This window comes from Hibiscus syriacus, unplaced genomic scaffold (genome assembly GCF_006381635.1).
Source record: "Hibiscus syriacus cultivar Baekdansim isolate YM2019G1 unplaced genomic scaffold, ASM638163v2 tig00110602_pilon, whole genome shotgun sequence".
Taxonomy (NCBI): Eukaryota; Viridiplantae; Streptophyta; class Magnoliopsida; order Malvales; family Malvaceae; genus Hibiscus; species Hibiscus syriacus.
Window position 1 is genome coordinate 1,902,921 of NW_024062798.1, and position 72,089 is coordinate 1,975,009.

The following is a 72,089-nucleotide window of genomic DNA, read 5'->3' on the forward strand; positions in this document are numbered from 1 at the left end:
TTTTCCACCTACAATATTAATTTAATAATTTCATTTACACAAAAAATTATTTGATTGTTTTGATATTTTATAAAATATTATTTAGATTTTAAATTTAACAATATTAACTAAAGATAATAATAAATATATTTTCACAGTGAAATAAGTATGGACACTTTTATAAAAATGATAGATAATTTACAATATAACAGGTAAAAATATGACAAAACCATATTCATTATGACAAAACCGGTTAAATTTACTTGATATGTTAAAAGTATGGACACTTTTATAAAAAGGATAGATACTTACCGATAACCAAAGTTTACCGGTTACCAAATTTTTTAATAGTTTTTCATATTTTCTACCTAAAACATTATTAGTTGTCAACATAATAGGTACCGCTAAACCGAATTTATTAAATACATTTTAATGTATCCGATAATGCTGTATATTAACCGTATATTAACCCGTCTTTCCTGAGACAATCCCAATGAACACTAACAAACCTCAAGATAAGGTAAGGCAAAGTTCTGCTCCTTCCACGTGGCAAAATTCCCATGCTGCTGCATAATTTTCTGTACGTTGTATAGAAAATATTAAAATTTCCCTTTGTGTAATTTGCTTGAAAGTTGCCATGGAAAGATGCTCTTATATGTACATTACATCATTGTTCATATTGAAATCACTATTGCTCGGTATATCTTGAAGATCGCCACCAAATGTTCCTGAATATGTACCCATGATTGAACCCGAGTCATGAATAAATCCGCCTGAGGAAACCACCGGCTTATTTCCCGGTAGCCACTCGGCGAATAAAAGCTTCGGCAGCGAGGTTCTCGGAGGCTCTTTACCGGTGTCGAAATGCGGTGGAATAGCTGGATAAGTACATACCGACGATTTCTCGGTATGATGGAAGGATCGAGGAACTTCGAATTCTTCAACCTTTGTGACTCTCTTCTTCAGATATGAATGCCAATAGTTCTTGATCTCATTATCAGTTCTTCCGGGCAAACTTTGATCAATTTGAGACCACCTAGGATCAATAAAAACACATATCATTTTCGTCCCTATCAGCAACTGCAATTTAAACCCCTGCACTAGCCTTACGCTTACTTGTTTCCTAAGGAATGGTGCAGGGTGAGGATTGTGTCCTCCTCTAATGGGGTAAGCATTCCTCGTTTTAAGCCTGGCCTCAGGTAATTTATCCACCTTAATCTACAGCTCTTCCCGTTCCTCTGCAAACCTGGAAAAGAATATCTTACGAGTTCATCAAGAGATGAAGTTACTTAACAAGGAGTGAAGAAGAGTAATGAACAGACCTGCGTTAATGGGGACAGTGCTCCAGCAAGCATGGCCATGTGTAAGGACAAAGCTTCTGAGCTTTAGGTCTTCTTCAGGTGACCATAAGCCTTTCCTGTGCTTGGCTTTTGGCTTGCAAACCATGATCTTCTAAGAAACAAAGAGAGAGCCAAAAGAATGGAGGTTAAGGGAAAGAAGAAACATTAAATAGCGGACCCTAGAAAGGTTTTAGAAGTATAAAGAAAGATTGGTTGTAATTTTACTAATTTTGAATTGAATATAATTTCAATAAATATATTTTCACAGTTTTCTTAATAACAATGCGTACAGATCCTACAAACGTTGATGTTTATACCTACAACCTCTAAAAAGATTAAAATTCTCTTTTATCACTAAATCAATTCGATGAGTTCTAACTTTTTTTAATTTTATATGTTTTTAAATTATCGTAACTTACCAAATTATATGTAATTATAATTTACCATTAAAATATGTTTAAGAGGTTAGAATTTTCTATGATTACAAAAGGATGCAGTTATCACCTTAATGATTACATTTTATTTCAATTAATACGTGAAATGAAAAATTAGTTATATTTTTTTATCAACTGCACGATTTCTTATCCAGCTACTAACATATTTTTATTTTGGTTTCTGGATTATTATTTTTATTTAATCATTAACATAATAAAAAGTAATTAACTTGGTCATTTTAGTTAAATCAATTTATCCTTTGTCGCACTCCAAACTCGATATTAAATTTTAATTTAATTCGAAATATCATTATTAGTAATTAGAGTGAGCCAATGAGTGTTGACACAAGTGGTTAAGAATCAGAAATTTGAACTTGTAAGGCCAAGTTCGAATCCGACCACCGTCACTCTTGGTGGTTAATCTGTCAAGTCCTATGTAAATTCCAATTAAGTCTTGGGTATGACATGGCCCTGGACTGAAGAGCTACCGTTGACCTAAACTTTTTGTGTACAAAAAAAATAGTAATTAGAGTGATTTGATTCAATAGTTCATTACTTAATTCCTATTCAAATTAAAACTCTCATTTGACTCATTTTCGAGCATCCACTAAGGCTATAACGTATTCAAATCATTAAACATAATCTAAAATATCCATATGTTTACTAGAGAAATCACAAATTATTTTTGAATAGTTTAGGACGATTACAATATAATATTTATTCAAAATATCTTTTAGCCACTAACAAGGAGCACACGTCCTGTAAATTTTAATTAGATTTGTTGACATCTGTCGTTTTCAATATCAAAATAATTTCTTATTCTCAATCAAAAAATAAAGGAAATATGTAGTATAGAAAAATAAGGGTCGAATCCTCAGGGACTTAGAAAATCACAATTTAATGTTTGAATGGTTTTAACCAGGCGAAAAAAAAGGGTTTGTAATATGAGATTAAAATGATAAAAATAAATAAAAACAATTTAAATAAAAATAAGAGTATGAAGATTATGAATAAATACGGTAAAAGTAGCCTCAAGCTTCGCTTTGATTCAATTTCCTTTAGATCATCGAATAAGATTTTCTCTTCGGGATTCACGTCGGTTACTTTGTCTACAAGGGCTATCATTGTGACTATCTTGTATACCGAATATCTAAGGCAATCTTTGATTCTGGCTTCGGTAATTGATTCTAACAACATCTATTGTCGTAGATCAAATACCGTTTAAGTTCGTGGCGACCAACTCGGATTGTTGTTTCTATAACCGTCAATTCCGATCTCAATTTCCTCTTAGAGAAGCTATCTCGCCAAGTGTGTTCCCAGGAAGTTTAATTGCTTTCTATAAGCCGAATCTTCCTCCTACATGTTTAATCACAACAACCTCTTGACCAAAGTCAATCTTTGATTTTGAAAATTGTTTTGATTTTTGAAAAATAAGCGCAGAGATTGAGAGAGATATTCCGAAGATATTAAGGGACCGTTTCAATTCTCCCGTTGGAATTGAATCATCGCGACAGCTCTCGGCTTATGAAAAGTTTAGCTAAGCATGACAAAAGTCATACTTAACATAAAAATAAAACTTGAAAATAAAGAAAAATAAAAAGAACTTGAAAAGGAAAAGGAAAAGAGAAAACTTTTATAAAAACTAGAGAGAAAAGAAGAATGTATTCCGAATTATGTTTTTAGGCTTACCTCAAGTGGGTATTTATAGCCTCTCAATGACTAAAGGATAAACAAAGAAAGTAATAAAATAATACAAAAGATAATAGTTTTTAAATTTAAATTCAAACTTAAACTAGTCTCCTAATGCAACTCTGCTCGTCAATCTTCCAGAAGGCGTGCGGACGAAGTCTTCTAGAAACCGTCGCTGACTGGACCTTCTAGAAACTGCCATGTCAGACCGCGTCGTGCCCAGAGTCGTGCTCATGTCTCCAGCCGTGACCAAATAATAAAAAAATACAGAATTCGCTCGTTTTGTCACAAATTTTGTAAAGCAAGGACCTGTACAAAAACAAGTATAACACGACCAATTCAGCAGCAATAATTCGACAAAATCGAAGAAATAACGAGCAAAAATTAACGATTTTAAACACCCATCAAATTCCCCCTCACTTATCTCATGCTTGTCCTCAAGTATGATTAACCAAATCAGTCAAAAACTTCATTAAACGTTCTTTGTCAAGTTTCATATTCAAGGGAGCAAGGTAGAGACCACAATAACTATTCAAGTCAAGAAATCAATCAATTGAATGTCACCAATTGGAACAAGTCAAGTGCAATTGTAATATCCATTCATTCATTAATCTCAATGCTCATAACTCAACACCTTACCAGGATTCACTCAAATCACTCAATGTGTCTGGGGTAAAGAAACGCTCAATGTCAGAATTGACACGGTATTACCATAAGCCTGCAAGTAAATCAAATCTTCACTACTAATAAGAACAAGATGCATAAATCAAAGGGTCTTTTATTGGTTGTAACGGGGCTTAGGTAAAGGTGGGGAAAAGGCTAAATACATGGCTAAAAATTCAAGGCAATGAACTAACAAATAATAATCTCAACTCCATCAAAACATTAAGCACAACAAGATAAAAAGACGATATATCAAACAACAAATTTCTTTTCGAAATGAATTTTTTCCTTTTTCACACTTTGTTGTTTTGTTTTCTATTTCTTTTTCATGTCTTTTTTTTCTTTTTCTTTTTCTTTCGAACAGTCCCCTTTTTTTTCTTTTTTTTCGTTCGAACTGTTTTTTTTCGCATTCAACCTTTTTTTTCGATGGAGCATACAATGGTAAAATTATTCACTTACCCTAAAAAAGATAGAAAAGAGGGATAAAAAAGGCTCGGGGTTTATATATATGATAAAAAAAGAAAATAGAAAAAAGGCTCAAAAGTGGTTAACTAAGGGGAAAAATGCATAGGTATGCTATTTAGTGGGGAAACGGAATGGTTAATCCTAAAGTGCCCAAATCATCTTTAAGCATCATGCTCATGTGTAATCTCGACAGTATTTAACATGCAAGTTCTAGAATACCAATGTCAAATTCGACACACTCAATCAAACAAAATGAGAGCGAAAATGATATGCTCGTAAAGGCTCAAATCTCACCAAATTGTTTCATGCATTGAGCTAATCACATTTCAACAAAAAAAATCATGGAATATCACAAAAATACCAACTTATCACAATTCATGTTATTCGCTATCAAGAATATCCTAACATAAAAAATCATGTGTTCCCAAACAATCATAGCATTCCGAAAATTTTCAACAAGACAAAAACAATCAATGAAATTTCCGACCAATTCAACCAACACATACTAGATTCAAAGCATAAAGACAAGTAAAATGAAATTCAATCTTACACTCTACTCCCCCTCACTTAAAGCGTTTTGGCTCAAAACGAAAAATTAAAGTGCAAAAGAAGGAATAGAGTACTCTCCGGATTTTGTTATCGGCCACGACCATGGTGGGAGGCCCTAGGACAGTGAAGTGTGTTGCCCGGTTTGATGCCGTGAACTTGAAACATTATCAGGTGGTGTTGTCGGTGGAAAACCAGTATCTAAATCCCCTGTAAAACCATAAACCTGATGAGTAATAATTGAATAGAAATATGATCAAAATTTACCTCCGAAGTATTTGCTAAATCGCCGAACAAGAGAGAGACGGTGAGTGCGAACGTCGAACGATGTAGTCGGAGTGTTTGGTGCTAGCTTCGGCATCATCGTGTTGTTGGTTCCTCATACGTACCATCGTGGATGGAGGGGATGAAACACGTTAGCAAGGCGTAGATGCCGCCGGTGGTGAGTAAAAGGAAGGCGATGGTTTCGCGCTTTGGAGGGGAGCGATCGGGGATGAGGGAGATGAAGAGGAGAAGGTTGGTTGAATTGGGGTTATTTTGTCACTGCCGTGCGTGGGAGTGAGTGTTTAAATTTGAGTCAAATTGGTATTTTGTTTGTTAGGATAATGGGTGTTGAAAATTGAAAAAGTGGATGGATGAGGATAGGGGTGGGGTCTACGATAAAGTAAAAAGGGGAGAGAAGAGAAGGTGGGCGGCAGAAAAGAAACAAAATGTGGAAAAATTATTTTTGGGTTTTGCTATCGTGCACCAAGCCTTCCTTGGGTTTTGCTAACGTGCGCCGTTAATGAAACGGTGCGCACAGCTGAGCTTCTCCTCTTTTCCTACTTTGTTCGACTATTTACTGCTCAACAGACTCCGAAATTAGCAGTGTTCGAATCATAATCTCGCAAATCCTCGTCGTTTAAGTTTGAATAAAAATATTTGGTTCATGCAAAATAAAAATAAAAATTAAATTAAACATGCTTGAATGAATAAAAATAAAATGAAACAAAAAGTAAAGATAAAAATAAAAAATATAACGAAATTGAAAACAATGGGTTGCCTCCCATGAAGCGTTTTTGTTTAACGTCGTTAGCTCGACGACCTGATTTAGACTACAGGTTCTGTGACAGACACTTCCACTTCATTCGCTTTTTCCAACTAAGAAATTCCTTATGAGAAATTTGAAAATTCTCACAAAGATTTCTTCGGATATTTCTCAATTTTAAAATCTTGTCCAGAAGAATGGCAGTCAAAACATCTTTTTTACCAAAAAAATGATTTCTTTAAACAGCTCCTTGATGATTTCGACTTAATTTTTGGTGCCTGCAAAAAGGAAGGTAAATATTTAGTTTTTAAAGGAGTTGAGATCAAATTTGAATCAACAACTGAAATATTTTTCAGCTCCCTTATGTTGTCTTTTTTATCATTCGATTCATTGCATAAATCATCAACAAAGTTATATTCATCATCAACAAGTTCAAAAATGCCAACAAAATTAATACTATGAACGTTATCCGGATATCTCATTGATTTATAAACATCAAATTTTAAGATCTCACCGTCGAACTCCATAGTAAGAATACCACTTCGAACATCAATTTTTGCATTTGCCGTGCTCAGAAAAAGACGACCGAGGAGGATTTCAGAACCAATGTTGCTACGATCATTTTCCATATCAATCACATAAAAATCAGCAGGGAAAATTAAGTTTTCTACCTCCACTAGAACATTTTCTATGAGTCCTTCAGGATAAATTATTGATTTGTCGGCTAGCTGAAGTGTAACTCTCGTCTCCTTCAAAGGCTTGGTGGAAATTAAATTATAGACGGAGAGAGGCATTACATTGATAGAGGCACCTAGATCGCACATAGCTCGCTTGATTTTAACCTCACCAATTTTACAAGGTATTGAAAACATACTTTGGTCTTTATACTTCGGTGGAAGCGCTCGTTGGAAAACTGATGAGACGTTCGCGCCTAAATCCACTTTCTCGACCCCGGTAAGCTTCCTTTTAGTTGTACAGAGATCCTTCAGAAACCGACAATACCTTGGAACTTTCCGGATAACTTCGAGGAGAGGTATGTTAACTTCCACCTTCCGAAGTACGTCTAATATTTCCTTTTCCTCTGTTTTTTTATCCTTTTTAACTAACCTTGATGGAAAAGGCGGTGGCACGTCGTAGGGAGATGGCTTCGGATCGTCCATTTGTTCTTGATCGTTCTCTTTCTGGGATCCTACGTCAACTGCTTCTTCTTCCCTTTGGGAGTTCGAATCTTCTTCTTTCTTCCGGGATCTTGCGCTCACTTCCTTTGGGTCTGGTTGTTCAATAATTGTACCGCTTCGGAGGGTGATGGCGCTAACATTCTTTATTGGATTAGGTTCAGTTTGTGATGATAGCCTCCTTTGTGACTCTAATCTCCCCACGGTTTGAGCCAGTTGGCTCAATTGCTTGTCCATCTCTTGGAAGTGGGCTTCAGTTCGAGTCTGGAATTTCTCCTGGGATAGTGCTAACCTCTCGACAATCGATTCTAATGATGACTTCAGCGGTTGTTGCGGTGGTGGAGGTCTCGCTTGATAGCCTTGGTTCGGTCTCGGGTTCTGCGTATAACTGAAGTTCGAATGATCCCTCCATCCTGGGTTCTATGTATTACCATAAGGATTATAAGCTCTTTGGGGAGGTCCCGGAAAGTTTCCGACTGCGTTGACTTGAGTTGTTGCTTCGTCTTGAATCAGTGGACAACCGTCTGTTGGATGATCAGGTAGTGCACATATTCCACATAATCGGTTTTGTCCTGTCTTTCCTGCAACAAGAGAGTTTACGACTTCAGTTAACTTGTCTATTTTATTTTCTAAGGAAGATGAACTTATCTCATAAACCCTTCGAGAAGGTTCATTATTTGTGCGAAATTGTTGGGAATTTGCGGTCATCGTCGATATTAAGTCTCTAGCCTCAGTAGGAGTCATATTCACCAAAGCTCCGCCGCTGGCTGCATCGATCATCTTCATTTCCAGGGGAGATAATCCTTCATAAAAGTATTGAAGGAGTGTTTGTTCGGTTAACCCATGTTGTGGGCAACTAGAACATAACTTCTTAAACCACTCCCAGTAGTCGTAGAGTGACTCTCCATCAAGCTGCTTTATTCCAAGTATTCTTCTGCGTAGTTCACTTACTTTTGCCGCAGGGAAAAACCTGTCAAGAAAAAGACGAGTCATGTGAGCCCATGTAGTTACAGAATTAGGAGGTAGATAAAATAATCACTCCTTAGCCGTCGGCTAAGGAAAAAGGAAAAGCTCTAAGTTTTATTTGGTCATCGGTTACTCCTTGTGGTGTCATGCTGGAGCAGACCATGTGAAATTCCTTGAGATGTTGGTGTGGATTCTCGTTTGGCAATCTACGGAATGTAGGAAGGAGATGAATAAGGCCGGTTTTCAATTGGTACGGAGTTTAGCCTTGGGGAAAATCAATGCTCAAAGGCACTTGTTCAGTAGGTGTCGCGGCTAACTCCCGGATAGTAAGATCGGCCATCGGATTTATATAACCTGAATTCGATTCTTCTTCTAGATTTGTTTGTTGTCTTCTTTTTTCCTGAAGTGTCTGTGCGTGGAGTCTCCTAGCTTTAGCTTCAATCTCCAGGTCGTACTCCACTAATGCTCCCGGATTAGACCTGGTCATAAATAAAAAAACAAACAAAAATCAGTAACTTTGGCGAAGTTCCCCGGCAACGGCGCCAATTTGACAACTGTCGTTTTTTATGTCAAAATAATTCCTTATTCTCAATCAATAAATAAAGGAAATACGTAGTATAGAGAAATAATGGTCGAATCCTCAGGGACTTAGAAAATCACAATTTAATATTTGAATGATTCTAACCAGACGAAAATAGTAAAAAAGGGGTTTGTAATATGAGATTAAAATGGTAAAAATAAATAAAAACAATTTAAATAAAAATAAGAGTATGAAGATTGTGAATAAATACGGTAAAAGTAGCCTCAAGCTTCGCTTTGATTCAATTTCCTTTAGATCATCGAATAAGATTTTCTCTTCGGGATTCACGTTGGTTACTTTGTCTACAAGGGCTATCCTTGTGACTATCTTGTATACCGAATACCCAAGGCAATCTTTGATTCCGGCTTCGGTAATTAATTCTAACAACATCTATTTTCGTAGATCAAATACCGTTTAAGTTCGTGACGACCAACTCGGATTGTTGTTTCTATAAACGTCAATTTCGATCTCAATTTTCTCTTGGCGAAACTATCTCGCCAAGTGTGTTCCCAGGAAGTCGAATTGCTTTCTATAAGCCGAATCTTCCTCCCACACGTTTAATCGCAACAACCTCTTGACCAAAGTCAATCTTTGATTTTGAAAACTGTTTTGATTTTTGAAAAAATAAACGCAGAGATTGAAAGAGATATTCTGAAGATATTAAGAGACCGTTTCAATTCTCCCGTTGGAATTGAATCATCGCGACAGCTCTCGGCTTATGAAAAGTTTAACTAAGCATGACAAAAGTCATACTTAACATAAAAATAAAACTTGAAAATAAAGAAAAATAAAAAGAACTTGAAAAGGAAAAGAGAAAACTTTTATAAAAACTAGAGAAAAAAGAAGAATGTATTCCGAATGATGTTTTTAGGCTTACCCCAAGTGGGTATTTATAGCCTCTCAATAACTAAAGGATAAACAAAGAAAGTAATAAAATAATACAAAAGATAATAATTTTTAAATTTAAATTCAAACTTAAACTAGTCTCCTAATACAACTCTGCTCGTCAATCTTCCAGAAGGCGTGTTGACGAAGTCTTCTAGAAACCGTCGCTGACTGGACCTTCTAAAAACTGCCACGTCAGACCGCGTCGTGCCCATGTCTCCAGCCGTGACCAAATAATAAAAAAATACAGAATTCGCTCGTTTTGTCACAAATTCTAGAAAGCAAGGACTTGTACAAAAACAAGTATAACACGACCAATTGAATAGCAATAATTCGACAAAATCGAAGAAATAACAAGCAAAGATTAAAGATTTTAGACACTCATCATTTGTCTTTGATAAACTTACAAATTTTAATATCTTCCAGGACATGCATAAATAAAGCAAAACAGTTGTACATGAAAATATTCACATCAAACCCAGTAAAACCCTACGAGTATAGCATGTTAAACCATTAACTTAAACCGTCTTAATGGGAAGACTGCCACCCACACTGATTAGTTATGCCGTAACCAAATTAAAGTACTTGAGTCGATCAACTTATGAAACATAAGCAATATAATGGTCTCGTCGAACCAAAACAAAAGGGTGATGCAGAAGGCTCTCATCATATACCGTCAAAAAGGTAATGCAGAAGGCTTTCGTTATATACCGTCAAAAAGGCGATGCAGAAGGCTCTCGTTATATACTGTCACGCACGGGAAGCGAGCAGAAAGATGCATGATCGTGCCAAAGTCATGAACTGATCATGTTGAACAGGAATCTAGAAAGCTGCTGAGGAATGGTTGATATGACTGGCCCATATCTCTGTTAAACATTTAAAATGTGGTTATACTTAAACTATAAATCAAGTTAAAATATGGATTGGGGAGTGGTTATACTCCTAACCTGCACATTATCACAGAGCTCAAACAGTGGGACATCAAGAAGCTTCAAATTCTTCGATACTGCAAAGTACTATTTCTCAGACAAGTGGACGAGGAAGAGCTTCTTGCACTCCTGCAACATTAATAATCAAGGAAATCGAGAGAAGATAACATAGCTCATAAGTAGCCTCATGAAGCTTCCGAATACCTTGGGTTTCTTGATGTGGGGAGGGCAATATGGATACATCATAGTCTCGAAATTAGGCCCCCACCAGATGGCAACGGCCTCACTGATCTACAGCAAATAACAAGGAACAAAGTTGAGCATTAAAATGAATTGTTTCACCCTCGATCTCTTTAAGTCAAAAAAGGAATAGCATAGGTGTTACGACAAACATAGAGTTTCCGCAATAGCACATAAAAAAGATGTATCAAGAGAAGATGACAGTATGATGTTAAGGAAAAAAGTAAAAGAATAAGATGATACCATTTTCTCCAGGCTTCAGGCGTCCACCAGGAAGTTTGCAGAACGTATTCCCAATTTGCAGAAGAAGAATATGCAGATGATTATGTTCTTGGACCTGCATGGAAAAATAGAATAAGCAATTTAAGAACAAGCATTAAAATGTCATCTTAAAGTAGCAAAAGTGCAAAAAGAACGCTCATTCCTAAAGAAATTATCATAGTCAATAAAAAAACATTTAAAAGTTTTATGCTTCTAAGAAGGAATCTATCATGTATTGGGATGAAATTCCTCTTTTCTTGATGCGTAATCTCCCCTTTACATATGTAAAACATAGTTGTCAGTTTCTGCCAGGTTGACTAGTGTTCACACATAAACACCTTCACAAGATATAGATCTCTATGATACAAAAACCTCCCATTCTATGACAAAAAAATTTGAGCAATAGGACTTATATTGATGACTGATGCTTAAGCATGAACCAAGCTCTGATACTGACGCGGAATTAGAAAAAACGAAAAGCTAATATACAAGAACAAGCTGTTTCCTTCTTTGCTAAAGGACTAATACACAACCTTACAAATGGAACCAAAAAAAAAACTAAAATTGAATAGTAAGAACTAGAGGCCTTATAACACATTTGAAGGTCCTTAATCTTTCTAATGGAGCAAATTATCATTTAACCAATTACTGAACCAAGTAAACCTTTAGAAGTTTTCATCTACAAGCATAGTAGTTCCAAACTCCTAGAGGCCATAATGTTAAAAGTTACGAACTCGCTTATAACTTAAAAATGTAAAGGGTTTTCCGATTTTCTATCAGAAGAATGATAAAAGCACCAAGTCCACAGAAAAATGCATCATCATCCCATAATGAAGATGTATAATGTTATGAAAAAGATAAATACAACCGGACAAATCAACATAAAACAGGAAACGGAGGAGCATCATATCAATAACGCAAAATAAAAGCAATGAAACATGAATACAAAACTAATGTATGTAGATATCTAGGAGTGAAGAATATTACCATAAATTTTCATAAAAGATAATTAAACATAAACATTACAATGTAAAATCTAACAGAGATTTTTTATGACATGGTAGCAAACCAGGAGCATATTAACATACCAGTAAAATCGCTTCAACGCTGGCATAAAGTAATTACAAATTTGAGCTGGCATAAGTAAAGTTTCAACATGTCAGTGTTCACCCAGAAAATTCATTAGAGTCATAAATATTCCTTCAATGGGAATTTCTCTTTTGGGTTTTGCTTTTGGAAATGGATAAAAGTAGGATATTTGTCAGTAATTTCGCTTTGATTTATAAATTCCTTAGTTCCAAAACCTTAGGGATCAAGACAACAACTTTAGCTTGGCAATAGGGGGAACCGAAGAGGTAATTGGAGGTTTGTTTCGGGTTTTTAAAAATCCAACAAAAGAAGCAATTGAAAAGGGAAATAATGGAGGAGGAGGTGATAAAATTACTTGACTTTCATGCGAGCAAGGCGATCGGCGAAGGAGGTGTCCTTCTCCATCTTGGGCTCTTTGGTGCCAAAGGTGTAGCTGGAAAGTGATACGTGTTCACCACCGGTGACGTTACCGCCGCTCTTCTCTCCCAGGATTCTCCAAATTCCGATAAATTTATCCAAACCAAAATGATTTCTTAATAATATTAGGAGAGAGGCAAAGGGTTTCTAGTTCCAAACCATTTACTATATAAATGACTATATCTACAGAGAGAGAGAGAGAGAGAGGGGGGGTAAACCACATAAATAATTATATAACTAGGTTAAATCGCGAAATGATATCATTTTATAAAGAGAAAATCGCCTCAGTGACCAAAAAAAAGTTATAATATACGATTTTAACCAACTTTTTTTGGATTTGCCAAAATGACCAACAAAATCGCAACGCGAAATAAAAATCGCAACGCGATCCCCAGAATCGCAAATCAGTTTCCAGAATCGCAACGCGATTCTTGAAAATCGCGATGCGATAGTACAAATTCGCATTGCGATTTTCCATAATCGCAACGCGAATATGAAAATCGCAACGCGAACACATAAATCGCAACGCGTATCCGTAAATCGCAACGTGTATCCGTAAATCGCAACGCGTATGGGTAAATCGCAATGCGTATCCGTATATCGCAACGCGTATCCGTAAATCGCAACGCGTATCCGTAAACCGCAACGTGTATCCGTAAATCGCAACGCGTATCCGTAAATCGCAATGCGTATCCGTAAATCGCAACGCGTATCCGTAAATCGCAACGATAATCCGTAAATCGCAACGCGTATCCGTAAATCGCAACGATAATCCGTAAATCGCAACGAGAATCTGTAAATCGCAACGATAATCCGTAAATCGCAACGAGAATCTGTAAATCACAACACTGAAATTTTGGGTATATAACACTGAAATCATAAACTAAATCCCTAAATCGCAACTCATTCCATCTCCATCTATCACTCTCTCCGGCGACATCCGTTCCTATATCCAACGACATCCTTCCCCATCCGGCAACAGGTCTTAGTTTCGCATCTCGTTTGTTTAGTTACAACCATGAAATCATCTAATGTTGATCATGTTTGGATAGATTTGTGTTTTGGAGGGTCATGGGATAATGTTAATGGTGTTTTACAATATATGCCTTTACCCATAAATCTTCAACTAAAATTGTCTTTACAAAAGTTAACTTATGAAACTCTAATGCTACGTGTTTCAAATAAATTGAATTTAGAGCCCCTAAGTGGATTTAGGCTATCTTATCAGAGAAATGGTAAAGTTTATTTGTTAACCGACAATGAAGATGTTGAACGATTCATTGCTTACATTAGTGTTTCACAAGATGATGTTACATTGTATGTTGTTGAACCTAGAAGTAGTATTGTTGGGTCAGTAGCGGGTAGTAATCAACTAAGTTTTTCTCAAAACCCACAACCTTTCTCTAATCCAAATCCCAATCAACTTTCAGCACCAAATTCCGGTTTTCGTATTGACCAGTTAGACGATGATGAGCCAACAGAAAAAATTGTGAGTACTAGTCAGTATTCGAAATTTGGTCTTGGTCAATATCCGGACTTTGATATTGGTCAATACACGGATTTTGATGATGTTTCAGAAGAAGAAACAGACCATGCGTGTAATGATATTGATATTGGTCAATACCCGAATTTTGATGATGAAACAGCCGTTGCCGAAGAATGTAATGTTGATGATAATGAGGAGGAAGTTACGACTGTGAATGAACATGTTGAACATCCATTCTGTAATTCATATAATCCTGAAGAAGAAAAAGCTCCCGATGAATAGGTTGTCTGGCCTCTCTGCCTAAAAAGCCGGCATACACAAGTAGTAGAAGGCATACTCGGACAACATCGACGTCTTCCATCCGAGTGAAACCAGCTTTCTTATTAAATAATTTCTTCAGGTCGTCGATATGTAGGTTCGGCTTCTCCATTGACTCATCCGGAAAAACCCGGGATAACCATGATGGGCGGGCGATATGACGAGTGTACCGGCCTACATCATCGTGTCCGAATCGTAGACCAGTGATTAAGCAGAACTCCTTCCGCCCAAAGCAAGTATACGCTGGTGGAAAATGAAACCATATCTCTTCCTCACCACGTTGTATACTGTCGGGTAGATTTGATGTCATGGTCTGAAGCCACAAATGGGTCAAATTAGCATCTCCACCCGGATGCTGTACTCTCAGCCATGGCCCGAAGCAGGTTTCCTCAAACAATTGTCTTTGAGCAGGTGAAAGCTTCTTTGCAATTGTAGTGGCCAGGCTGACTTTATTTCTCAAGGTCAATTGAGCCGAAAAAAATTTCTACAAAAACAATAAACATACCAAGTTAGATATACCAAAAACTACACTGTGAAGATATACCAAAAACAATAAACATAAAAAGTAGTAGTTTATTCTTGAAACTAAAATTTGCAACACTGTTTTGTCTTTTGGTTGAAATGAAAATCGCAACGAGAGAATCGCAACGCGAGATGACAATCGCAACGAGAGAATCGCAACGCGAAATGAAAATCGCAACGAGAGAATCGCAACGCGAAATGAAAATCGCAATGCGATTTTGGTTTCGCGTTGCGATTCTCTCGTTGCGATTTCCATTTCGCGTTGCGATTCTCTCGTTGCGACAGTCATTCTCTCGTTGCGATTTTCATTTATCTCGTTGCGACTCTTCTGCAAATTGAAACTTGAATGGATTGCATTACTTCAACCAAAAGACAGAACAAAGACAAAGACAAATACTAACTTGAAAATCGCAACGAGAGAATAGCAACGCGAAATGAAAATCGCAACGACAGAATCGTAACGCGAAATGAAATCTAAGTGAAATGGTTAATCTATTATTGAAATGACCAGTAAACTTATCATCAGTTTCAATATGAGAAACCTACAATAATGCAAACATTTCAAAATAAAAATAATTAAAAAAACTAACCCTCGGAGGTTGATTTTCCATTTCTGAATATTGTGAGGGATTTCTGACCGTGAATGGTTGTGAGGGATTTCGCCGGAGATGGGGACGGAAATCTTCGGAGATGGGGACGGATTTCTTCGCCGTAGAGAGTGAGAGATGGAGATGGGACTGAGTTGTGATTTTAGGTTTTAGGTTATGAGTTGCGATTACGGGATTTTGTCTTAATATTCTTTTTGTAATTTGAAAATAAAATACGCGTAGCGATTATAATGGCGCTTTAAATATCGCGTTGCGATTTACGGATACGCGTTGCGATTTTATGTATTATCGTTGCGATTTACGGATACGCGTTGCGATATACGGATACGCATTGCGATTTACCCATACGCGTTGCGATTTACGGATACACGTTGCGATTTACGGATACGCGTTGCGATTTATGTGTTCGCGTTGCGATTTTCATATTCGCGTTGCGATTTTGGAAAATCGCAATGCGAATTTGTACTATCGCATCGCGATTTTCAAGAATCGCGTTGCGATTTTGGAAACTGATTTGCGATTCTGGAAACTGATTTGCGATTCTGGGGATCGCGTTGCGATTTTTATTTCGCGTTGCGATTTTGTTGGTCATTTTGGCAAATCCAAAAAAAGTTGGTTAAAATCGTATATTATAACTTTTTTTTGGTCACTGAGGCGATTTTCTCTTTTATAAATTATGATAAATATATTATTGAATTATTTAAATAATTTCAAAACGGTCACATGACATAAACATTTAATGGAAGGGTTTACGTGACAGTTAAAAAAATTAGTATATTAGGGTATAAGTCCTTGTAAAGTTACATATTCACAGCGTTAGCAACATGTTTTGTTTTTTTCTATTTTGGTTACTACTTGTATATGATTTATTTCCTTGGATTTTCATTTAATCCAATTTGATCCTGATTTTGTTTTTAATTTGTCTAGTGCCTTAATTTGAGTATTAACTTTAAAATCTTTTATTCTAGCCATGTATTAAATTTGTAGATTAAATCCCCTAAATTTTAGAATCAATCAATTTGATCATTAAAATTAACTTTAATTTTTTAATTAGGTCCTATTTTCAATTTAATTTAATAAATTTATTTTTCCAATCAAATTGTGACACATGTCACAATCTTATGATTATAATTTGAATATTAACTACAATATATATATATATATTATATTAATTTTAATATAATATTATAATTTGAATCTTAAATTATTTTTTAATGATTTCTTATATATAATCATTAAAAAATAAATATAAAAACAACAAATTTAGTTTAAAAATATTAAAATCTAAAATCAATTATAAAGAAACTATTAGATTTAGTTTAGTGATTTAAGTGTTATCATATTCTCAATTAACTTTTAATAATATGAAATATTAATTATATCATATTATTTATTAACTATATTATGTCAATTATATCTTCCTGCCATCACAATAATTTCATAATTAATAAAAATCATCTAACTTCACCACAAGCACTCCCCAGCATAAGCCGCGAACTCATGTATATCAAAGTACGTATAAGAGAGAAAGAATATGATTGTGAAAGTATGTTTGAATTCATATTTTATTCGCTTGAAAGATGAGATATTTTCTCACATCTAGGTTCTTATCTTTTGTACGTTTTATAGTTTAGTCACTCTCTTTACTCCTTCAAAGTCCTACCACTAGGGGTGTTCAAAACCATGTACTCGTGTTTTCAGGTATCTGAAATACCAAGTATCTGAAATTTTCGGGTATAAAAATTTCGGCATGTGTCCCAGCCCATTACATCTGAGTACTCCTATTTTCGGGTCACGGGTACCTAGTTTATAATTTTTTTATTTTCTAGAATTATATTATTTTTAAAAAAATATAAAGAAAATTTCGAAATTTAAAATTTAAAGGTCTATAATATATAATCCACACAAAGTTTAAAAAATTATTAAAAATTAAAACAAAAATTATTATTAAATTGCAAATGTTTTGAAGTTAAAATAAATATTTTAAAAAATATTTAGAATGTTAATGTGAAATAATTTAAGTAATTAATAATTTAGAATGTTATGGTGGCAAAATTTAAGAAATGAGAAATTTAGAATGTTAGAGTAAAATAATTTGAGAATTATAAATAAAAATTTAATATAAAATAAAAATAAATAAATATATAATAAATTGGGTATCGGGTATGCGGGTACCCGGTTAAACAACATTTTTTTTTTATATTAAATTGAAATTAGGACCTAATTAAAAATTAAGAATTAAAGTTAATATTGGTGATTAAATTGATTAATTCTAAAATCTATGGGAATTAATCTACAAATTTAATACATGATTATAATAAAAGATTTTAAAGTTAATGCTCAAATTAAGACATTAGACAAATTAAAAACAAAATCAGGATCAAATTGGATTAAACGAAAATCTGAGGAAACAAATCATATACAAGTAGCGACCAAAATGGAAGAAACCAAAGCAGGGTGCCAGCGCTGCAAATATGTAACTTTACAAGTACCTACGCCCTAATTATGCCACTTTTTAATTGCCACGTAAGCGCTTCCTTTAAATGTTAACGTCGTGTGATCATTTTGAATTCATTTAAATAGATAAGTGGTATACTTATCACAATTTTGAAAATAGTGATCATTTCAAGACCTGTCTCATAGTTATGTGGTCATTTATGTAATTTACCCTTTTGAAATGAGTTATCGCATTAATAACATATTCGATCGTGATAAATGTTACAATTCCTTACCTTTTTGGATGGACTAAAGCCATTGGCCAAGCTAGAGTCACAACAAAAAGGGTGTTAAAAGTCTCTCGGAGTCATACTTATCGTTGAGGCACTAAATTGAGGTGCCTTTAATGAACACAAATCCTAATCCTCTGCCCCCTTCCTGTGCCTCTCTTTGTGCCCTATCAATAATATTTTGACACGTCATGTTTTTATTTTTACAGCAAATTTTATGTGAATTTTTTTACCTCTAACTTCACCTTCATTGTTCAGTCTCAAATGCTTCAACCGAAGGGTTGAATCGTCCAATTTATAGCCATTAAACTATAACAAGAATTCATCAAATAGCTTTAGCGTGGTAAAAAGCGTGATAAAATTCAAGGATACACTGCCATAAAGCAAAGCTAGAAGTTGTGAATTTTGCATGCATTACATCATTATTTCTCCATGACAGGAAAGCGACAAAGAAACTCTTTATTTGCGACAAAGTACATATTTTCAATCCAAGAGATGTTAACTTTTCAACCCTCGTTACCTTTCTTCTTCCATGGAGATTACAGAGGAGGGACACTTTGTTCATTTCTAAAGAAATTCATTGGATCAACCATGGTCTTCACTTGTGCCAATCTTTTGAAGTTGTCTTTGTAATATTTCCGACCCCAGATGCTTGCTTGTTCGTAGCTTGTGTACCCAACGTTGTTGGTTCCGATGTCCAGATCCCTGTAATTGTAATACGCTTCACTCGGTGATTTCGATGCATAAGTTCCCAAGTAACTGTGTAGTCTTCGGATCCAGCTTATGTATTTTCCTTCATCTTCTCCGTTTGTCCATCCCACAAGGTACGAGGCTTGGTACAAGTTGCCTGCTCTATGCGGGTATGGATGTTCATTTTCTGCAATCTGTTCCATTCTCCCACCAAAAGCCACCATCAGCATCAGAGCAACGTCGACTTCTTTCTCAAGAAACCTCGACATTATCCCTCCAATCCGCTTTCGGGAATCGGTTCCTTCACGAAGTCGGATTTGGCTTTGAAAGTCGGTCTTGCAAGAGCTGTTCTATTAAGCATAATCTCCAGACTTTGTGTCGGAACTCCGCCGAAGTAAAGAACGGATTCAGCCCAGCTCAGTTGCAGGCAATCTTTTTTAGTTAATCCAAGCTCCGGAAATTTTTCTTGAACCAATGGAATCAGCTTATCAACCCCACCGAGAAACAATCCTTTGAAGGCAGCCTGAACTGTTCTCTTCCCTGCTTGAGTCGAATTCACCTTCGTTATCGTAACGTCGGTGAACAAATCATCGGAAAGCTTGTGAGCAACGTATTGCCATCGATGAAGAATCTTGGTTACGTTTTGTTCCAAGATCTTGTTCACTGTATACACAGTAACAACAGGTGGAACTTGGACTAGCTTTACTTTCCAAGCGAGAACAATCCCAAAGGTATTTCCTCCACCTCCACGAATCGCCCAAAACAAATCTTCCCCCATTGATTTTCTGTCGAGAACTCTTCCATTAACATCGATTAACAGAGCATCGATCACATGATCCGCGGCAAGACCGTATTTTCTCATCAATATACCATACCCGCCTCCACTAAAATGCCCGCCGACGCCCACGGTGTGACAATGATGCAGGGGGATCCGAGACAGATGATGCTGAGCTGTCAGATTGCACGTTGATGGCGCTGAGATACCATGAGTTGGCAGATCAGCGCAAATGCGGGAATTGATTGTGACATGTTCCTCATTGGGGTCGTTTTGAGTATGTTTCAATCTTTTGGCCATAACTTTGGCTACAGGTGTCAGAATGCGTATAAGACCCCAATCCAGAAAGCTCTTTTCAACGCGCACGCTCTCCACATTGAGCTACGCTCCATGTGGCCTTTTTTTCAACCTCAAATTCTGCCGTTTTCCCCTCCGAATCACTAGATTTAGTTATTTTTTACTATTTATGGTAATATTTCGATTGTTAATTAGGAAGTCAATTTAAATCCGATTTAGGCCGGATTTTTGGGAGATTGCTTATTTTATTTCGAATTTAAATTTAGAGTGATTTTCGAGATTTTGCTATTTTTGGCAAAATTCGAATAAAGACGATTTTTTTGCTATAACAGTCCGGCTTGTGGACTGCTTTTTGACAGTTTTGATTTTATAATATCTTATTAAACCCTAGAGACTTTTTCTCTGGTTTTTGGGCGAATTTTCTCTTGTGAATCGTCTGTCGGAGCTAGCCTACAGGATAATCACTATTCTGTCTAGCGTCAGTTGGTATCAGAGCTTCAACATCTTCTTGGGAAATTTCACCAGTTTCAATGGCTGGAGGTCGTGGTCGTGGTTGTCGTGAGCAGGTTCCGAATGAGGAAGCCCAACGCCGTGATCGCAGCGTTCAGGATGTGATGATTGCGGATTTGCAGAGGCAAGTCGCAGAATTAACCCAGCGCATGGCGGCACAGGATTTCGAGGATCGTGAGGCCTCTGATCACGATACCAATTCCACTTTCGAAAACCCATATCACAATCGCGCAGGATTCCGGGGCGCAGGATTCCGGGAGCACCGTGGTCGGGAGGAGCGTCATGGAGACCTCGGTTTTCGGGTCGATCTCCTTGAGTTTTCTGGTACATTACAGGCCGAGGGATTCGTGGATTGGATTAATGAAGTGGAGCGTATTTTTGAATATAAGGAAGTCCCCGATCGTGTGAAAGTGAAACTGATCGCCATCAAACTCAAGGGCAGAGCATCTGCGTGGTGGGAACAATTACGACGTTCACGAGAAAGACAGGGCAAAGCCAAGATCACTGATTGGGAGAAGATGAAAAAGAAGATGAAGGGCCACTTCCTTCCCTTTGGCTACACGCAAACCTTATTTCAGCGACTTCATGCGTTGAGGCAGGGCGCGCGATCAGTCGATGATTACACGGAGGAGTTTTACCAATTGGTCGCCCGGAACGATTTATCTGAGACGGAGGAGCAAATGGTGGCGCGATATTTGGGGGTTTACGCCAGTCCTTGCAAGATGTCCTCAGCCTTTATTCATTGTGGAGTGTTTCGGAAGCATACCAGCGTGCACTTGCTGTTGAAAAACAGCAAAACAGGAGACCAGTGATCAGGAGCGATCACAACAGTCGACCAGTTCGCCCTCAAGAGTCCCGTCCTGCTCAGCAGCCACCGCAGGGTAATTCTAACCCTACTATTAGATGTTTTCGTTGTGGTGAACAAGGGCATAGGGCGACTGATTGCAGGAAGCCTGCTAGTCAAAAGGGCAAAAATTTGTTGATTGAGGAAAACGTGGAAGACGAGACTGAGGAGATTGGCGAACCCGTGTATGACGATGATGAGACTGATGATGTGCTGTATGGAGATGGTCATGAGACTCTGGTCGTTCGCAAGAGTCTACTTACCCCCAAGGGCGATTCAGGGGACGATTGGTTGAGAACCAATATTTTCCACACGACTTGCACAGTTGCAGATAAAGTCTGCAAAATGATCATTGACAGCGGCAGTTGTGAGAATGTAGTGTCCGAGGAGGTTGTCCAGAAATTACAGTTGAAGACGGACCGTCATCCTAAGCCATACAAGTTGTCATGGCTAAATAAAGACAGTGAGGTAACAGTTGATAGGCGATGCCTCGTGTCTTTTTCAATTGGTAGAAAATATTTTGATAATGCCTGGTGTGATGTTGTGTCTATGGATGCGTGTCATATATTGTTGGGTCGACCTTGGCAGTATGATCGCAGTGTCATTCATGATGGACGGAAGAATACATATTCCCTTAGCATCAAGGGAAAAAAGATTGTGTTGGCACCCCGACGGGAAGGACTTACTCCTACCCCAGTAACCCATAATACTAATCTGCTTTCTATGTCCAAGTTTTTAGATGAGATTGAGCATGGCGGCATGGTCTATGCCTTACTACCTTGCGAGAACAATGCAGTAGACGTGGATACAGATTTACCAGTAGAGGTGCAGCGGCTGCTAGCAGAATTCTCTAACTTTATGCCAGAGGATCTTCCTCCTGGACTACCACCTATGAGGGATATTCAGCATCAAATTGACCTTGTTCCTGGGTCAAGTTTGCCAAATCGACCAGCATATCGCCTCAGTCCCAAGGAGGCCGAAGAGTTGCAGCGACAGGTGGAAGAGTTGTTGGAGAGGGGCTATATCCGAGAGAGTATGAGCCCATGTGCAGTCCCTGCTCTGTTAGTGCCAAAGAAAGATGGTTCTTGGCGTATGTGTGTTGACAGCCGAGCGATCAACAGAATTACAGTGAAGTACCGGTTTCCAATTCCCCGTCTAGATGATATGTTGGATCAGCTATCTGGTTCTAAGATCTTCTCAAAAATTGACCTTAAGAGCGGTTACCACCAAATCAGAATAAGGCCTGGAGATGAGTGGAAGACGGCGTTTAAAACGCCACAAGGGTTGTATGAGTGGATGGTCATGCCTTTTGGGTTATCCAATGCGCCCAGTACATTCATGAGATTTATGCATCAGGTCTTGCGGCCTTTTATGGGGAAATTTGTTGTAGTTTACTTCGATGATATCCTCGTTTATAGTCCGACATGGACTTCACACTTCGATCACCTCCGTGCTGTTTTTGAGATGCTGAAAACGGAGTGCTTGTTTGTCAATCAAAAGAAGTGTTCTTTCTTCACTACTTCTGTGACTTTTCTTGGTTTTGTTGTGTCTACTGATGGTGTTCATGCAGATCAGTCAAAGATAGATGCAGTCTTGGAGTGGCCCAGACCAAGAACCTTACATGACATCCGAAGTTTCCATGGCTTGGCGTCTTTTTACCGTCGATTCATTAGAAATTTCAGTACTCTGATCGCCCCTATCACAGAGTGCCTCAAGGGGCGTGATTTCCAGTGGTCTGAGGAGGCAGAGGCCAGTTTTCAACTGGTCAAGCAGAAGATGACCGAGGCTCCAGTTTTGGCACTTCCAGATTTTGACAAAGTGTTCGAGGTAAATTGTGATGCATCTGGCGTTGGCATTGGTGGTGTTCTGAGTCAGGCAGGTCATCCGGTTGCTTTTTTCAGTGAAAAGCTATCGGGATCAAAGAAAAATTATTCCACTTATGATCTGGAGTTCTATGCCATAGTTCAGTCCCTGAAGCATTGGCGTCACTACCTAGTACAGAAGGAGTTTATTCTGTTTACCGATCATGAGGCCTTGAAGTACATCAATGTCCAACACAAGCTGAGTAGACGTCATGCCAAGTGGGTAGCATACTTGCAATAATTCACTTTTACGCTGAGGCACCAAGCATGGAGTTTGAACCGCGTCGCAGATGCCCTGAGCCGTCGTACCTTACTTCTCACCACCATGAGTACTAAAGTTGCAGGATTTGAGATGTTCACAGATATGTATGCAGCTGATCCTTCCTTTGGAAGGATATTTCAGGAGGTAACTGAGGGTCACCGTCATGATTTTGTTTTGCATAATGGGTATCTGTTTCGTGGATTACAATTGTGCATTCCAGATTGTTCATTGAGGCAGCAAATTATAAGTGAACTCCATAATGAGGGACACTTTGGCCGAGATAAGACATTGGCCCTTATCTCTTCTGAATTTTATTGGCCCAAGTTGACTAGTGATGTGGCCCATTATGTGGACCGTTGTTATGTGTGCCAGCGGTCTAAGGGAGTTCTCACCAATGCGGGATTGTACACTCCCTTATCTGTTCCTGAAGCTCCTTGGTTCGATGTCAGCATGGATTTTGTACTAGGCTTACCCCGCACCCAAAGGGCCTCTGATTCTATCTTTGTTGTGGTTGACAGGTTTTCCAAGATGGCTCATTTTGTAGCTTGCAGAAAGACTATGGATGCTGACCGGATTGCCCATCTCTATTTCAAGGAGATTGTGCGTTTACATGGTATTCCTCGATCCATCACTTCAGATCGTGATACTAAGTTCATCAGTCATTTCTGGAAGAGCCTGTGGGGGAAACTGGGAACGCAGTTGAATTTCAGTAGCGCCTACCACCCCCAGACGGATGGCCAGACTGAGGTGGTGAACCGAAGTTTGGGAAACCTTTTAAGGTGTTTGGCAGGAACGAAGCCGAAGCAGTGGGATTTGGCATTGCCTCAGGCAGAATTTGCCTACAACAGATCAAAAAACAGAACCACAGGTTTAAGCCCATTTGAGATTGTCTATGGTCAGAACCCATCCGGGGTGTTGGACTTAGCCCCTATTCCACGTATAGGACGTTTCAGTCCTAAAGCAGATGAGATGGCAAAGTATCTTCGGGGTATCCATGAGCAGGTGAAACAGACCATTCATGAGAGCAATACCAAGTACAAGACTCGGGTCGGCAATCATCGTCGTCAGGTACTTTTTGATGTTGGTGATTTTGTTTGGGTTGTATTAACTCGTGATCGTTTTCCTGTTGGTGAGTATAATAAGCTTAAGGATCGGAAGATTGGACCTTGTGAGGTCGTGCAGAAGATCAATGATAATGCTTACAGGTTGCGACTTCCCTGTCACTTGAAGACTTCTGATGTCTTTAATGTGAAGCACCTGAGTCATTGTTTTGTGGATCCTGATGACACTACTCTGAACTCGAGGACGAGTTCTTTCCAACCCGGGGTGACTGATGCAGGGGGATCCGAGACAGATGATGCTGAGCTGTCAGATTGCACGTTGATGGCGCTGAGATACCATGAGTTGGCAGATCAGCGCAAAGACGGGAATTGATTGTGACATGTTCCTCATTGGGGTCGTTTTGAGTATGTTTCAGTCTTTTGGCCATAACTTTGGCTACAGGTGTCAGAATGCGCATAAGACCCCAATCCGGAAAGCTCTTTTCAACGCGCACGCTCTCCACATTGAGCTACGCTCCATGTGGCCTTTTTTTCAACCTCAAATTCTGCCGTTTTCCCCTCCGAATCACTAGATTTAGTTATTTTTTACTATTTATGGCAATATTTCGATTGTTAATTAGGAAGTCAATTTAAATCCGATTTAGGCCGGATTTTTGGGAGATTGCTTATTTTATTTCGAATTTCAATTTAGAGTGATTTTCGGGATTTTGCTATTTTTGGCAAAATTCGAATAAAGACGCTTTTTTTGCTATAACAGTCCGGCTTGTGGACTGCTTTTTGACAGTTTTGATTTTATAATATCTTATTAAACCCTAGAGACTTTTTCTCTGGTTTTTGGGCGAATTTTCTCTTGTGAATCGTCTGTCAGAGCCAGCCTACAGGATAATCACTATTCTGTCTGGCGTCAGACAAACACCAGCAGGGAAGGCGAGGGTCTTAGTTTTAGTAGCGATTCCGTATTACAATTCACCTAGAGTTGCACCGAATTCAACCCAGGCAACTTCGTTCTCCACGTCAACCTTAACTGCTCGGAAGTTGAGCAAATCAAGGATGACGAATGGAACTTCGGAAACATAAGAAAGACCCTCGAAATCATGACCGCCGCTTAGAATTCTAATCTGCAACCCATGCTTCTTGGAGCAATAAATTGTTGATTGGATATGGGATATTTGCAGTGCCGTGACGATGAGAAGGGGTTTAGGGGTTGTTGGTGTGATGAACCTGGTGTTCTGAATGTAAGAATTCAAAACAGAATAAAATGAGGGATCGCTTCGCATGTAAATGACTTTAGAAATGGTGGAAGAGTTTGCTGAACGAAGATGAAGACAATTGAGGAAATCCCCATGAGGATCAGCAAAAGTTGAACCAATCAATGAGATCAGGACAACTAAAACAAATGGAAGCAAAGCAAAGTGAGCCAACTTCATTGTCTTGAGCTGGTTGGTTATGAGCATACAATTGTGTTGTAGTTCACATATTTATAGGATCTTTCATATTCCTTCCTACCTTGCTCATCTATTTTAAAATTAGCATTTTTGAATTAATTATATTATACATCTTCATTTTAAATTATCAATAAAATTTTAAATACTTTTATTTTATTCTCAAATTATGCATCTTATTTTAAATTAGAACTCAAACTTTTTAACGTTTCAATTTCTTTCCCAAACTATGACTCATGTTCTAAATTGGTCCTCAAACTTTTGAATATTTAAATTTCATCCCAAGCTATCGGTATATGACAATCACATCCCATGTTAATAAAATCATCAGGACAATCTATACTATTATATGTTAAAAAAAACATGCTAGGAATATGGGCATATTCACCTAACATTTGACGAATTAATAATTTGTTTTATATAAGATATTCGCATTCATAAACAATCTATCAAATTCATTAAAAATTAATCAATTTGTTGGTAGGAATGCAAAGTCTGCACTCAGTCAAATTGTCTAAATGACTACTCCCATTAGTCAAATATATATATTTATACACATCAAAGTAATCTTTTGTATTTTCATGGGTAAACCACGTTTTTAGTCATTCAAGTTTATCTATATTAGTATTTTGATTGCTCGACTTTTGAACTTCTCTCTTTTCTCTCACTCGCCCGTTAACATCATTTAATTTTTTTTTGGTGAATTTATGCATAAAAGACCTAAAACTTTCCTCTCTAACTTAGATTTTTGAACTCCCTTTGATTCACTGATGTCATAATATTTATTCTAAATCGAAAATATGAAGAGGTCGAGAACCAAGAGAAAAGTAATTATCTTGATTCTACGTTCAAGTTCCTAAACCTTAAACCCTATTATGAATATAATTGAATAGAAGGTTGCTTTTAAGTGATCACTTGTTAGGCTGCAACCCGTAATGTTTCTTCTCAATCAACCTCCCCTACATGTTTTTTTAAGGTCTTCTACTTAGTTTAATTGATTTTTTTTTTGTATAAATAGTCTTAGGATGTGGTTGTGAGCTTGAATCAATGGTATATGATTTGTTTTCTTTGCATACGGTTGAGACGTGCAATCCAGATTATAAAATAAGCACGTCCAAAGCCTATTCCAAAAAATGTTAGGTAAAGCAATTTATTAATTCAAGTCGACTTACAATACAAATTTGTGTAAGTTGACTATGCTTTTTAAATGGATAAATTTTGAAATATATATTAAAGAGAATATAAATTCAGTGACCGAAAATGCCTTATAATATACGATTTTAATCAACTTTTTTTGGATTTACGAAAATGACCAACAAATTCGAAACGCGAACTCCAATTTCGCAACACAATTTCCAATTTCGCAACACGAATTTGTAATTCGCAACACAAAAGTCAAATTCGCAAAGCGTGTTTATTTTCGCAACGCGAATTTTATTTTCGAATTCGAAACACAATATTAATTTCGCAACACAAATGTAAACAGTATAATTGCAACTCATAACCTAAAACCCAAAATCACAACTCAGTCTCATCTCCATCTCTCACTCTCTACGGCGAAATCCGTCCCCATCTCCAGCGAAATCCGTCTATCTCCATCTCTCAGAGCCACCCTCACAACCATTCACGTCCAGAAATGGAAAATCAACCACCGAGGGTTAGTTTTTTTAATTATTTTTATTTTTAAATTTTTGTATCATTATTAGATTTTTCATATTTAAATTGATGATAAATTTACTGGTAATTTCAATATATAGATTAACCATTTCACTTAGATTGCTTAGTAAATTCATTCGGTTGCTGCCAATACTGCTAAACTGTTTAGTCTTTAACCCTGTGAAGTTAGTATTTTTCTTTGTTTTGTCTTTTGGTTGAAGTAATGCAATTCATTCAAGTTTTAATTTGCAGAATAATAGTTTTTGAAACTTAAATTCGCAACACGAAAACGAAATTCACAACACGAAAATCGCAACGTGATTTTAGTTTCGCATTGCGATTTTCATTTTCGCGTTATGAATTTAAGTTTCAGAAACTACTCTTCTTCTGCAAATTGAAACTTGAATGAATTGCATTACTTCAACCAAAAAACTATGATAGAATAATGACTTGGGTGAATACCGTGCTAGTTTGAAACATATTTGCCTTTGTTTTCACTGTTTAATATCATGTCTGTTTATAGTGTATAATTTGTAGTTTTTGGTATGTTTATTGTTTTTCGTCTTCATTAACTCTAAGGAATAAATTAAGCCTAGCTACTACAATAGCGTCGACACTTACACATGTACAAAGAAAATTGTTTGAGGATACTTACTCCGGGCCATGGTTGAAAGTACAACATCCAGGTGGAGATGCTATGTTGACCCATTTGTTTCTTCAGACCATGACTAACGATATACCTGAGAGGATACAACGTGGTGATGAAGAGATATGATTTCATTTTCCACCGGCGTATACTTGTTTTGGGCGGGAGGAGTTTTGCTTAATCACTGGTCTACGTTTCAGACACGATGAAGTAGGTCGGTACACTAGTCATATCGCCCGCCTATCATGGTTATCTTAGGTTTTTCCTGAGCTGGCAGAGGCGAAGCCCAGTTTACACGTCGACGACTTGAAAAGATTACTTCTTAAAGATGGTTTTACTCAGATGGATGACCTTGATGTTGTCCGAGTATGCCTTTTATTGCTTTTGAATGCCGACTTTTTAGGCAAAGAGGCCAGACAACCTATTTCTGAGGACCTAATATTATTGGTAGAGGACCTAAATGCATGGAACGTGTTTTCCTGGGGTTCATATCTATGGAAAGCTACCTGGAAAAAGTTGTCGTATGCCTTTGAGGACCGTCGTAGTTTGCGTGGCGATGATTCCAAATACACTTTGGTAGGCTTTATTCGGGCCTTTAAGGTAAGAATTTCTATATAATCTATCCAAAATTATAATTAATTATTTAAAAATTATTAATGTTTGTGTATTATATTGTTTGTAGATTTGGATATTTGAGGCTTTTTCCTAGCATGCGGATATATGCAAGAAAAAATTCAAATGATATTCCTAGGGCTATTACTAGGAGGAGGATACGACTGTTGGATTGGGAAGATTTACTACCATATATGACGATGAATGATGTAAGTTAACAGAAATACTACCATATGTAAACAAGTTATTACTAGTAGACGTTTAACTTTATTTGAGCTTTTATATTGTTAGGAGGCTAACTATCCATTACAGAGGCTGACACCCACAGAGGTTGAGCTTGCCACTGATTGGTGGCAAGCTAGTAAGTTTTTTTTTTATGGGACGGGTGATGAGCACCCCCTCCTTCGAGAGTCATCACATGATCGAGTCGATTCTACAGCTCGACACCTAGAGTCATCACCTGATCGAGCCGATTATACACCTCCACAATGAGAGCCATCACCTATTCTATCACATTATCGAGCCTCTTCTCCACCATCACCTCATGATAGGCAACCGGCAAAGATGCCACGACATTTATCTCCTTGTTCTCCACCTCCACGGGATGAGTTAGGGGAGTTACGTGATGAGGTTAGTGTTTTGCGTGATGAGGTCGGTACTTTATGTGACGATAATGGTGCATGGCGTGATGAGGTACGGTCTTTACGTGGTGAGGTACATGTTTTACGCGATGACAATGGTGCTTTACGTGGTGTGATATCTACTTTACGTGATGAGGTAGCAGCTCTACGTGAGATTGTTTCATCGTTGCATAATGAGGTTTATACTCTATGCAATGAGGTAAGTTTGTTTCATATTATACTAAAAATGCAAATAACCTTTTTTCGACATTATTTATTTATTTATTTACTGATTTATGTATTAATTTATTTTTAGAGGCCCGATAAGGTAGATGCTTTACGTCGGGTTTTTCTTACACGATGGGGTTCACGCATCAGACATCGTGCACGTGCCATTACGTCTCCTTTTACCCACAATAGTGCCAAGACTCCGTAAGAAAAAGCCCGATTCACCTGTCATCATTCAAGAGGCCCCTCCTATCGTTCAAGAGGCCCCTCTCATCGTTCAAGAGGCCCCTCCCACCGTTCAAGAGGCACCTGTCATCGTTCAAGAGCCCGATTCACATGGTATACTATGTCGACATATTGATAAACCCCCCACGTGCCCGATATGATGGATGAGAGTTAGCTTTCGTATGAGTTACCGACCAGTACCATTCCTCAGCAGGAAAAGAGAACACTACCGGACACAATTATGGATAATACCCTTTGGGTTAAAACCGCAGTTGATTTTTATCTACATGAGCGGAGCCAGGGGTGTTACGCCGACATATACAAAATTGACGATAATATGCATTTCTTTCTTGATCGGTCTTGGTGGGGTGTTTTATTAGGGGTTGAAGAGAATGGCTATTTCGAATGGGGAGTAAGTCTTATATTCTTCTTATATTGTATTTTGATTATTTTTTAAAAATTTGTTAAATTCACTAATATATGTATTTTTTTTATCCACATAATATTGATGCATGGGTGTCACGTCTTCTGATTATAAGGAAATTGAAGAAAATAAAAAAGACGCGATGGACTATTATGCCTTCGTCTTTTCACGTAGCTCACTTGAAGGATCAGAGAGATGCTTCATATGTGTTGGGTAATGGAAAAGCTAAGATTTATCCTGCGTGGTGGGAGGTCGATAAGGTTAGTATTTATTTTTGAATATTTTAAAGGTGTTCATAAATTTTATTTGATGTGCGCAATTGAATTATTATTTATGATTGTAGGTGTTTATCTTTGTTATGGAACGTCGCCATTGGCTTCTCTTCGAGCTTCAGCTCCCATCCCTGAAGACGATAGTATATGACATCATGTTGAATTACATACCATTGTCTGATTTGAAAGATATTATTTGTAAGGGATGGAGAGCTCATTTGGCTAAATACTTGGATGCGATTGATTATTGGACTAATTCTGGAAACAATAAGCCAAAAAAGTTCAAAGTTACAATGATGAGAGACGAGACAGTGCCACAACAAACGGTGGGAGCCAGAGGGGATTGTGGTCCTCTTGTATGCATGTGCTTGGAACGTTTGACGACAAGATGTAAATAGTTTCTACCTCCCACAGATAGAGATAGAGGTGTAGTAAGGTTTTGGTTTCGTCATTTTATGGCTAGAGCGATATATTCGATACGTTTTCTACCTGCATCCGCGTGCTGAAAGTGTGCATAAACAACCATTTGTTATTGGTAAGTTTGAGCAAGTGTTGTTAACATATATACTCTTTGTTGGTTTGAAAATGTTTGGTTAAGTACCTAGAATTCAATAATTTGCTCTTTGTTGGTTTTAGATGTGTAGAAGCAAATGCTTGGTTTATGCAGGTTATTCCTGAAGTGAGCTGCGTGAAATTTGATGTCTGGGGCTAATTGTGTGCTGTTGATTTATTTATTTTAGATGTGTAAATAAGAATTGTTTTTTGCTTGTTTAATTGATTTGTAAAAGTTGATTTGTTGTTTAAGAAAATTTCAATCTGCATTATGTTGAAGGCAAAAAAGACATGTTGAAGGTACACTTTCGCAACGCGAAAGTCAAATTCGCGTTGCGAATTCAAGGAAAACACCTTCAAAAAGATAACAGACAACAATCTGATAAGTGATAACAACTGAACAAATCATAACAATGTTCAAACTCAAGTTACTAACGCATGTCTAACTGAAAATGTATGCATTCACACATAAAATACACATAATACAACGTTTTCATTTAAAAATCACCTAAGTTAATAAGTCCAGGTGAAGCCAGTTGTGATTGGGATTTTGATTTTGATTGCGATTTTGATTTCCTTTTGCTTGACACCATATGAGCTTTGGATTTTGATGAGGATTCATATTTTGGTAGAGGAAAAGATGATTGTGATGGCACTGGTGCTCCACAGGTCAACCTTGTATGACCACTTTCATTGCACCGACTACATGTCGATATCCTCTTCTCTTCACCCTTAGACGGTATACGATCGTGATTTTTTGGTCGGTCAGGTAGCCTGCTATACATGACTGGTGGCAAAACTGTTTGTAAGTCATCTGATATGTCTCACTCAGAAGGATGTGGAATAGGGTAGACAATATTGGCATAAGTCTGTCAATATACTTCTGTAGTGTAGCAATCATAGCGTATGTGCTTGAATCATATTGGTTTAGATGAAGAGCAACTTTTATAACATGGCCACACGGATAACAGATGTTTGCCATTTCATACAACTACACGTCTTTGCATTTAGATCGACAAGCTCATTTAAGTTATTATCCAATACTTCAAACAAAGTGTTTGAACATGATTCAACTCTCCATGACGTTGACTTCACAACACGTTTCATTATCTTTTTTTCATTCCATGGTATAACACGACGTTCCAATGTTCCTGTAAATTTAAATAAATAATACTTAGTAAAATATATAAATATGATAAGTTACGAATTTAAAGACATAATACATGTATGGTTTCTTTTCTTGTAGTACCACTGTTGAATAGAAGCTTGAAAAAACTTCATTAACATAGTAATGGGTAATTTTCGAGAAGGACAACTTAGAGCGTTGATTGATTCTGCACTAGTAGACGTCATGAAACCATATCTTACTCCAAGTTGATATACTCTTAACCATCTTTCAAACCCGACATCTTCTAGTGTTTGAGCACATTGAGGCAAAACACGTCTCAAATAATTTATATGTTTATTAAAATCCACTTCCCGATAAGCTTTTACAGCCTTCCAGTATGTCTATTTGTATTTTTTATACCAGCAGACCTTGATTTTAGATTTTTTTATAAATGAATACCACAAAGTCCATGAAAAACATCTGAGAAACACGTTCTAACAGCGTTGTCAATTGAGTTTGCCCTATCGGATATGATTGTCAGATTGCTAATAGGACCTATACAATCTCTAAAATGCCTCATAAACCATGTCCATGAATCAGAGGTTTCAGATTTGCCAACCCCGTAAGCCATTGGCAGTATCCCATTGTTAGCATTCATGGCTACTGCTAATAAGATTACTCTAAGGTATCGATCTTTCAAATGTGCTCCGTCAACTATAATAATTGGGCGCATGCAAGTAATAAACAAACGAATCTACAAAATAATATACACAAGAAATATAATCATTTAAATGTGAAATGCATGTAACTAACAAAAATAAGTTAACAAAATTATATTGATTTACTAACCACAACACAAATGGCGATAAACAACAACTCAAAGTGTCCATCTCTATCTGTTTTGATATGAGTTACCGACCCATGATTTTTCAGCTTTAAATTGTGACAATAAGCCGGCAGTTGGGCAAACGATGCTTCTGGAGACCCCCTCAACAATTCCAAGGCATAAAATTTGGCTCTCCAAGCTTGAGAATATGAGATACTAATCTTGAACCGAGCATTCATGTCAGTCATAATTTCATGTCCCCGATATACCCAGTCATTCAAAAACATTAACTCAACCAGAAAACCACCCAACACCTTTTTGTTTGCATATCTATGGTGCGGAAAAACTTGGGTTCTTGAACATGTATGTTTATCAATAAAAGTCCTAACTTGAAACATTTCGCAATCATTTATCCTCTTTGCAATCATACGCCATGTACAGTTTTTGTCAATCATACATTTTGTTTCGAAACAATCTTTACTTGATTTGTTAACTTTTAGTTGATAGCCATCTTCCACACATTTCGTATACAAAGCTATCTTCAAGTCTTCCTTTGTATCAAAACAATCATCTTTTTTTATACGAATAACTTTTGTGTAACAATCAACTGTTATCTTTACAAACTCTTCTTCCGGTATCTGAAGTAATTCTGGCATATTCCAGTTATACTCCCGTGGCATTTTCTTCTTTTTCTTTTCTTAGGGTACTTCTTCTACTTCTTTTTATTCTTCAGGGTTATATGAATTACATAATAGATGTTCAACATGTTCATTCACAGTCGTAACTTCCTCCTCATTATTATCAACAACATCTTCCTTGGCAGCGACTGTTTCATCATCAAAATTCGGATATTGACCAATATCAAAATCATTACACGCAGGGTCTGTTTGTTCTTCTGAAACATCATCAAAATCTGAGTATTGACCAAGATCAAAGTCTGGGTATTGACCAAGATCAAATTTCGAATACTGACTAGTACTCATAATTTTTTATGTTGGCTCATAATCGTCTAACTGGTCAATACGAAAACCGAAATTTGGTGTTGAAAGTTGATTGGGATTTAGATTAGGAAAAGGTTGTGGGTTTTGAGATTGTGTTTGATATTCTGTTTGGTATTGGAAATGTGGTGAAACAAAATTTTCTTGGTGATGAAATTGTGGTTGAACCATTAAATTTTGAGGTTGATAACAACGTTGTACATTGTGAGCACCATAAACTGGGGTTAAAGAACTTAGTTGATTACTACCCGCTACTGACCCAACTTCACTACTTCTAGGTTCAACAACATACAATGTAACATCATCTTCTTGCGAAACACTAATGTAAGCAATGAATCGTTCAACATCTTTATTGTCGGTTAACAAATAAACTTTACCTTTTCTCTGATAAGATAACCTAAATTCACTTAGAGGCTCTAATTCAATTTCTTTGCAACACATAACATTAGAGTTTCATAAGTTAACTTTTTTAATGATGGTTTTAGTTGAAGATTCATGGGTAAAGACATATATTGCAAAACACCATGAACATTCTCCCATGACCCTCCAAAACACAAATCTATCCAAACATGATCAACGTTAGATGATTTCATTCTACAAATTGTAAATTAATTTACTAAACAAACGAGCTATAAACTATATATCATCACTAACTTAGAGTAAAACATACCTTTATTAAGTTGATAGTTGATAATTTGGGAGAGAAATCATTGAAGGTCGAATACCTAAAAAACGTATTTTAAAATAATTTTAAGAAAAATCATTTAAAAAGACAAAATATGTCTGCGTTTACCAATTATTCATTTTTAAGGGTTCGGGAATCAGTTACGCTTGGAGAAGACTTAGCACCCCCACAGCGCCCAAAATTGGTACCTGATCGCTTATACGTTGTTGTAATAGTGGAATTTGCATATTCGAGTTGAAATTTAGAATATGATCCTTTTATTTAAGATTCATCAATTTATTTTGAAATATTTATCTAAAACCTCACCTTAAAAATAAATATTAAAATAACATGCCATGAAAGATAAACACACTATCATCATTAAAATAAAACAGTTATTATTAATTTTTTATTAAAAGCATACTTTACTATTTTCAAGTTCACTTTCGTTTGAATGTATTGTACCACCTCGATAGATTACACTTTTCACGCCCACTCTACAAAACACATTCTTGAAAATTGATTCGAGTAAATATAGAAATTAGTGATCACTACTATTTAGTCTAAAAAACATTTCATCATTTTAATAAAATATTTAAAAACATACGAAATGCATTAGTATTTATGAAATTAACCACCATGGATATAAAATAAATAACAATTAATGGACTAAATTGAAAATAAGGTGCAATTATAAGGACTTATGGCAACAAGTTCATTTTATTTCATTACAGTCCATGCTATCTAATGACCAGAACGTGCATTTAATAAAACTAGGAGGATCTAGACTGTAAAATACTCATCTTTTACACATAACAACCTTAAGGATTAAAAAGTAATAAATATAAAATTTAAAGGATTAAAAATAGATAATTACCCTAAAATATATAATCATGCATAAATGACTAGAATGAAAGCGAAATGAAAATTCAAGCCATAAATCTGAAATAAACCAAGCATACATTAAGTGACTAAATTGAAAAGTTACAAAACTCGAATGACTGAAATTGGGGTTGCTTCATACGCTAAAATGTATGCGTCTCTACCCCTGAACGACGTCGTTTAGATGGGGGTACATAAGGCCGAAAATGGCCTTAACTCTCTCATTTTGTTTTATCATTGTTTGTTATCGAAAGGGGAAATCCCTTTTTTCTCTCAACTCTATTATCTCTACACCACACCGAGGGAGGCCGAAAGATAGTGATTACAGTTGCCCCTCTTTGCTCGTTGTTGTGGAACTGAAACAGAGCAAAGATATAAAGTATCATTTTTTGACGTGACCCTACTTCTTGAGCTAAAATTTCTTCTCATTATGAACTCTTTGTTAGGAATGTCGATCAATCTCCTTCCGTGATGGATAAGTCACGGTTGAACAAGTTTTTCTTATTATGAACTTATTCTCTCAAAAATGTTGATCTACCTCTTTCTACGATGGATTTGAATAAAGGTTAGAGAAGTTCTTATAATTATGAACTTCTTCTTCATCTTTGGACGAGTTCTTCTCATTATGAACTTTTCTATCGAAAATAGATCCACATCCTTTTGTGATGGAATCGAGCAGGTTGAATAAGTTCTTATTATGAACAAGTTTTTTCTTATTATAGACTTCTTCTCAATTAAAAATGTTGATCCACCTCATTCTGTGATGGAAGAATTGAGATTGAACCAGTTTTTCTCATTAGGAATTTTTTCTCTCATCGGATGAGTTATTCTCATTATGAACCCTTCCATTGGAAATGTTGATCCACCTCATTCTATGATGGAATCAAGTAAGTTGAACAAGTTCTTCTCATTATGAACTTCTTCCGTTGAAATGTTGCTCCACCTCATTCTATGATGGATGTATGAACTTCTTCGATGAAATGTTGATCCACCTCCTTCTATGATGGATGAATCAAGGTCGAACAAGTTCTTCTCATTATGAACTTCTTCGCTGAAATGTTGCTTCACCTCATTTTCTGATGGATGAATCAAGATTGAACAAGTTCTTCTCATTATGAACTTCTTCGCTGAAATGTTGCTCGACCTCTTTCTTTGATGGGTTTGAACCTAAAAAAGACATAAATGTCCTTGATTAGCACGTCTGAATATTTATTTCTATTATTTATTATTTTTTTTAGAAATCATGGTCTCATGTGAGACTGAGGATGATATTTTTATCTCAAGGGAGACATAATTCGATTTTAAAAGGAATGTATTTCAAGAAAAGCTAAAAAATAATTTGAATGAGGAAAAATATCTCAAGAGTAAAAACTGCTTGTGAGATAAAATTTTATTTCGAGTGAAATGATCTTAATAATTATGTTTTGAAGGAAATTGTCTCATGGAAGATGAAATTTATTTTAAGAAAAACAATCTTAAGTAAGATAAAAATTTGTTTTGAGAAAAAAATCTCTAGTGAGACAAAATTTGTTTTAAGTAAAAAATCTTAAGTGAGATAAAATTCATTTTGAGAAAAACAATCTCTAGTGAGACGAAATTTGTTTTAAGAAAAAATCTCATGTGAGATAAAATTCATTTTGAGAAAAAAATCACTAGTGAGACGATTTTTTTTAAGAAAAACAATATCAAGTAAGATAAAATTTGTTTTTAAGAAAAATACTCTGTAGTGAGACAAAATTTTGTTTTAAGAAAAAACAATCTTAAATGAGATAATTTTTTTAATAAAAACAATCTCAATTGAGATAAAATCTTGAGTGAAATAATTTTTTGAAGTTTAAGTTTCGAGGGAAGCTATCTCGGGCGAGATAATTCTGATCCAACTCCTTATGCGATATATTTGAGTGAAATGGTTATGCTAATCCAACTTCTTATGTGATAAAATCGAGCGCAATGACGATGTTGATCCAACTCCTTATGTGATGGAATCAAGCGAAATGAAATTATGTTTCAAGGGAAACAATCTCTAATGAGATAATGATGATCTAACTCCTTATGTGATGGATGAGCTGAGGATGAACAAGTTATTCTTATTATAAACTTTTTTCCCTCATCGGATGAGTTATTCTCATTATGAACCCTTTCATTAGAAATATTGATCCATCTCCTTATGTGATGGACGACCCAAGGTTGAGCATGCTCTTCTCGTTATGAGTTTTTTCTCCCTCATTGGATGAGTTATTCTCATTACGAACCCTTCCATAGGAAATGTTAATCCACCTTCTTCGATGGATTAGAGCTATCTCGAGTGAGATGACGCTGATCCAACAAGTTCTTTTCATTAGGAACTTCTTCTCCCTCATTGGATGAGTTCATCTCATTATGAACTCTTCACTTGGAAATGTTTGGTTTGTATTTTCTCTGAAGAATTTTAAACTCTTTGCAAAAATCATGAAATGAAATTTTTATTGACTTCTTGAATTCTTATCAAACATTCAAGACTTTGATGAAAGAATAAATGCATATGCTCCTATTGTGCAAATGCCTAAATACGCATGCATAATGTCATTTTAGTGTTGCGGGCTCCACTTTCTCATTAATATTTGCATCATTCTCTTTACTGAGTTCTTTGTCTTTACTTGGGCCTTGATCTCTTCCTCTTGACCTCAACAATATTGCACTTTGACATTCGATTCCTTTGCCCCAGTTTGCTCATTTTGAACTTCTAAGTCTGAGTGACCTTTGCCAACTTTCAAGATCTATTCCCAAGAGATTATCTTGTTTGAAAACACGTTTTTTCTTTCATTTTCCAAACTGTGAAAAAGCTTGATGAAGAAGTTTTGAAAAATAGTGTCACTTAATTCTGGCTCACAATTAAAGCAAATTTTAAACAAGAGTTCATTGAATATCAAATGAGGCAAAAACTCTTTTTAATCCTTCGAAAATCATTACTCTTTGACAAGTGTCAAGTTGAGGCTAATTTTGAGGCTTATGTTGATTTCAGGAGGCAAAATGTTTCAGGATGGCTTCTTTGGTCAAGATCTAGTATTTTTTATTTTGGTGTTCATTAATATGATGAAGTAGTCATTTCGTTCATCTTCTGGAAATGTTCACTGATTCTCAGCTCTTGTGAATACCTTCAAGTGGTATGGCGCTTTATCAAGGGATGCATAAGACCTCTTAAAATATTTTAAAACATTATAATTGCATTAGTATTTATGAATTTAACCACCATGGATAAAAATAAATAACAATTAATGGACTAAATTGAAGCTAAGGTGCAATTATAGGGACTTATGGCAACAAGTTCATTTTATTTCATTACAGTCCATGCTATCTAATGACCAAAACATGCATTTAATGGAACTAGGAGGATCTAATGACCAGAACATGCATCCTAACTACTCTTACCTCAAGTTTGATTAAACCTAAGTAAGCTGCATAGAGAGTACTTAAGACAAATAATCATGATAAATAATGAAAGCTATAAAGTTATGAAATTAGCTCTTTTCTCATATTACTTTTATTTATTTATTTCAAAATAAATTGAATTTTTATTTATAAAATCTTGAGATTTAACGATAGTTTGACTGACCAAGATAATATTTATTTATTATCATATTGATCTTTTTTGTTTTACCTTAGATTGGATTTGGATACACAATTTGCATTCTTAGATAGTTTTCTCACAACGTTTAGCTCAGATTTATTATTGTCAACGATCTTTCAATAGTTTTCTCTATTGTTCTGATTTATCTATCATTGCTCATATTTGTTCGTACTATCTTTTATTTGAGTTTTTGTTGAGTTTTTAACATTTTCATTGTACAATTTGTGTATGATCTCAAGTGATTATTTTCTTATGTCAATAATTATAAGCAAATATCTTAATTAGGTATTTAGGTTAGGTTTGTTTACGTTTATAATTGTAAATCCTTATTACAATTTTAGATATTTCCTCTTTTCAACAACTTCTATAAAAAAAATTAATTATAAAAGCTCAAATACAAAATATCTCAACTTTTGATAATCTCTACTAAAGCCTAACTAACTGTAATACCTAATTTTTGTCTAGGCTGCAAACTTATCTGAATGCAAGAGAACACATTCATATTGTCCATGATGAAAAGGAAAGGGGTATTATATTAGAGAATGTCTCGGAGGAATTTTGTCATATTCAATGTGATCTCCTTTCAATGGAAAAGAATATGTTAATTGATGTAATTAGATAAAATTAGATGTTATTTCTTTAGATAAGAAGATCTTATATTATTTGGACATTTTCTATTTTCTTAGAACACGTGAAAGAAACACATAAAAAAGAAGAGAAAAAGGAAGAGAAAAAAAAAAGAAAAGAAAAAGGGAGAAAAAGGGGAAAAGAGTAATCTCAAGTATTGTAATTCGAAAGAGAAAAACAATAAAAGTATTTTTTTTTTGTTTAAAGGTAATTCTCTTATATTATTTTTATTTTATTTTTTGTGTTTGTTTCTTTGTTTGTTCTCAACCTTATCTTTATTTGAAAGCTCCATTGAAGAAAGAACCGATGAATTAAGGAAACAACTGTCAAATATATCTTCATAGATTTTGTCTTCCTCGAGGTTGAATAACGTTGTATTTGATCCATTTTTTATTTTTAAAAAAATTAACTCTGATTTCATTTTCTTTCTTTTTCTAATTTAACATTCTAAAAATATATTTTTTTATTTTTTAAAATTATTTTTTTATATTCATGATTCATCCATTTATTTTCCATATTTATTTATTCTCGTGTGTCATTTAAGTATTTCTTTTTATTCAATTTTAGTATTAAATTGGTACTTTCATGTATATTTTTAGGTTACTTTCTTTATTTTGGTGCATGTTCACAATCTCAGTTCTGTGCATGCTCGTGATTGATTTGGTTTCTTTTAAAGAAGTCGAAAGGGTTGAGAGTAGAGTGAATATTGAGCAGTGGTTTTCTGTTGAAGGTTGCTAGTTCTGTTTTTGCTTCTTGGGTCACTTTTGCCCTATGTTTCTTTTCCTCTTTCCATATGTTTTGTAGGTGCCTCCCCAAATGCGGTGGTGTCCAGCTGTCAAAGTATTGTCACGTGTACGGTGTGCTTCAAAGACTGTGATGAAGGTTCTAGATTACTCTGGTGTTTTAACACTTGAGGGGGTGAGGCGTCCGATGCATGCATTCTGTTTCAATCAATTCGCAACGTTTAGTCTTGATTCTTTCTTTTCAACGTTGTCGCTAACTGGTCCATGTAGTAACACACTTTTGACCTCAAAACTTGTGTGTTTTACCTTTGCTTCTAGCCTTGCAACAATATAATGCTGTAAGAAATCGTTTCATGAATCATTTGTGAATTATACGTAGTCATATTTGTTTCTCGTTCAATGAGTTTGAAATCAACATACCAGTCTTTCATGCGCAGTGATGATCATAGAATTTCAACATACTCTCCCCCTGCTTTTAATAAGTTATGGAGTTTAGCTACTCATGGCTTTGTCTTCTCTATTTTCCTTTGATTTTTGACAGATCAGTTTGCGGGACTAGAATTCCCCATATGTTTTGCTGTCAATATAAAATTCTAATTTGCTTGCTCATGCCAAATGCTTATATGCTTCTTATTTATATGTTGCCATTCTTATTTTTCTTTCGACATTTTAATTTAAGGATTAGATATTTAGTATATTACTGGGTTTTAGATATGAGTGCGCTTATAATTGCTTGGTATTCTGCCATCAAAGTTGCTTTGGCCGAGTGGTTAAGGCGTGTGCCTGCTAAGTACATGGGTTTCACCCGCGAGAGATCGAATCTCTCAGGCGACGAATTTTTTATTTTTGTGTCTCTTTCTGCCGATTACGACTTAAGAAAATAATATTGGCAAGTCGTAATTACATTTGCACTAATCTTTATGTGATCCCTGAGATCAGGAAGCAACCGGAAACATTCTTGAGTTCCATGTTTGTGCAATAGCCAACTCTATCTAATTGTCGCCTACTCGACTCCATTGATTCTTACACTTTCTAAAATGCAGATTCACCATTGCACTGGTAATGCCGTTTTGTAGAGGAAACCGAAACGATCGCTGCCGTTGGTGACTGGATTGTAGTGAAAACTAGTACTGCATAAGCTTCCATCCTCTTTGGAGATCTCTTCTTCCTGCATTCATTTTGTAAATGCATAAACTACATATAGCTTATAATCGTGAGAGATGTCCGCTCTGCTGTTATCTGCATGGATCCAGAGACTGTCATCGTCATTGAAAGAGATTTTACCCTGTGATCCGTAACTGCTTCTGGCAAAAATGATCTCATAACTGTACGACTCACTTTGTCCTATCGATTCTCAGTTCTGGGAATCCAAGGTTTCGTTTGTTTTCTTATATGGACAATAAAAGAATATTGGCTGTTCACTGTCACTGTCACTGTCACCATGTTCAGACAAGCAGAGCGGATTAGATGGGAACAGACAAAACTCCAACTGAAGCACTTTTGTTTTTGTTTTGCAATGATAATTGATAGTTGAAACTTACCAACAGTTGTAACTACTTTATTGTCATACTTTTCTTACAATATTAATAATTTCAAATTTGATCGACCCGGATCAAAGTTTCAACATCGGGGTAAACTAATTTACAACTCCAGCACACAACGCTGCTATCACACACGAGGAAAGGGAAAATATAGAAGAGATGAAGGGAAAATATAGAAGAGAGGAAGGGAAGCGGGGATCATGATCATTCCCTTCTGTTGGCACTACCGGGACAATTCGAGCGATTGGATGTCGGATGAGACTTGTAACTGAAGTCAACATGATGAGGAAAACCTCTTTCAGAATTAGTGTCTTCATCCCGAAACCCCTGAAAAGTTCTTCCAGTTGAACCATATTTGTCTAACTCCAGCCTCTGTCTTGGGGCACTCTGGGACCGATACTTAGCCCGGGATGATTGGGTGTTCGCCATGTAATTTGGGTGACCGGAATATCCACTTAAGTATCCCCATGAGCACTCACTCCTTGTTGGTGTGAAAGGGCTTCTCCTAGCACTACTTCCAGGTCTAGAGGATGCAGAATGCACTTGTGGGCTGTTGTCAGCTGTTCTTAGAGCTGCTTCACCTTTCCCTCCATGATGTTTCATGGAGTTCAATGAGAAAACATCTGCCGAAGAGATATTTGGCATCTGATTTGAGGATTTTCCAGATGGTTTTCTCGGGGAGTCGTACGCCGTGAAGCTCTGGTTATAGTCCAAAGTTGAAAAATGCCGAGATCGCCGAAAATTCTTGCTACTCTGTTGGGGGTTCAAGTGAGGTTTCCAAGTATCTACTTCAAGAATTTTGTCACTCTTCTCATCGTCAGCATGCCTACAGCTAAGCGGGCCATCTGTACGGTGGTTCCATAAACTTTCCTCAGTCCAACGGTCTAACCAGTGTGAACCCATCTGTGCTTTCTCGAGATCAACAATGTTCGTCACATTTGAATTTGAACCACTTCTCTGCATGAACAAAAGCAATATTCAAGACCAATTTGAAGATCCAAATTTATAACCGGGTTCATTTTAATTTGTCATTGTGTAAGGTTCAGTGCTCAACGGATTCGGGAATGATACCCTATAAAAAGAACATATCTCAACATCAAAAAGTTCAAAAGAATGATTATGCAGAATGCCATAATCTGGCATAAGCTAAAAGAAAACCATTTGTTGATTTGAACGTAAATTTAGCTAGAATCACCTTCGTCTTCCTGTAAATTTGAATCTATGTATGAAACCAAATCAGAGCATGTTAAATGGAAATCTGCCGAGGCAAACTGCCGATTAAGCGATACTTTTTAGATTGAGAACCTATCAGATTTAGTACAATAAGCACACGGTTGGCATTCAACTTTCCCAGAAGTTGCATGGACTTGCAAGTAACACGTTGAAAAGGTCATCACCAGACTGAACAAAATGATAAGTTTATAGTTATTCTCAACAAGTCCCTGGATATCAACCGCTTCACCCTACCGCATCTGTTAAAACATACATCAAGCTTTCTTCCTATACAAATCAATGATTCGGCCTTGCATAGTTAATTCTGCCTTGACCCCAACCATATTACATTTCACCAATGCTAATCGAGAAGCAAATTTAATCATAAATTATGAGCATACCTCAAATTAACCTTAAATCCTCCATAAAAATATCAGAACTTTAAGTTTAGGCAAAGCTAGTGGTCCCTCCGTATTTCAATCTATTAGTGCTTGAAGAATACTTTGAGATCAAGCAAGCACATCAAAAGCAATTTTTTTAATAACTCGTACCTTCTACATCATTTTCATATATGGACCCTAAACATCGACAGGAGTAGAGAGGTATGCTTACAGCATTTCGTGTAAGTCTGGACATCTTGATGATAGAATCTAAAGACTTTGTCACATGTGCACGACTAGCACAGGCTCGAGCTTGCAGCCTGGCCAATGTTTGCATGCGTCTGAGCATGTCTGCTGTTTGCTTTCTCACGATGTGACCTCTCACTAATGCTTGAAGCTTCACCAATGCTTTCAACGCTCTCAGTGCCCTCCGTGCCTGTAACGTGTGGCGGCAGAAGTAAAAAAAAGCTTGAGCACCATTTACATCAGAACTAGAAACCATACAATACGATACCAGACCAATTGACTGTATGATAACCCTTGTAAGAATTTTACAGCAGAAGTTAAAAGGCTCCAATAAAAAAGATTTGCAACAGACAGCCGATGAACTCGAAAAGCAAGAGGCCCATAGATGAAATCGATGTCTACCACACAAGCCAACTAAAAAGAGGAAGTGGTAATAAAGTAAGAACAATCTTCCCCACCTATAGATAATTCTAACAGATAGCAGCACTAATTTAAACAAAGCTTTACAGCTTTACAAAAGTTTTAACTCAGAATAAAGCTAGGAACTTTGGTATAAAAAAAGTGAACTACATGTATAAAAACCTAGCAACTTTCAGGAGAAAATTAATAATCAGACATAAAGTTGATGTCAAAAAGGACAATCCAGTTGGTAGAATAAAGAAAAAAGTTGGCCCAGCAGCTTGGCTGTAACATGAAATATTTGTACAATGATGCCTTACTAAAATAAGGTAAAAACTTGAATGCTGCCTTTGAAAGATGCCCAAAAAAGCAAGAAACCAATTTTGACAGGAAAAAAAAGCTCTACAGAACATATGGGTAAATTTAATTTTTTGTACAGATCAGATATTTAAACAGAGGGTGCAAATGCAAATTTATGATTATATTCTTTGCTGCAGATATGGCAAATATTTACCAAAATTAACCCATTTCCCTCCTAAAGGAATTTGTTTGTTTTTTCACTCTACTGAACTATTAAGTCTTGATTGCAATTTCTTTTAGCACAGTAAGAAACAAAGAAAGAACACCAGCAGGGTGAAGAAAGAGGAATATGAATTTTGTCAACCGAGTCACATATTGTACAACTCAGCTGCCTCTTTATATCCCATCACTTCATGGACTCATTCCTCTAAAACGACAAATAAATGAAAGAGATTAAAGCCATTTGAGGCATTGATGACTGGTTTTTCAACTTTCCACCCTAGACCATTCCCCAGTGTCGGTGCAGTACCGTTCTTTCTCCTTTCGGGACCATTCCCCAGCTAAAAGCTTCAACAATGCTTTTATGATTTGAAATCAACACTCTTCTTTTGAATTTAACGAAGTAGACCAAAGAAAGCAAAGGGAAATGGGCAGTCACTAAGAACAATTACTAACCAGATAACCTCGAAAAGCGGCTTGTATCCTGAGAGCCGCCCTCTCCTCTGAGAGGCGTCGGTTGCCGCCGCCGCCGCCACTTGTCAGTCTAACGACCTCGGCAGCCGCATGCGCAGCCGCGAGAGCAGCCTCGGCTACAGCAGCAGTGGCGGCTGCGACTGCTATGGCGTGCTTGTTGGCATCCAACGTGTCACCGCATGCATCTGGATGCGAAGTTGAAGACGTGGGATTGGAAGATCTAGCAAAGCTCCAACGCCTTCGTTCTTTGTCGGAGCGTGTTTTGCTAGCCTTTTTAGCGCCAAATAGTCGCCGGAAAAAGCCCATGGTTCATCGCCGGTGAAGTACACGTGCAGTTGAAGCCATGATTAACGGGAAATCAAGTGTTTTTTTTTTGGGTAAAAGAAAAGAGAATGGAAAGTATTAAAAAGAGTATGGGAAACGAGTGAGGGAGGAGTGGGAGAGAGATGGATTTTGTAGCCAGTGATCCACAGTAGACAACTCAAATCATACGCGCCTACAAGAATTTGTAAACCACGCGCGTATTTTTAAAATACAAAACTCCTTGTTGAATTTTATTTTTATAACACTATAAATTCGATTAAATTTTATTTTTAGCACTTTTAGTAGGATAGTGTTGAGTTAATCGATCGATAGAATTGGCCAAGAAGGGGTGAATTGGCAATAAAAATTTTGGTGGAAGCTTTTTGTAGAAAATTGAAAAGATTTGCACAACGATTTAGAGTGGTTCAACTTTCTCAACCAAAGTCTACGTCTACTACCTTAGCTATCCACACTAAGGATTTTCCAACAAATTCACTAATTTGTTCTTTCTTTTTAGGACAAAGAGTAAACTTACAACTCCCTCAAGAATTATATCCCAAATTCTTGAGCACACTATTTTTCAAAGAGAAATATACAAATTTTGCAAACTTACAAGAAAACCTCACAAGGTAGATTGTTTGCACAATTCTAGAACAAAGAAAAAACACTCAAAGATAAATACAATAGAGCACAAATGGTGTTCTTGAAAGCAAAATGAATATTGAATGAAAATAGGCTTGAAATGTTCAAACTTGAGGTTTGATGATTTCTCTTTGATTCTCTAGCTTCTCTTCTTCCTTATTGTTGATCAATGGCTTCTAATCTTGTTTAAACACTCCTTGGATCACTTCTGAACGTTGGGAATTATTAGTGGAGTCAATAGAGCTGTTATTGTGTGAAAACAATTAATAAAACAGGTAGGAGTGTGGGATGCATCGATGCATAGGGCTAGTGCATCGATACACTATGTGTAAAATTTAAATATTTCGACCGTTGGAAGACTTAGTGCATCGGTACACTGAGAGTGCAACGATGCATAAATATGCTTCGATATTTTGAAAAAAGCCTGGGTGCATCGATACATGTCTTGTGCATCGGTGTATAAAATCAATTCGATGTTTTAATAATATATGAAGTGCATCGATGCATTGTATGTGCATCGGTACACTAAAGTTATTCGATGTTCAATTAAAACAAGGGTGCATCGATGCATTGATTTATGCATCCGTACACTTACATGAAAATTTGATTTTAGGCTCGTTTTTTGTTCGAAATACTTTGAAAATTGTTTCAAAAATATTTTAAGTATAAAATACAATTTTACACATTAGTAAGGATTGAAATTGATTTTAAAAGACTTGGAGTAATATTTTGATATTCGAGTAATAAAATCGAATATACTTAGAAAATCATTTGTAAAATCTTAAAATTCATTTTACTTAATTTGTTATATCGAAACATCAAAATGTTTTCAACAATCTCCCTTTTTTGATATAACAAACTATTTGAGTAATTTTAAGATTTTTAAGAAAATCATTTTTTAAATCAAATTTGAAATTACTCCCCCTTACTATTGTACATCTTCTCCCCCTTTTTGTTAAATCAAAAAGACTCTAAAACGTATTTAAACAAAAAAAATAAGCCAATTGTTCTTTATAAAATTAAAATTAAAGCTTAAGCTGCTAAGATCAGAAACAAAAGAGAGATTAACCATTAGTTTTCATAATCAATATTCATAAACATGTAATGGATAATTGGTCATATATGTCTAATGATGCAAAAATAAGTATTAATATCAAAAAGAAAATTCAAACTAAACATATATATATTAAGATCTAATATCCAAAGCAACCAAAATATAAATCCAAACAAATTCAAACATCCAAAATAAAATAATCCATGAACATCAAAATGTTTCACAATTCAAAGTTCTGAGTTCGGAACGATAAACCCATTGACTCGTTCCTTATCCTTTTTCCATTCTGTTTTCTTCAAGAAAGTAAGATTGATTTGGTTTTGGAGAGGGATAGGAATATCAGAAGAGACCCTAAGACCGAGTTTGATAAACAAATTACTAAGGAGACAACCATAAATCAAGGTTTCTATATTCTTGGAATGAACAATGTTTATGGTATCTACTAACTCACTAAAGGTGATATGTGGCAGAATAATCTTCTTATTATGTTGGATACAATGTATCCATCATATATCTATATTTCTAAGGGAGAAGAACCTACCTCCGGATGGTCAAAACCATCAAGAGATCAACAAATGAAGAAATCAATCGTGATGAGATGGTAAGGTACTAACGCTATCCTTAGACTTATAGGGTGATACCACAGTCTCATTTTCATTATATAAACCTAAGTTATCTAGACCAAAATATGTAGTGAATGTGTCGGAGTCAATAAAAACAAATTGACCTAAAAGAATCAAATTCTTATAGTTTTGGTTTGGCGTAAGAGTAGGAAGATATTGGAAGTCCATATCTTCCATAGCTTGGATCGAAGGGATACGCTCTTCCCGGATTTTGTATGACTCAAAACAAGTATGGTACCTATGATATAGATCTTGTCTAAGACCAGGTACAATGAAACAAGAGTTCAGAATGGTCATATTTGGGTTATTTGGATTGGGTGAAGGAATAAGAGGTCAGTTTTGACTTGAGTGAATAGATGATGTTAGCATGATTTGGAGATGTAATGCTCGAAGATTCTGACTTTAAAACGTTGATTTTTGGGCAAATAAAGAGTATAGGGTGATGAACGGCGGCATGAGAGTTTTTTAAAGGGTTTTGAGAAAATAAAGAAGAAACAGGGTTTTTAACCAAAAACCCGACGGATGCATCGATGCATGGCCATGTACATCGATGCACATTCAAAGCGTGCATCGATGCATCTTCATGATGTATCGATGCACATTCAAAGGGATGCATCGATGCACTGTTAAGTGTATCGATGCATTAAACACAAAAATGTCAAAAATATGTTTTAAACACTCAAAATGCTAAATTAATTAGCTCTAGTGGTATTGGCAACTCATATATTGAGAATTAATCATGTTCAATCAATCAAATTTATCCTTAAACATTTTTTGAACATATAATTAATTTTCACTAAGAATCATAAACTCCCCTAACTAAAAAAAAGAATGCAATCAAAAATTATTATTATTATTATTATTATTATAAGCATTTTTCATTTATTCTTAAAAGTGCTAAACTAATTTAAACACTAAGTGAAGATAGGTCAATTAAACCTATTTCTCTCCTAAGTGTCCAAAATCTTTCTTTGTCTAAAGGTTTTGTAAATATATCCGCTAATTGGTGCAAAGTATCAATAAATTCTAGAACTACATTTTCCTTAGTGACATGGTCTTTAATGAAGTGATGTCTAATTTCAATGTGCTTAGTTCTAGAGTATTGTATGGGATTTTTAGTGAGACAAATAGCACTAGTATTATCACACTTGATAGGAATGGTACCTACTTCAATTCCATAATCAAAAAGTTGTTGTTTCATCCATAAAACTTGTGCACAACAACTACCGACTGAAATGTATTCTGCTTCAGTGGTAGATAATGCAACACAATTTTGTTTCTTTGAAAACCAAGAAATCAACATATTTCTAAGGAATTGGCAAGTACCGGAGGTGCTTTTCCTATCTAATTTGCATCCTCCATAATCCGCATCAGAGAAGACATGCAAGCTAAAGCTAGAGTCTCTAGGATACCAAAGTCCTAAACTAGGAGTGTCCTTAAGGTATCTAAAGATTCTCTTAACAGCTAGTAAATGTGATTCCTTAGGGCATTATTGAAATCTAGCACATAAGCAAACACTAAACATAATGTTCGGTCTACTTGCGGTTAAATAAAGCAAAGAGCCAATCATTGACCTATATAATTTAACATTCACACATTTACCTCATTCATCTATGTCAAGCTTTTTTGATGAGCTCATTGGAGTGTCATGAGGTTTCCCATTTTCTAGTCTAAACTTCTTGAGCATATCTTTGACGTACTTAGCTTGATTGATGAAGATGGCATCTTTTCTTTGCTTGATTTGGAGTCCCAAGAAAAATGAGAGCTCCCCCATCATGCTCATCTCAAATTCACTTTGCATTAGCTTAGAAAATTCTTGGCAAAGAACATCATTAGTAGAACCAAATATTATATCATCAACATAAATTTGAACTACTAATAAATCTTTACCTTTATGCTTTAAAAACAATGTATTGTCAACCTTCCCTTTTGAAAAACCTTTTTCAATTAAAAAGTTTGACAATCTTTCATATCAAGCTCTAGGAGCTTGTTTTAAACCATAAAGTGCTTTTATCAATTTAAGAACATGATTTGGAAATTTTGAATCTTCAAAACCAGGAGATTGTACTACATACACTTCTTCTTTATAAAACCATTTAAAAATGCACTTTTAACATCCATTCGATATAGTTTAAATTCATTGAAACATGAAAATGCTAATAACATTCTAATTGCTTCCATCCTAGCTACGGGAGCGTATGTTTCATCATAGTTTATACCTTCTTCTTGAGTATACCCTTGAGCAACAAGTCTAGCCTTGTTTCTCATTATATTACCACTTTTATTAAGCTTATTCCTAAATACCCATCTAGTACCTACAGTAGATTTATTACTAGGCCTTTCAACTAATGTCCATACTTTACTTCTCTCAAATTGATTTAACTCTTCTTGCATAGCCATAATTCAATGTTCATCTTTTAATGCTTCTTTGATGTTCTTAGGCTCTATACATGAAATAAATGCAACATAATTACAAATATTTCTAAGAGAAGATCGAGTAGTTACCCCTTTGGATGGATCACCTATAATTTCATCATCCTTGACATAGTTGTACTCTCTTGGATAAGATACTTCTCTTTCTTCAATGGTTGGATTCTCGAGAGAATCATGAGTTTCCTCATCTTTTGTTTCTTCTTTTGATGATGATTCTCCAACGTCATGTCTAACGTCATTTGCTTGTACAATACCTACATCATCATTAACACAAGAATCCTTCCTTGGAAGGGGATTATCATCGAAAACAACATGTATATACTCTTCTACAACTAAAGTTGTTTTATTAAATACTCAATAAGCTTTAGACTTTAAGGAATAACCCAGAAAAATTACTTCATCACTTTTAGCATCAAATTTGCCAAGGTTTTCTTTACCGTTGTTTAAAACAAAATATTTATATCCAAAAGGATGAAAATAACTAATGTTAGGCTTTTTATTTTTTAAAATTTCATATGGAGTTTTCCTTAAAATTGGCCTAATCATTACTCGATTTACAATATAACAAGCGGTATTTGTGGCTCCCGCCCAAAAATATTTTTGGCAAATTATTTTCACAAATCATGGTTCTAGCCATTTCTTCTAAAGTTCAATTTTTCCTCTCAACAACTCCATTTTGTTGAGGGTTCTAGGTGCTGAAAAATTATGACTAATACCATTAGAATCACAAAACTAAGTAAATTCGAGATTTTTAAATTCAGTGTCATGATCACTCCTAACACTAGTTATAGAGTAACCTTTTCCGTTTTGGATTATTTTTGAAAATGTAATGAAATGTTCTAATGCTTCATCTTTAGTACTTAAAAATAGAACCCAAGTATATCTAGAATAGTCATCTACCAAGACAAATGCATATTGTTTTCCACCCAAGCTAGTAGTCCTAGTTGGCCCAAAAAGATCTATATGGATCAATTGTAATACTCTACTAGTTGATATGTCATTAATGGATTTAAAAGAAACTCGCTTTTGTTTTCCTTTAGCACAAGCATCACAGATTTTATCATTATCAAATTTTAGTTTAGGCAACCCTCTTACTAAGTCTCCTTGAATTAGTCGTTGCAAAACACTAATACTAGCATGTTATAGTCTCATATGCTATAACCAACGATCATGCTCATCCTTAGTAACTAGGCATAAATGAGTTATATCTATAGAATCTAAATGCACCATGTAAATTTTTCCTATTCTATGACGAACAAGCATAATCTGATTAGATGCAATGTCAATAACTTTACAACCATTAGTTTCAAACATGAAATTGAATCCCTTATCACAAAAATTGACTAATACTCAAAAGATTATGCTTTAATCTATTCACATTTAAAACATTCTTAATTTGTATGGAAGAGGTATTATCTATAGTGTCTATACCTTCAATGTGACCTTTTGAGTTATCACCAAAAGTCAATTCTCCTCCATTTTTGGCGTTGAGCTCTATGAACCGGCTTTTGTCTCCAGTCATGTGTCTTGAGCGTCCACTATCAAGGTACTATGAGTTTGAGTTTGTTTCCCGTGCCTTGCAGCAATGCTCATTTTTCTACAAATATAGATTAATTTTTTATTTTTGGTACCCAAATTCTTTTGGGTCCATATTCATTAGTTTCCAAAATCCTAGTCCCCTTAGGTATCCATTTATGTAGGATATCATTATCTTTAGTAGTAATGAGTTCTTTAGGAACTCATATACTTCTAACGATTTTTCCATTAGAGGTTATTCGGGGACCTCTATGATTGTAGTTTCTAAAACTTTTTCTAACAAAGTTGATTTTTGAATTTTCTCCATTTTCAAAACGTTTTGATTCAACTTTATCAAAAGAAGCTTTAAGATCATCAATTTCCTTTTGATGATCATCATTGACTCTTGAAAGTAAATTTTGCTAATCAGTATTTTTCTTTTCAAACTCTTCTAGTTTGATTTGTAAATCTTTGATTTTACTTTCAAGATCATTGTTGGTCTTGGATATGAGATTATTTTTATTTTTCAATTTTGAAATATCATTTTTGTATTTTAAAAACAATTTCTCATAATCCGAAGCCAACCCATTATATTCCTCTAATAACTCATCATAAGATAAATCATCTAAATCAAATGAGTTAGAGGTTACCTTAAAATCTTCCCCGAATGTCATCAAGCACAAGTTTGCTACTTCTTGTTCCTCTTCATCGGAACATTCTTCATCGCTCCATGTAGCTACATGAGCCTTGTGCTTGTTCTTTGATTGACCATTTCTCTTCAATTGTGGGCAATCATATTTGATATGCCCCGTTTTTTTGCATTCATAGCAAATGATCATGTCCTTCTCTTTTGGTTCATTTTTGAAGCCTTCATTTTGTTCGAATATTCTTCCTTGGTTAGGCCTCATCATTTTTCTGAACCGTTTGGCAAACAATGCCATTTCCTCGTCATCTTCATCCGAATCACTCTCATCTTTTGTGGATTTGAGAGCAACTCCAATGTTTTTCTTCTTCTCTTTCTCCTTTGGTGTCTCGTCAATATTATCGAGGTCGTCCACCTCATCTTTAAGTATCATTTCATGAGTGAGGAGGGAACCGATTAGCTCTTCAAGAGTTAAGGACTTTAGGTTCTTAGCCTCGATGATTGACGTCTTCTTTGATTGCCATGATTTTGAAAGTGAGTAAACTAACTTCCTCACAAGCTTTTCGTTTGTAATGATCTCTCCATATGATTTGAGACCATTGACAATCGTTGAAAATCTATCCGGCATAGCTTTGATATCTTCATTTGGTTTCATCCTGAAATTTTCATAGTTATGTGTTAGAAGACTAATTTTAGATTCTTTTACCTCGTCTGTGCCTTCATGAGTGACTTGTAATTTATCTCATATTTCTTTGGTGGTTGTACAAGATGAAACTCTTCTGTATTCATCTGGTCCAAGAGCACAAAATATGATATGAATGGCTTTAGAGTTGAGCTAGAACATTTTTGTCTCTCCTTCACTCCACAATCTTGGATGAGTGAGAGGCTTCATATATCCGTCTTCTACAACATTTCATGCTCTCATGTCACTTGCTTGAATGAAATACATCATCCTATTCTTCCAATAGTCATAGTTAGCTCCATTGAATAAAGGAGGCTTGTTGACGGGCATCGAATCGAGACCGGAGTCGAAGTTTGAAGTGGAGGCCAATGATGACTTGATTATCGATGTAACTCTTCCCGAATCGACTCAAGAGGCAATTAAAACTTTAAATGAGTGAGGCTCTTATACTAATTGTTGAGTTAATCGATCGATGTAATTGGCCAAGAGGGGGATGAATTGGCAATAAAAATTTTGGTGGAAGCTTTTTGTAGAAAATTGAAAAGATTTCACAGCGATTTAGAGTGGTTCAACTTTCTCAACTAAAGTCTACGTCCACTACCTTAGCTATCCTCACTAAGGATTTTCCAACAAATTCACTAATTTGTTATTTCTTTTCAGGACAAAGAGTAACCTTACAACTCCTTCAAGAATTATACCCCAAATTCTTGAGCATGCTCTTTTTTAAAGATAAATATACAAATTTCGCAAACTTACAAGAAAACCTCACAAGGTATATTGTTTGCACAATTCTAGAACAAAGAAAGATCACTCAAAGATAAATACAATAGAGCACAAATGGTGTTCTTGAAAGAAAAATGAATATTGATTGAAAATAGGCTTGAAATGCTCAAACTTGAGGTTTGATGCTTTCTCTTTGATTCTCTAGCTTCTCTTATTCCTTATTGTTGATCAATGGCTTCTAATCTTGTTTAAATAATCCTTAGATCACTTCTGAACGTTGGGAATTATTAGTGGAGTCAATAGAGCCGTTATTGTGTAAAACAATTAATAAAATAGGTAGGAGCATGGGATGTATCGATGCATAGGGCTAGTGCATCGATACACTGTGTAAAATTCAAATATTTCGACCGTTGGAAGACTTAGTGCATCGGTACACTGAGAGTGCATCGATGCATAAATATGCTTCGATATTTTGAAAAAAGCATGGGTGCATCGATACATGTCTTGTGCATCGGTGTATAAAATCAATTCGATGTTTTAATAATATATGAAGTGCATCGATGCATTGTATGTGCATCGGTACACTAGAGCTATTCGATGTTCAATTAAAACAAGGGTGCATCGATGCATTGATTTATGCATTGGTACACTTACTTGAAAATTTGATTTTAGGCTCTTTTTTGTTCGAAATACTTTGTGAAAATTGTTTCAAAAATATTTTAAGTATAAAACACAATTTTACACATTAGTAAGGATTGAAATTGATCTTAAAAGATTTGGAGTAATATTTTGATATTCGAGTAATTAAATCGAATATACTTAGAAAATAATTTGTAAAATCTTAAAATTCATTTAACTTAATTTGTTATATCGAAACATCAAAATGTTTTCAACAGATTGTTTTATCTAATTTATTGGTAAATAAATCTGATCACATTGGTGAAAAAAATTAATATTCAAATATATATTTTTAAACACATTAACAAATAATCATAAGTAAAATAATAAAAAAAATATACAAATTTGATAATTTTATATTTAATATTAACTTAATGAATTATTTAATCAATAAAAAATGGATTGTATCATTTGGACAAAGTATTGACTTGAGATATTAGATAGGATAAAGGCTATTTTCTCGGTATATCACTAGTGATCGATATTATTACCGATCTAACACCGGTCAGACTATATTTCCTGATCTAACACCCTTAGTAGAAAAGCGCCCCCCTGCACCACGCTATATGCTGATTTGGCGCCACATGGGTATAGCGCCCCCCTGCCCCGCGATATACAGTGATCTGGCGCCATGTGGGTATAGCGCGCCCCCTGATCTGCGCTATACGCCACGTGGGTATAGCGCGCCCCCTGATCCGCGCTATATGCCACGTAGGGGTATAGCGCGGATCAGGGGTCGCGCTATACGTTGTACCAAAATTATATTTAATGCGGTCCCTGATCCGCGCTATATCTTTTATCTGAATAATTATATATAGCGCGGTGCAGGTACCGCGCCTTATATGCTTATAAATACACTCCTCCGGCTCACATCTCCTCGCATCTCTCCTCTCTTATAAATTAATACAATAATTCCGTCAACGAGTAATAATTCTCGCAATCTTCTCAAATTTAATTTTGAAGTTCGTGCAATTTTTCGTTATAAGGTAATTTTGTTATAATTTTTTAATTATACTTATTGTTTATTATCATTATTTGAAAAAATATTATACTAATTATTTTCAATTAATTTTTATGTTTGTAAAATTGAAAAACGGGAGCATACGTCGAAATAGTTTTGCGATGCAGGTAATAATATAAAATTATATTATTTAAATTATTTACGTTGATGTGTAAAAAATTTATTGTGTTATATTTTCGTTCATATATAATTTATTTAATCAGGTTTGTATAAGTTATTTTTTTGCATATATAATATTGTTGCACTTTTAAACTCAAAGAATGACGCGACTTTCAGCTATTGTTTATTATGATGGTGAAATTTGAGAAGATGAAACCGGCGTTGTTTTCGTATCAAATGAGCGTGTTAAAATATCATTCAAGAGAAACATAACTCTTGAGGAGCTAATAACGAAGATTTCGAGGAAGATTCATGTTGGAAGTAACAGAAGAATGTCGTCGTTGCAGTACAGATTTCCAACATCATTGTTGCCATTAACTTATACAGCGTTCAAACTTTCTAACAATGATGATGTTCAAATGATGGTTGAAGCTCAAAGTAATTATTCAAACACCGCTATTGAGATGTATGCACATTTTGTTCAAGTGCGTGCTGTTTGGGGTCAATCTTTAAGCTCACACTATGGGCTGGCTGAATAAGTTGATCAAGTTGACAGCCCGACTACAATAATGTGTAATGATTTTAATGCCATAATAGGGAGACATTCATCCGCAACTCCTTACGATATGTACCGAGGTGGGTCCACGAACAATCCGTATGGAAACACCGCGTCCAGTTCAAGGGGAAGGCATTCATCTGCAAATTTCTTTGGCCATATGGAGATGCCATCGACGCAACCATCTGTGCAGTTTCCATTTGACAGGATGACTTCAAGCTCCAGGGGAAGGCTCTCAATGTCAATATGCCTTCCAGTTCAAGGGGAAGGCGTGCAAGTAGTAGGTTCTTCGACCTAAATGTGGAGAGCATGGAGGAACCATCATCTCCACCAGAAGAACCGTTTCGTGAGCCTGGTGCGGATGGTGCTGAGACCGGACTATTCATTCACCCAGAATCACCGCAATTAAACTCCGATGATGATGAAGTTCCAAGAAATGTGGCACAAACTGACCCTCCTGCACACATGTATGAAGCTGATTATGGTGCAATGTACGGGCCAGAATTTGCGGATATGCCTCATCTCGGTAACTATGGATATTACTCATCAATAAATAATGGTGATTTATCTTTAGGCATAGAGTTTTCAAGCAAAGAAGAAGCGATGATGGCTATCAAAAATTACAATATCTATAATTCTGTTCAGTCCAGAGTCAACCGATCGACGACCAAAAAATATGTATGCTACTGTGCCCGAGGCGAAAACGGATGCAATTGGATGGTTCGCGTATCGAAAATGAAGAGGAAAAACAACATATGGGAACTAACAGTATACAACGGTCCTCACACATGTTGTGCTAGAGAGGTCAACCAAGATCATCCGAACTTGGACTCTGAAGTGATATGCCAAGCCATCATGCCCATGGTAAAAGCAAACTCTCATATAGCTGTTGTAGTGTTGATTTCAGCTATACAATCGCAGTATAGGTACACCGTCTCCTATAAAAAAGCTTGGTTGGCAAAACAAAATGCCATTGTCAAACTTCATGGCGAATGGGATGCATCTTGCAACGAACTTCCAGGTTGGTCTAGGCTGGTGCGGACGTTGAATCTTGGGACAATTGTGGACTTCGAAACCTCCTATGCATACTATAATGATTGAGTTCTTCGCGATCGATGCCAATTCTACCGGGTTTTTTGGAGTTACCCACATTGCGTTAATACTGTCAAATACTGCAAGCCTGTGGTCCAGATCGACGGGACTTTCTTGTATGGAAAATACAAGCAAGTTTTATTATTGACAGTTATCCAAGATGGCAATCACAACATTCTTCCAGTTGCTTTTGCTCTTGTCGAATGAGAAGATACAGATTCTTGGGCTTTTTTTCTCCGAAATTTACGTGCACATTTTATCACGAGGGAAAAAATTTGTGTCATTTCAGATCGCGGAGCTGGGATCAAAGCAGCAATGGAGTCTTTGGGTCCAATGTGGCAACCACCCTTTGTCCAACATAGGTATTTTCTCCGACACATTGTTGCGATCTATCATGAAAGGTACAAGAAGAATGATGAGCGTCAATTAATTGTGCGCATGGGTAAGTGAAAGCAAGTTAGTAAGTTATACATTTTTTTATCATTTTAATTTTGTAAAAAAAGCAAGTTAGTAAGTTATACATTTTTTGATCAGGTTACGAACTACTTCCTCGAACGTTTGAATCAATGCTTCAACCTTAAAGGGTGCACGTCACTTACCTGTAGCGGCTTTGGTAAAAACTATATATTTTTGTTTGGGGGTACTTTTTGCGAAGCTCGGGGGACAAACTCAAAATTGGATTCAAGGCGGTCATGTCTATCACCCTAGATTAGTTGCAGATCTACAGAAAAAATTGCTACATCAAATGGAATGTCTGTAACAAGCTTCTCTAGAAGGTATGAAATGTTTCGTGTCACAGGGTTACCCCGACCTCTTCAAGGGATTAAAGTTGTGTCGTTAAGAGTAAATCTAAGGGACAGAGCATGCGACTGCGGGTTTTTTCAAGCTCTCAAGTATTCATGCTCTCATGTGATAGCAGCTTGCTCGCATACACGTCAAGACTATAACCATTTTGTGGATCCCGTATACCTACTATCTGAAGTTTTTAAGGTATACAAATTTGAGTTTCCCCCCATAGGTAATGACAAAGACCCTGATGAGGTTCAAGATTGGCTTCTGATTGTACCAAATCCGAGTTTATTGAGGGAGCGTGGTCGTCCAAAATTCAATCGAATTCATTGCGATATGGATATTCGAGAAAGATCTAGACAAGACAGAAGATGTGGTCATTGTAGAAACCCAGGACACACTAGAAAAACATGTCCACTTCTGTTGTCATCAAGTAACAATTGATGAGGAAATGATGTATTTGTTTATCAAATAATAATTCTTGTATTTTAATTTGCATTTACTTTAAGTTAATGTCATTCGATAATCGCTGATGAAGATTAAAAAAACGAACACTATTATTAAATTTTATCAAACTAATAACAATTTGATATTTAAATACAACAAACTTACAATAAGAATTAAATGGTAAATGACAACCAAATTACAATAACTGATATTAAATGGTAATAAACAAAATTAACTAAAATATATTAAAAAAAGTCCAACAAATTTAACAAAATAAAGTAAGTATTAAATGAGAAATAATAAAAAATTATAATTAAACAAAATAAAGTAAATACAAATATAATAAAAAAAATCTATTGATGCCTGCGTCGCGAATGTGTTCTGCATGGCGGTGGCTGTCGGTCTCGAGGAGGATTTCTTCGTATCACTGGTTCTGACTCCTCGCTGTCATCGTCGTCGTCACCATCGTCATCGTCGTCATCATCATCGTCGTCGTCCTGAGCAGGTACATCAGGTTGATGAGGAGCTGATGACGATGAAGCACCTCCATAGAATAAGGACCTTGGAGGTGTATGACTGACTATCCCACCGGCATGCGAAAACTGGGAAAACTGGGAAAACTCATACATCGCTGAGTGTGAAAACTGTACAGGAGGTGTTTGTGCTGCGACCATGGGTGATGAGGATGAACCCGCTAAATATCTAGCATATGAACCCCAAGTCGGATCTACAAACATAGACCCATAATATCCTCCAGGAGGGGTCATCTATGACGGTGGCGGTGGTGGGGTCATAAAAACAGGTGAAGACGGCGGCATTTGGTAATGGAAAGGCGATGGCGGCATCATATATGGTTGATGCATCATATATGGCTGTGGTGGCTGCTGGGACGGTCCTGCTGGTGCAGCTGAGGATGAACCGGAAGCACATGCTCTTCGTCCACGAGTCGGGGGACGATGGTGCTATGTCGGTGAACGTCTCTGTCGATTTCGTGGAAAGGTCTGCCCTCGTGTATCCTCGGGTAGTATAAACGATTTCCCGTTACTGTTGAACCACTCATAATAATCCTCAGCATACATCAAGAGGTCATAAAAAATGGGCTCTCTACAGGGAAAACGCCAATGTCGATCCTCCCACAACACGACCCACCCATGATGCCTCACCAGCCAATCTGTATCTGTTTTACCGCGTCTATCTAAGCTATGCAACTCGTCCATATTGCGAGGTGCTTCCGGAATTGGTTGAAAACAACCAAACTGCCAGAGCACGCGATCAGTGGAGTGCCATTCGACGGTCGCATAATAGATCAGAGGGACCATCGCCATCCAAACATCTGATGGACCCCTCAACTCAGGTGGGATCATCGCCCTCACATCATCAGTAGAATATGGCACCCATTCAAACTAAAACAAATAATATATAATTTTTATCAAAATAATAATCTAATTATATAACTATAATCTAAAATCGATTTTTAAACATTAAAATTCATACCTGTGTGCCAGCCTTCTAATCGATTAGCACCCTAATTTTTTATAAATCATCAGGTAGCTCCTGATGATTTTTCCTATCAGTAGACCACCTATTCAAGGAAAAAAATTTGTTATACGCTGTATAAAATTATTAATATACAAAATCAGTTTTATAATTACCTCAGAAGTAGTGGAAATACGAATGGGTTCTTCACAACAGGACATAAAAAGGGCAATCGATACCATGCCCAAGATTGCAGCAGCAAGAGACATCCGTCAATAGCATTACGTCTGTAGTCAGTGGCTCCACACATCTCCCTATACAGCAAAGCCAAAACTGTCGAGCCCCAACTGAATGATCCGGCGAGACGAAAGTCGCTAAGATGTCACAACCACATGCAGTGAACTAGGTTGCGCGATTTGTCCGGCATCAGCAACCCTCCTATCAACTGCAGTATGCATGCCCATGCATACATCTTAACCTCATCCTCAGAGGCGTCTGCGCTCAACTCCCTAAAATTGGCATATAACCAATTTAACGGTATCCTACCTCCGATAAAATTTTCCGGGACACATCCTAGACTATCCCGACACAAAGTAGTCCAAGAACCGGAAGCTATCCCCGATATAACATCTCCATCCACCGGAAGCCCCAGGTGCATAGAAACATCCTCAAGCGTGATCGTGCACTCTCCGCACGGAAGATGGAATGTGTGGGTCTCCGGCCTCCACCGCTCTACTAAGGCAGAAATCAAGTCTGGCTCTATCTTACAGTGACCCTGATATATACCAATGTAACCGAATCCAGCCTCTACTAAATACGGCAAGACACGGTTGTGTATCACTAACTTAAGATTCCTAATAAAAGGATATAATACACGGTCATTCTCCTAAAAAAAATAATTACAAAAATTAATTTTTAATCTAATAACCATGCATTAAATGAATCAACTAATTATTACTAATAATTTAAATTAAATTAAAACGTTAAAATGTTATCGTATCATCAAAGTGTCGAGATATTTAATTCTTAATCTAATAATCATGCATTAAATAAATCAACTAAATATTACTAATAATTTAAATTAAATTAAAACGTTAAAATGTTACCGTATCAGTAAAGTGTAGATATATATGATTTACATCCGAGCGAAGTAGACTGCCTTCTATTATATATCTGCAAAAGAATTATATTTGTAAAATATTAAATGAAGTAAAAACATAATAGTAAAAATATTATAAAATATACCTTAAAAGAGAGTATTTGAGAGAAATTTAGAGAATTTGAAAGAATTTGGTGTGATAAAAGTGATTGAGGATGGCGGTATTTATAGGGAGGATAAGGACGTGAAGGGTTGGTAATTAGGGGTATAGCGTGCACCCTGCACCGCGCTATACCCCACGTGTCAGATATCCAGGTATAGCGCGGATCAGGGGGCGCGCTATATCCCGTGGCGCCAGATCACCGTATATCGCGGGCAGGGGGCGTGTTATACTCACGTGACGCCAAATCAGCATATAGCGCGGTGCATGGGCGTACTTTTCTACTAAGGGTGTTAGATCGAGAAATATAATCTGACCGATGTTAGATCGATAATAATATCGATCACCCGTGATATACCGGGAAAATAGCCTAAGATAAACTCATGTCAGATAAAAAAATTAATTTTCAAATCAAATTTGAATGGGATAAAAATTCGACTCCATTCATTATGATACACATGATATTAATCAATGTGTAGTAGTACAATTAAGATAATATGTGTAAAAACAAAAGTAATCAATGTAGGAGTATTATTTATAGAATTAATTAAGTAAAGAATGTATTTATTAAATAGGATGACAAACTCGTGCCTTGAGGAATTAAATTATGAATGCATATTATATAGAAATGGCAAACCCAACAGAATTATTACAAAGATGACAAGACATTAAAAAGGGGGGGGGGGAATATGATGAAGGGAACAGAGAGGATTAGCAGAAGGATAAGCAAAACCCAAAAGAGGATTAGCAGAAAGCCAGATGTCACCATTGTGTTAGGCTGTCACGGTGGTTGCCATTTATTTTTATATGCGGACACGCTTGAATTACCAAACCAACACGGAGCCTACGTGGATGATTACTTACATTTTTTATATTAATTTTTTAATATACTATACCATTTTAAAATAGAATAAACTACGCGATTTTGGTACCTATAAGTGACAGAATCAAGATTTTAAGTTTGGAGTGAATCTGAGCTTATAAATTTTAACGGACGAATTTGAATTTATAAAATTTTTGAGGATGAAAATATATTTTTAATATAAAATATATAGAAAAAATCTAAAATATATTGTACTTTTAGATTTTTAGGGGGTGATCACCCTCACACACTCCCCCCAGGTACATCCCTGGTACTTACACTATTAGTTTTGGTTCTATTTAGCACTTAAATTTTTAATTTTTTTCATAATCATGTTTAACATTTAGTTTTTGTTTCATTTTAGTACATCACCATTAAAAACTTAACGAACGGGCTAACGAGACATAATTACGATGGGCAGACAACCAATATGAAAGGTAGACCACAAGAGAATGATGAGTTGATCAATATAATCTAGTTTCAGATCCATCAAAAGGTTGACGACAAAGATCGAAAGATGAAGAAGTCAAAAAATCAATCGTCGATTTGGGGACGTTGAGGCATTTTTCCAGTGAAACAGAGGTCGGAATCACGTTCAGAGGATCTAAAATTTATAGGTTGAAAAGTTTGGATTTCATCGGCCGACGAGCATGTCCTTTAAGTTTTTAACGGTGAGAGTACTAAAATGAAATAAAAATTAAACTTTATGTATGATTTTAAAAAATATATATATTAAATCGACAAAGATACAATCAATCGACAAAAGAATATTATTATGGTAAATAGTTTATTAAGAATACTAATTAGATAAATAATTAAAATAAAGATGGTTTTAGTAAAAACCCGTGAATGTGGGTGTTCGTTTTCAAACTGGTCGCCACTCTTCTTTGACCTTTGTCCATATTATGTTGTGGACTAGCTTTCAAAGTGCTGTTGGAAAACTGGGGAATGTTTATTCTTTCAAAGTCCTTGGTTCACGGATTACATCAAATCGTGTTTTGTTTTAAGCTTAATTTTACTTAAATTCGGATTATGTTAGACTCCCAAATTATAAACAATTCCAGTAAAAGATAGGGCTGTCAAGGAAGGTTACATTGTAATAACAAATAATATTATTTTTATTTTAATTGATATTCAGTTTTCCTCATGACAAGAACATCCCTTTCTTTCAATTTTCTCTTATTTTTTGTGATTCAAATTAATTTAATTAAACTCCATTAGCATTTTTAAAAACAACTGCGTCAGGATGGCCGAGTGGTCTAAGGCGCCAGACTCAAGTTCTGGTCCTCGTGAGAGGGCGTGGGTTCAAATCCCACTTCTGACATTCTGTTTTTTAATATAAACTATTTAATTGGGCTCTCATAATAGTCCATTGGGCTTAATCCTCATTGTTTAATGAACGTGAGTTACATTGACCAGTAACCAAAAGTCTAGAGTAAATGCATTAAACACATGGACTAATTCTAGGGGTGGGTCGGGCCGGGTTTTCGGCATCCCCGACCCGAATTAAAAATATAAATGTAAAACCCGCCCTTGCCCCGAAGAATTTTGATTTTTTTCTGATTTTTAAATTAGAACCTTGACCCGACCCAATCTGAATATATTAATATTTTAAAAATAATTAAAATAATATATTTTAGAATAATATATTTATAATTATTTATTATATTTAAACTTTTTAAATTAATATATTTTATAATATTTTTAATAATTAAATAATATATTTTAATAATATAAAATAAAAATTCTTAAAATATTAATATATATATATATATATATATGTTAACCGGGTCGGGTCGGTATTTTTCACTTTAAATCCGGTCTCGCCCCAAGCCCCGAAAATTCAAAATAAAAATCGCCCCTATCAGGTTGGATTGGTTCGGGACTTGTCGAGTTCAGGTATTTTGATCATCCCTAACTAATTCCAGCTAATTTAGGTAATTATATTTAAGGTAAAGTACACAACTAAGGTAAAGTACACAACTAGTCCCCCGACTATAAGATATTATTTTATCATATCTCATTCAGCAAGTTAACGTATAACTTAGACTGTCATCAAAATTTTAACGAAAAATAAAGAGTTTAGAATACAATGAATAGTCGGGTGATATTTTTTTAACTTTAAATAGTCGAATGACTCAAGAAAGCAACTCACTATAATCGAATGACTATTTTATAATTTTTTAATAAAGTATCAGGAAACATTTATATATTTTACGCTTATATTTAATGATCAAACTTCAATCCAATAATTGCAATTAACTTTTATTCTTAAATTGTGATAATTCTTCAAATAAGAACAACAAAAGGGGGAGGGGACTGCATCTTTTAAAGAAAGCAAGTTATATATGATGAGGAGTTGGTACTAAGGCATGGGATTCCATCCCTCTCCCTCCCTTTTATTTTCCTCAAAAAGAAAAAGATTAGCCTTAATTAGCAGGTTGTTTAGTCGATTTGATTAACCGATCGAACCGAATTTCCAAAATTTCATTAATAGATTTTTTCAGCTTTAACCGTTAATTGAACCGAATATTTTTAAAAATAATTAACCGAACCGAATTAAATTCAATTAATCGATTAGTTAATTGAATTAACTGAAATTTTAAATAATATATATTAAATATTAAATATTTTGGCTAATTCGGTTAATTCGGTCAGTTATTTCGGTTGATTAATTTGGTTAATACCAAAATTTAAACACTCCTAAAACTATTAATATATTAAAAATTTCAATTAACTCCATTAATTAATCGATTTCAAATCAAATTAACCGATAATTGAACTTTAAAAAAATCATTCATTGTTAACTGACCGAACGTAAAACGAACTGACCGATTAACCGAAAAACCAAAATTTGGAACACCCCTACCAATAGAATTAGTAACACTATTACTAGAATCCGTATTAGTCATAACGAAGATCACACCAAACAGAAGAAGCAACAAAACCAACAAAGATCAAAAAGAGCACACAACCAGATAAGAAGAAGATAATATGCACTAAATCAGAGGATCCACCAAAAAAAGGACAATCAAGAAAGCTACATATATAGAACGCGAGCTCAATCGAAGAGATTTTGCCAGAGAGAATCAATTGAAAAATCAATTGACCTAATTTTAAAAGGAGAACTCATCGGATCGAAGCTAATGTAAACAGCAAAGCAGCTTTTGTTCACCAATATCAACATCAGCCGTGATAGGGTCGTCAGAATAAGCATTCGAAAGCGGATCGAACTGGATATATCATGAAAGAATAATATGAAATGCAAAGGAAACTCGAGATAAGAAAGAGTAAAGACGAAACAGAAGAGTAAGACACAATTCTGAAGGAAGAAAATATTATTGATTCAACCCATGAAATGGTCTTTCCATACAAATGGTATTTATAAACTAAAGGGCACATAGCAGAAGTGGCACACTACAGATAACCGTATAAAAACAAAGCCCAGTTGGTTACAACCACCTCAGACTAACACACAACTATACTCTAATAGGCTATATTTGGTTTTTTTTTTAAATAAAGGGCTTCGCACTCTTCCACCTTTAAATTTTGATAAAACTAATTAATGTTAGATAAAAATTATTAGTTAACTAATAATTACCGTATATTATTGACAGTGACAACGAGGTCGTTGGGAGGGCGACACAGAGACAGGTCACGGGAGGAACAGAGTAAGTTCCAGGTAATCCTTTTTCAGGTTTTGCTTCAAAACGTGTGCTTGGAAATCTCTGTCAAGATCAATAAAGTGTCCAAAGGGCTCCGCGAATTCTCCACGCCTTATATGACTCGCCTTATATGACTACCCCCCTCCCCCACCTTATAAATCCACACCTCCTTCAACCTTCACACTAACACATACCCCCATGATTCTAAACACTCACATCCATGGCCAATCATTTGCCCCCGAAAGACCAATCACCCGCCACCCAGACTCCACTCTCCGTTGTTGTCCTGCCTCAGCAACAACAACTGATCCACGACGGCGTAACAGCCATGCATACGCCGAGGCCTGTTCCATCTCCTCCCGGTTCCGGACGGCATTCGAGTTATCGTGGAATACGATGCAGGGGCGTGAAATGGGTGTCCGAGATACGGGAGCCGCGTAAAACCACGCGTATATGGCTCGGAACGTACCCCACCCCTGAAATGGCAGCCACCGCGTATGACGTGGCCGCTATTGCCTTGAAAGGTTCCGACACGGACTTGAACTTCCCGGACATGATTCTTTCCTACCCCAGAGTGGCCTCTACATCCGCCACCGATATTCGTGCGGCCGCCGCTAGTGCCGCCGCTTCCAGGCTGCCCAAGCCAGATACAGGGCCGTCACAGGGCCAGGGAAACCTTGAAAACGAGGGGTCGAGCAGTTGCATGGAATATATTGACGAGGAGGAGCTTTTGAACTTCCCCAATTTGATGGTGGATATGGCCGGAGGAATGCTGGTAACCCCTCCCAGGATAAACTCGCCACCCTCCTATTATTCGCCGGAGGATTCTGGCGTAGAAAGCCTCTGGGCTTACCCATAAAAGTGTGTGAGGAAGATTCGAAGAATTTGATGGAGAAGTAGATGATGAAGGTATATATATATATATATTTGTCTGTCCCTTTTGTTTTGTTTTTTGTCTTAATCTTTGGGGGGTGTTTAAGAGTGATTATGGTCTGTTGGCATGCATTTGTATATATTTGAGCGTTATTGATACTTAAGCTTTGCTTCCCAATATGACGAGTCTCCTCCTCTTGCTTCTTTTATAATAATTCCTAATGCGGCATTAGAAAAGCCTAGTTAAGATCTTTTTGTACGGGATGGACTAACCTTTCCATAAAAGATCAAAATAGCCGGCATTAAGACAGGGGCCCTCTCTTCTCATCAACAAAATTCAACTGGTGGAGGAGCCTTCACTTTCAGTGTGGAAAATGGTGGACCTCAATCCACATTTTTTATTTGTTTTAATATTTATTCTAGATTTCATTTTTCTTAAATGTGTCCATTTAGATATTTTATTTCTTTATTAAAATTGATTCTTTTGAATGAAAGCTAAGCAATGATTTGTGCATTATATATGAATGATAGAAAATGACATGTTTAATACATGATATTATACACGAATTGGGATATCTGGCATCAATTATATCAATTACATCAATTATAGTTGAAGTGAAAAATGCTTTTACCTTTTGACTGGAGCCCAAGAAAGTTGAAATAGTGGTTGAAATTCAGGAATTTGAATTTGTAAGGTTAAGTTTGAATTCTATCATCGTCTCTCTTTGTGAATAATCTGTAAATTTCAGAATAAATTCCAATTGGGTTTTAAATATACCCTGATCCTAAACTGAGAGAGTAACCCCTGACCTAAACATTTTTTGATCAAACCTTTCAACCCCGACAATTAGTCACCTTTCCTTTTTCTTTTTTATGTGGTCGGGGCTGGCTTACCGACGGGGCACCTTTGTAGGTCACCGTTGTTATAGTTTGGATTCAATCTTATCAGGCTACATCCTAAAGGCTCGAAGTTATAAAATAAAGTTGGAAATAATAATTATATAATAAAAGAGTTATTAAGATTTTACGTAGAAAACTCTAAAATAAAAATATTACGAAAATAAGATAAAAAGTTTTAATAATATCGAGAAAAAAGAATTGTGAATATGCTTGACTTAACCAACTTATTGTATAACTTTAATCCATTTTATCTGTTTATAGGTATAATTACTTAATTATAGAGAACACTTGTGTAGTATGAATTTTACTCCAATTGGGTTTCACACTTTTAATAAAAACCTAATACGATAAGTATAACTGTGTCAAAATAAAAATTTGGGTCAAATTCGAACAAGTTCCACCTTGACACGAATTTTAAAAGTACAAAATAAGATGAAAAATTTTCAATATGGATCGAAAAACAAAATCTTCATCATGACAAATAAGTTCTCCTCTTTCACTAAACAATTTAAAGGGTATTAGCACGCAACAAATGTCAAACGTTTCCAAGTCATGCTCTTGGATGTATAAAATAACTCATTCTTTCCATAAGTAAAATCATTATAAGTATCAATTTTACTAAAAAATGTATCACTGACAATAATATATAACATGATATCAATTATCAATGATAATTTTCTTTAACCATAATGAGTCAACCTTATTAAATATTTACAAAGTTTTGTCTTTTTTTCTATGCATTTCTCTAGTAGAACAACGATGTGGAAAAAAAAATTCTGTCTCTAGCATTATTAATTTTTATGGCGAATTTAATTCTTCCATGTTTCTCAATTCGTTATGTCTACGAAAAATGAACTCTCATATACTTCCTAGAACCAAGCATATTGTTATCTTGTTGAACATGAAATCATCTTTTGTTTGATTCAATTAAAATATTTTCATCAGTAGTGTTGTTATCTGATATGAATAAACATCAGTTGTATCGTCTAAAATTATTGAACCATTCAAAACATAAAATTTGATATTCTATTTCTATTCTTTCATCATAACGAGAGAATCCTTACAAATTTTCACAACTCATCTTTATTAGAGTATTTGTATCCTTTTACGCCCAAAGCACTTAAATCAAATTTATTCTAAAATTTAAAATATAACTCACATCATCAAGTGTTCTTTTTTTTTTTTACTGAAGACATCATCATGTTCAAATAATCTTATTAAGAATTTAACATATTTTACCACCATAAAATAGCTTTGAAAAATGTAAAAATACTCAATTGACTACTTTTATTTCTTTTTCTTTTTGTCGTTAACTACAACATTTATACATTGACCAAGTGATTAGATCATTCCTTGTTTTCTTCCAAGCACTCAGGTTTAAGACCTCTGAGTAATTTTTTTTAATTTATTTGTCTTTAATTAATTAGTGACATTTGTCATCATCTTATTCCAGTATTAAATGGATAGAATATAAATGTAATAAGGATCAAATAAATAATTATAAAAAATATTAACTCTCAAATATTAATGACATAGTATTTAATTAATATCATTTAAATAATTAAATAATCCTATTAGTAAAATAAAAAAAAATTAATGATTAAAACTTACTCGTAACTAAATGATCATATGTGGAGTTTTCTCATTTAGATAATTATTAAAAATTTTAATTCAAAGTTGTGGTATTATAATAAATAATATTAATAATAATACACGTGGTGGTTGTAGAGTGAATCTCAGGTGATCCAGCAGAGGGCCAGCTGGTGAAGAGGATGCCCACGAAACTTACACGGTAAGAAAAACGACAAATCCGAGTCAAGCCTCCACTCCCCGGACACGGAATTGGCTGCTCCCCTTCTATTCATATTCTAATGACAGCTGGATTTGATTTAACTGTCTGTCATCTCACCTCACCACAAAAGCTTCCTACTTTTTTACACATGTCCTATGGTTAGAAAGTTAATATAGTAACGTCATTACTTAATGAGAATATTATTCAATTTAAAAATTACGAATTTGAATAATTGTATTATTTGGTGTATATATATATATACTGTTAAAAATAAAAAATGAACACTGTAATCATCTAAAATTATTAAAAAAATAATTAAATATCAAAATACTACTCCATATAATTGACCTATTAACCAGAGATCTGAAATTTAACTAAATAAAAATAAGTGCACTCTTTTTAATGCAAATACAGGGTGTTCGTTTATTATAAAAATATTCAAGATTATAATGAATATATATAATTATGAACATAAAATAAAAAATATATATTTTAGATATTCTTTTAAGACCATAGATACAAGAAGTTAATATAATCTCACCATCAATCAAACAAAGATGAAAATATAGGAGATGAGCCAGACAAATTTATTTTATATTTTTCAATCAAATAATGTAAATTTATATTATTACTAAATAAAATTACATTAAAAAAAGGCAAATTGACCAAAAAATACCGTATAAAAAACTATTATATGTCAATCACCGTTTCGTAAATATTGTTAGATCTAACACGTGAAAGAAGGAGGCGCGTTCGGTGAAACGCGCTTAAGGAGTAAGACGCAATTGGTAGGAAGCGCCTTAGCCGAAAACCGTCGACACCCGATAAAACTGTTGATACCCCTGGAAGCCGCATCCCTAGGGGCACACCTTACTAAGGTTTTTTAACACCCTAAAAGGCGAATCCCATAGGACGCTCATTTCCCCTCCTACCCCGATCTCCTGCCTTCCCCCTCCCACCTCGATTTTCCGCCAAATTCTCCTGTCTATTTCCCCAACCGGTTGCCTATATAAATTTCCTCTCTCAACTCACATAAATCATACCTAAATATCTCTTCTCCCTATCTATTTTCAATCTAGTAAGATATAATTGTTTCTATAATTTATTATTTTATTCATTATTTTTTTATTATTTAAGTAATTAATTATTTTATTATTATTATTTTATTTTAGTATATATTTTTTTATTTTTTATTTGACTATTTAATTGTCACTCATTTAGTTAATATTTATTAATTGCAGATAAAAAATGAAAGGCGCGTTGTTGCGATTGGATGTTGATCATATTTTGAGCCATTTTGACAATACGGTAAGAATACAAAACTATATTCTTTTTAAATTTATGAATATTAGAAATCAATTATATATTATTTAGATTCTTAGAATTTATTTATTTGAATTTATTTAAATAATTTTGAAATAATAGTTCAAATTTTAATGGTTAAAATTTATTTGGTAGGAAAATGATCGTATATTATAAGTTTTTATTCGCAACAAGAAGATGGAAACACTGAGGTGTATCTGGCCATATTTGTCTATGGTTGGATTCAAGCAAAACCTGAAGGAGGTTGTAAACTTGAACTCGCCCGGATTTCTGTACTAATTGAGAAATGGAGGCCAGAGACACACATGTTCCATCTACCATGTAAGGAGTGTACCTTTACGCTAGATGATGTTTCAATGCTACTGAGGCTGCTGTTCGATGGAACTGCCATTTGTGGTGTGATAGATGATGATTGGGGGTTTATGCAAGGAGTATATTGGAAGTTGTTCGCCCAGTTTCAACGGTGGTTGAATAAAATTGGGTGGCTGAAAAGTGAATTTAAAGAGTTGCGCGAAAATTGTTCGGAGGACGAGGTAAAAACATTTGCCCGAGCATATATACTACAATTCATTGGAGATATATTTGTAACACCCCCAACCAGTATTAAAAATCGAATACGAGTCTGAGGTGTCACATTAACTTTTCAAAACATTTACTTGTATAAAATAGTGAGTAATTTAAAACTTTATAACATATAACTTATTCAAAACGTTTATGAAACTATTCAGAGATTATAAAATATAATATTTTGAATATATGCCAACTAGAACTTTATTTATAAAAATACCTATTATTCACCTCTCTTCTGATCTGACTTTCAGTAAGGAGAACTGACATGTCTTGTTCCACATTGCTCTTCACTCTTCTTGAAACCTACGTGTAAGTCACTTACACGCTAAGTCTATGACTTAGTGAGGCAATAAATATATAATTTAAACTATAACTCGTAATCATGCATGAACAATTACTGATATCATATCATACCCAAACATATATCTATTCATATATCAAATCCACACATGCATATAATTATCTTATTTCCTATCATTATCATATTATTACCATTTATATTTCTATTCTCTTATTTATA

General features: G+C 35.6%; 3 protein-coding genes, 1 long non-coding RNA gene, 2 other non-coding genes and 2 pseudogenes across 6 annotated transcripts; 4 read left to right on the forward strand and 4 right to left on the reverse strand.

The window, feature by feature from the left end:
• Positions 1-630: 630 nt before the first annotated feature.
• LOC120135170 (transcription factor LAF1-like) lies at positions 631-1,425 on the reverse strand. Its single transcript, XM_039151494.1, has 3 exons — positions 1,302-1,425; positions 1,096-1,225; positions 631-1,015 (listed from the first exon to the last, which is right to left on the reverse strand). The coding sequence occupies exons 1-3, from the start codon at positions 1,423-1,425 to the stop codon at positions 631-633; spliced, it is 639 nt and encodes a 212-aa protein (XP_039007425.1).
• An 8,749-nt stretch (positions 1,426-10,174) lies between these two features.
• Positions 10,175-12,719, reverse strand: LOC120135172 (annotated as a pseudogene).
• Positions 12,720-18,790: 6,071 nt separating this feature from the next.
• LOC120135200 lies at positions 18,791-26,073 on the reverse strand (annotated as a pseudogene).
• Positions 26,074-27,913: 1,840 nt separating this feature from the next.
• Positions 27,914-44,603, forward strand: LOC120135202. Its single transcript, XR_005517231.1, has 3 exons — positions 27,914-27,924; positions 28,907-28,908; positions 44,469-44,603. It is a non-coding gene; the product is annotated as an uncharacterized LOC120135202 (long non-coding RNA).
• TRNAS-GCU lies at positions 41,531-41,612 on the forward strand. The gene has a single exon. It is a non-coding gene; the product is annotated as a tRNA-Ser (tRNA).
• LOC120135201 (protein IQ-DOMAIN 14-like) lies at positions 42,302-45,994 on the reverse strand. The gene is made up of 3 exons (XM_039151515.1): positions 45,532-45,994; positions 44,144-44,347; positions 42,302-43,276 (listed from the first exon to the last, which is right to left on the reverse strand). The coding sequence occupies exons 1-3, from the start codon at positions 45,853-45,855 to the stop codon at positions 42,524-42,526; spliced, it is 1,281 nt and encodes a 426-aa protein (XP_039007446.1). The 5' UTR covers positions 45,856-45,994; the 3' UTR covers positions 42,302-42,523.
• Positions 45,995-63,686: 17,692 nt separating this feature from the next.
• On the forward strand, positions 63,687-63,770 carry TRNAL-CAA. The gene has a single exon. It is a non-coding gene; the product is annotated as a tRNA-Leu (tRNA).
• A 2,523-nt stretch (positions 63,771-66,293) lies between these two features.
• On the forward strand, positions 66,294-66,985 carry LOC120135238 (ethylene-responsive transcription factor ERF026-like). Its single transcript, XM_039151546.1, has one exon. It carries the CDS (start codon positions 66,332-66,334, stop codon positions 66,968-66,970), a length of 639 nt encoding a protein of 212 aa, XP_039007477.1. The 5' UTR covers positions 66,294-66,331; the 3' UTR covers positions 66,971-66,985.
• The last annotated feature ends 5,104 nt before the right edge of the window (positions 66,986-72,089 follow it).

Bases quoted from the DNA above. Each gene is read 5' to 3' on its own strand.
- LOC120135238 (XM_039151546.1), top strand. From the start codon at position 66,332: ATGGCCAATCATTTGCCCCCGAAAGACCAATCACCCGCCACCCAGACT.
- LOC120135201 (XM_039151515.1), bottom strand. From the start codon at position 45,855: ATGGGCTTTTTCCGGCGACTATTTGGCGCTAAAAAGGCTAGCAAAACA. The intron at 44,348-45,531 runs GTTAGTAATTGT...CACACGTTACAG, and splicing joins CCGCTTTTCGAGGTTATCTG to GCACGGAGGGCACTGAGAGC. The intron at 43,277-44,143 runs GTAAGCATACCT...TTGTTCATGCAG, and splicing joins CCAGACTTACACGAAATGCT to AGAAGTGGTTCAAATTCAAA.
- LOC120135170 (XM_039151494.1), bottom strand. From the start codon at position 1,425: ATGGTTTGCAAGCCAAAAGCCAAGCACAGGAAAGGCTTATGGTCACCT. The intron at 1,226-1,301 runs GTCTGTTCATTA...ATTCTTTTCCAG, and splicing joins CACTGTCCCCATTAACGCAG to GTTTGCAGAGGAACGGGAAG. The intron at 1,016-1,095 runs GTAAGCGTAAGG...TATTGATCCTAG, and splicing joins CACCATTCCTTAGGAAACAA to GTGGTCTCAAATTGATCAAA.